Source organism: Tiliqua scincoides, chromosome 3 (genome assembly GCF_035046505.1).
Source record: "Tiliqua scincoides isolate rTilSci1 chromosome 3, rTilSci1.hap2, whole genome shotgun sequence".
In the NCBI taxonomy this organism is placed as follows: Eukaryota; Metazoa; Chordata; class Lepidosauria; order Squamata; family Scincidae; genus Tiliqua; species Tiliqua scincoides.
This window is the reverse complement of record NC_089823.1, coordinates 57146206-57218294: the sequence shown is the minus strand read 5'-3', so window position 1 is coordinate 57218294 and position 72089 is coordinate 57146206. Positions and strand designations below refer to the sequence as shown.

Here is a 72089-nt window from a genome sequence, read left to right as displayed (position 1 = left end):
ATCTCAGAGCCACTGTCTATTATCTTTGAGAACTCAAAGGGGATGGGTGAAATGCCTGAAGACCAGCAATGAGTCACTGCTGACCCTATCTTTACAAAAAGGGAAAAGGAAGATCTAGGAAATGACAGAGCGGACAGCATGACATCAATTCACGGAAAGATCCTGGAACAGTTTATTAAGCAAAATACTTTAAGAGCACTTAAAAATAAGAATAATGGAGTATCTAGAAACTAGCAAAGGTTTTTCCAAGAACAAATTGTGCCAGATGATTCTCATCTCCTTTGATAGTCTGGCAGATGATAGGAAAACTGTGGACAAAAGTATACCTGGATTCAGCAAAGAGCTTGGTATGTTCAGCAAGGAGAAAAGGACTTGGAAGACATGACAGCCATCTTAAAGTACCTGATGGGCTATTATGTAGAAGAAAGGGAGGACTTACTGAGGTTCCTAGGCCTACAGCACAAGAATCAATGGGCTGAAGCTACAGTGAAGTAGATTTAGGTTAGATGTTTCCTAATTGTAAGAGCTGTCTGGCACTGGAATAGCCTGCCTCAAGCAGCTGTGTGCCTTTTCTCATCATAAGTTTTCAAGCAGAGGCTAGATGGGTACCTATCAGGGATGCTGTAGTTGCCTGTGCTGATTAGAGAGTTGTACTAGATGACCTTCAAGATCCCTTCCAACTCTAGTAGCTTGTGATCACTGGAAGCTGCCTTCAGCAGAGTCCAACTATGGGTCCATCTCACTCAGTATTGTCAACACTGAAAGGCAGCAGCTCTTCAGGTTCATCTTACTTTCCAGTCCTACCTGGAGATGTCATAGATAAAACCTGGGATAGTTTGCATACAAGCATGTGCTCTTCCACTGAACTGTGTCCCCTCCCCCTCTCTGTTAAAGGGCTTATTTGAGAATTGAACAGATGGCTTCCCATACTGACATCAACAGGCTGGCTCCAAGAAGTCTCAACAAGACTGACTAGCACACTAAGTCCCATCCCATATGTACCAGTTCCATTCCAGAGGTCTGTATGGAAATCAAAAATGAGCATAGCTTGAACTGTTACCAGCCCAGCTCTACTGTGCCTGCATGAAACCATCACACAAAGGATGCACTACACCTGTGCAACAGCACCAATGCTGCAACCTGTAACTCTGATGCCTGTCAGTTGGGGAGCCAATGTACATAAAGTTAGGATTGTAGGGCAAAAATAGCAGTGGGACTTTCTTCCAAATAAATATGCTTACAGTATTGCTGCATGGGCTCAATTTCAAGCACACTTGCTTAGGAGTAAGCAGTAAGTAAGGAGTAAGCTGACTCACTTCTGAGGAAATATCCTGAAGGTCAGGACACACTACTGCAATCACAACACAAAGTTACATGGGTGTGTGAATCTTACAACCAGAGTGAGACATCTTTACTCAGAAACAAGTCCCACTGAATTCAGGGGTGCTTAGAGCTTCCCAGTGAGCATTGACAGCCCCCCCCCCCCCGCAGCAGAAACCCAAGCACACCTACAGGGAAGTCCCACTGATGGCAAGACAAGTGCACACTCTTAAGGGTGGGTTACAGCCATATCTGCCCTGGAAACAAACATCTCCAAAGCAGCCGATGCACCCACCACATTTAGAACACCCAACTGCCTTCACTCAGAACTCTGAGCGTTTAACTCCCAAGAAAGCATGGCCAGGACTGTACCACTGTGGCCCCTTCCTCTGCATCGGAAGCACTGCAAATTCAGGGTGTCCTAGGCTGCAACCCTATACACACTTTCCACTGGACGCAATGTCAGTCAAGCACACAAGAGCAATCACAACACCAAGTTACACAGGCTTGCGTGTGCGTCTTACAGCCAGAGCAAGACGTATTTACCCAGAAGCAAGTCCCACTGACACCATAGGACTTACTTCCGAGTAGACACGCCTAGGCTTGCGCTCCTAGCGCTTGAGACTGACTGCAGGCAGCGGGCACTGGAGTGCACAGCCTTTGCACGGGAAAAGTTCTGCGCCTGGCAGTCAGGGCTGCAGCTGGGTCCCCCCTGGGCAGCCTGCCCAGGCACAGCCAACTCGTGTGTCCCCGATGCCAGGGACGGCGCGCGCCTCTCCCGGGATCACCCGCTGGCTCGCTGCTGCGGCTGCCCCCGAGAAGCTAATCAGAGCCCGGCCAGCGGCGGCGGCGCGGTCTCTTTTCTGCAAGAACCACGGCCTCGGTGCAGAAACAGAGCCGCGTCGGAGCCAGGGGAGCTGTTCCCTTCCCGCCTTGGCGTGCGCTCTGCAAACAACAAGATGCTCCTCTCTCCTGCTGTCCCGGCTGGCACAGGGCAAGGAGAAGCGGGCAGCGCAGAGCTGCAGGGCTGGGCATCCCCCTCTCTTCTGGTGGCGGAGCAGAGCGCTCTTGCAGGGCAAGGGAGAGACCGAGAAGCAGCCAGACTTACACCAAAGGGACCCCAAGGAAGAGAGGAGAAGCCAGAGAAGGCTGCTGCTGCTCCCCCTCGCCATCTTCGCAGCAACAGCTGCTTCCCCAAGGCGGCGGCAGCAGGACTTGTTGGCGCTGATCCTCTTGCACGGGGGTCTTGCTTTTGCAGCTCCCCTCCTCCGCTTTGCTTTTGCACCTCGTGCAGAGGAGGGAAGGGGTTGCTGCTGCTTACCAGCAGTGGACGGCACGGTTTCCTCTGGGTCCTACGCAGGAGGAGGAGGTGGGGGAGTCGGATCGTCCAGCCTCCCCTTGCCTTGCATTGTCTTGCAATGAATGTTCCCTTTAACTCCGAGGCTCAGCCTTCCAACAAGAGGCACCCGAGGAGGAGGAGAGGGGAGGAGGAAGAGATTCTGCACTAGGCCCTCGCGATGAACTGTCTCGTGCACAGACCCTTACTGAGTTTCATCAGCCAGAAATATTGATCCTTGCCCCCCTTTTGCAATCTCACATCCTAATCCTATCCGCATTTTCCTGGGAGTAAACCCCACTGACTCTAATGGGATTTACTCCTGAGTAGATTTGCTTAGGCTTGGGCTGTCAATCAGCAGCAAGCGAGGCTGCTGGTGCTAGGAGTTCCATCGCAATGAATGGAATGCCCAATAGAATGGAGATGTGCAGGGGGAAAAATGCATCGTGCAAAAAAAGTGAAGCAGAATTTTTATTCATCCAGCATGGGAATTTCAAGGCCTAATATTAACTGTAAGTAAGCACAGCTATTTAATGACCCAATCTATGCATGTCTACTCAGAAGCCCCATTGGAGCCAAAGAGGCTTACTCCCAGGTAAGTGGATAGGATTGCAACCTCACAGCCCAATCCTATGCATGTCTACTCAGAAAAAAGTCCCATTAGAGTCAATGGGGCTTACTCCCAGGAAAGTGTGGATAGGATTGGGCTGTTAGAAAGCTAACTAGGGGCCCAATTCTATCCAATTTTCCAGCACTGGTGCAGCTGCAATGCGGCCCCAAAGTAAGGGAACAAATGTTCCTATACCTTGAGGAGGCCTCTGGGACCGCCTCCCCACCACAGGGTGCAGTGCATGCCCCATTGGTACAGCTGCACCTGCACTAGAAACTTGGATTGGGCCCTAGGTTGTATGCTTCCTGTACTAGAGTACACATCTACCCAGAATAATTTTTTTTTAAAAGAAATAAATAGCAAACTGCCACCACCATTTTAAGTACTTGACTGTCCTCCCATCTTTTCATGGGAGAAGACAGGATCCAGACAGGATGACCAGATGTCATAACCGCAAAAGAGGTCAAGGCACCCCAAAATGTAGGACAGCCAAGAAAAACACAGGGCATGACAAAATAAAAGCTAAAAACACTCATATATTGATTTAATGTGGTTGATTTAATTACTTATATTACTTATTATTAAATTTAAATATATATTACATATAATTTATTCATTACAAGAAGGCTATGCGCTGCCCACAGGGGAAAGGAGGACGTTTAAGTTCTTTTCTAGGACACGAGGCTAAAATAGAGGACATCCTGTCACCCTGGTTTCAGATTATGGAGTTTTAATAGAGAAACCTAGAGTGGGTTCCTATAATAAGCACAAGACCTAAGCAACAGTATGCTTCTCAGTAAGCAAAGGCCTTGGACCCAAACCAATAATAGATTTAGGGCCAGGAGAACAGCTGGGAAAACTAATTACTGACTGCAACATTTTAGGGGCACAGCTCATAAGGCAATCCTATACTCAGGTTAAGCCACTTGTCTGGTTACACCAGTTTACCTGTACAGTACATATCCTTTGTTATACTAGTACAAATGGGGTGGAACAACAAGTGGTTCAGAAGAATCAGAGAGGTGCTAAACTGCCAGGATTTACCAGTCAGGCATGCCAGTGACATCCAAGCGAGGGTGAGGCATGAAAGGACTGATCAATGCATGGCAAAAGACTCTTCGTATGCCAATAAAGGTTTTCGGAATTCGGACTCATACCCTATGACAGCGATTCCCAAACTTTTTAGCACTGGGATCCACTTTAAAAAAAAAAAGCTTTACCAACCGCTCAGGCCTCAGTGGCTATAAAGTTTATTTGGCCATGGTGCTCCCCCCAACTAGTAGATTGTTTAACCTTGATGAACATAATCTAATTGTCTAGTCATAGACTAATTGTCAGTTTCATGACCCACCAAAAATTGGGTCATGACCCACTGGTGGGCCACAGACCCACAGTTTGTGAGCCACTGCCCTATGATGTCACCACATTCTGCCTGACACAATGATGGCACAGCACCTGATGGCCGTGGCACAGACACTAAAGAACCAGAAATCTTACAGCTCACATTCCCCCCCCCCCATGTCACTCACACAAACTGCCAAATCAGAGAAAAAGAAAATGGCTCCGTGGGAAGGGGCAGGCATATAAAGCAAACACGCCAATGTTTTTGCCAGGGGAAGAACTAGAATAAGCAACAAGAAGTTTCCCAATGCCACTTAAGCAAGCAAGAAGCTACAGGGTGATCAGATACAATGGAGGACAGGGTGCCTATACTGCAGCTTTTTAAACCCTTCCATGTTGAGCTGTACCTGCCAAAATTCCCTTTTCTATACAATAGTTAAAGGTATAGGCACTCTGGGTGCAATCCTAACCCACTTTCTAGCACTGACATAAGGGCAATGCAGCTCCAAAGTAAGGGAGCAAGCATTCCATTACTTTGAGGAGGCCTCCATGAGTGACACCCAACTGTAGGATGCAGCACACGTCCCATTGGCACCGCTATGCCAGTGCTGGAAAGTTGGTTACGATTTGGGCCTAAGTCCTCCAATGGTCACCCTGGAACAAGGTAACCTAGAGAGCTGAATTATTGGCCTCATTCTGTTCCATAAGCCTTGATGATGTCACATATACATCTCAGAATTCTTAAAATTTGGCACAGATTTCTGGATGACTTTTCAATCCCAATAACCCCCCCCCCCCCAAGCTTGGAGAGTGCTTGGCACTGAGAGTATCTTAGTGACTTTTGTTTTCCATTGCAAATACTGTATCTTATTACTTCCAATGGGATTACCATCATAACATTATAATCTTCAGCAGGGCTGTGGTGACATGTAAATGTGTATTCAAAGACCAAGCCAGCAAACAATGTGTGTGTGTGTGTGTGTATAAAATTTCAAAAATGAATTCTCATCTTTAATAAAATATGACTGTCTCCTACCTTGTGACTTTAGTTTGACTTTGATTTTCATCTTTCACTGAACAATGTTTAAAAGTTTTATGATGGTGCTTTGCTTGTTTTGCTGCATGCAAATTGTGGAATAATTTCAAGGAAATGGCTTTGAACCATCCTGTGCCTATAAAACATGGACAGAACTTGCATTTATTATTTGGAAAACAAATTCATATAATTGGAAGGAGGAGAAAGCTAAACATCTATGGATATTTTTGTAGTGGGTACATCAATGATATAAATAGAAATTATTGAAGCCGGTATGAAGCCGGTATAAGAAAGAAATATAACTTCTAAACAAGTAAAATCTCATAAAGTCATGGTGCAGAAAACACATTAGAAAAGGGAGGAAAAAACATGTAAGGGCAGAACATTGAAATTGCTCTTTGGACCCAACCAGGATCCCTTTGGAGAGGAGAGTGCCTGCTTTGCATGTAGAAAGTCCCAAGTTCAGTCCTTGCCATCTCCAGCCTGAAAGACCCCTGTTTGAAACACAGGAGAGCTGCTGCCAGCCATATGAACAATATTGAACTAGATGCATCAATGGTCTGCCTCAAATGGCACCTTCCTATGTTTGTTTAGTCCAGCATACTATTTTCAAGAGTCACCTGCCAGATGCTTCTGGAAGCTCACAAGTCATAATGCAATGATGATCATTATATCCAATACTTAGGAGTATATGGTCTCAAAACATGGAAGTTCCATTTGGCTAACACAACTAATAGCCATCAGTGCATCTATAGAGACTTGAATTTGTAAAACCAGGAATTACCATATGTTATGATAGTGTTTATCTATTATGAAGACTTATGTCCCACCTTTCCATCTTAAAAATAATACAAAGGCAGCTCACAAAAACTATAAGATCAAAAATACAATTAATCGATAACCACCCCACCCAACTCAAAAAACAATTGTTAAATAACAATAAACAATAAAAGACAAAACACTTTAAGACAAGTGGGATAGAGGCTTAACTACCCTGTTAGTTAAAAGCCTGCTGGTTAAAAGTAAAAAGGGGCAAAATTATAGCCCTGTCCTATCCCTGGTGGCTCTGCTGGGTGCAGCGGTCCCAAAACAGCTACCACTGGACCCAGTAGTATCATCAAGGCCACTGGAGGTCTCCTTGGAGGAAGAGGACTTTCATTCCCTTCTCTCTGGAAAGCCCCGGGCCCCACAATGGGGTTTTTCAAGTCTGGGCTGGCTATTTTGCCAATGCAGACTTGAGACCCTCTGTGTCGGGCTCTGCAGCCCGACACAGAAGATAGGATATGTCTTCTCTGCCAGTCCTACCCCTCTCCCGGGCCAGTTCCTCCTGTCCTACAGTCTCTCCACCTCCCTACTCCCCAAAAATACTGCCAGCCAGCGCTGCAGGAGCACCGGAAAGCCCTCTACACAGCACAGAGGCTCAGCACTGGTGCTTGCCCAGGACCAGCAGTCCCTCCTCTCTGGGTGCCATGAATGTGCCTTACAAAATGTTTGCAACACCCAGCACTTATTTCACTTATTCGGAATGCCCTGAATCTTACTGGCTGCTTTCTACTCATAGGTACAAGATAAAACCAATGCATGCTCAAGTCTTTTCATTCTCTAAAAGTCTTTCTTTACCTCCAAAACCATTGAACCTTAGCCTTATTTCCCTGACTTTGCACCTGACTTGGATCTTGGGTTATATATATAAATCTGATTGCACAAAAAAGGACTGTGGGTGATACAAAATACCCAAGACATGTGCAAAGCATGAACTGTATCTCCTGTGTAAAAACATATGTGATTAAGGGCACAATCCTAACCAGGTGTACTCAGAAGTAAGTCCTGCTTGGTTCAATTGGGCTTCAGGACAGTGTGGTTAGGATTTCCTTATGAGGAAAGGCTATGGAGTTTGGGCCTCTTCAGCTTAGAAAAGAGATGCCTGAGGGGGGACATGAGTAAGACAAACAAAATTATGCATGGGAAGGATAAAGTGGATAGAGAGATGCTCTTTACACTCTCACATAACACCAGAACCAGGGGACATCCACTAAAATTGAGTGTTGGGAGTGTTAGGACAAAAGAAAATATTTCTTTACTCAGCATGTGGTTGGTCTGTGGAACTCTTTGCCACAGGATGTGGTAATGGCATCTGGCCTAGATGTCTTTAAAAGGAGATTGGACAAGTTTCTGAGGAAAAATCAATTACAGATTACAAGCCATGATGTGTATGTGCAACCTCCTGATTTTAGAAATGGGCTATGTCAGAATGCCAGATGCAAGGGAGGGCACCAAGATACAGGTCTCTTGTTATCTGGTGTGCTCCCTGGGGCATTTGGTGGCCGCTGTGAGATACAGGAAGCTGGACTAGATGGCCTATGGCCTGATCCAGTGGCGCTGTTCTTATGTTAGGATTGCAGCCTAAATAGACAAGCTTCCACAATTCCATTCAAATCAGCCCAAACCCAAGCTATAACAGAGGTAGCCCTGAAATCAAAATCAGCAAATCATGGAAATACATGTTTTCATTTTCTTTTCACTCCAGTCCTAAACATGGTTCCTTATGCTTAAGTTACATTTGGTTTTATTCACTCTGAATCCATATGTTTAGGTCTTCAGCCTTACTTTATATTAGTCTCAAATTTATTAAACATTTTTTCCCCTTCAGGCAAACACTATTATTAATTTCATATTGGTTTACATTCTTCCTTCATTGTTTCCAGCTTTTCCTATTCAAGCAGAGGGGTATCATGGTTTTCATATCTTCTTTATGCAGTTTGGAGAGAATCAGCAATCTAGCTGAAATATTTAATAGGGAATGTTTGTTTCATTTGCATGCCATCGTTGGTTGGCCTTGCTCAGTGGCGTAGCTAAGTCACTTGACACTTAGGGCCCATAAATTTTTGACACCCCCTCCTATAAAACAAAAATTAATCTAAGCTCCAAGTCCAGGCAATCTGGATGGCTGACAACTCTACCTGTTGGCTAGGTAGATCCATCAGTCAGGGGCCTGGCCTCACTCATCTCTCATGTGCTCCATGTACGCATGTGATTAGGGGTGGTGGTGGTGGTGTGTGGACTGACTGCCAGTTGCAACCCAAAATTTGAAGAAAGGATGCTAAAGTAGGGCTAGAACAATGGGAAGGCAGAATAGGCAGGGAAATAAGGAAGCTGACAGATAGGGAGAGAAGCAGATAGGTGAGGAGGTAATGGAGGAAATAACATGCAGAAGCAAGGCTGAGAAACCATGCAAACAAGACCAGGATCTAGTTGTTGCTGAAGCTTTACCTGGAAGTACTTATAGGCAGGCCAGCACCGGTGGAACCAGTGGGCAGCCTTGGGCACTGGAGTGGGGACATGCTAGCACCCAGGAGAACAATACTACCCCTTCTTTCTCTTCTTCACAAGTTGTAATTGAGTACCACAAACCCTTAATAATAAGAAGACTCAGCCCTCAGCTTTTGTCTAGTGGTCACGACTGGCAGTCATGGGCCAGCGCACACTCTAACAGTCTCTGACAGCCCAGAGGCTAATTGGAGACTGGGGGCTCCCTGCAGGTCCAATTAGGGGTCCCTGAGGGCTGCAATTGGCCCGCGGGCCAAGGTTTGCCCACTCCTGGGTTATATGTATTTGTCAGGGCAGCAGGGGAAGATAGCCCTTGCTTTCCCGATAGCAAAGTGGCACGGGAGCGTAGGAAGACAGCACAAGAAGCAGGCAATCCCAAACAGAGCCAAAGAAGCAGACACAGGCTTGTTTGTTGCAGAAGCATGTATTGGTAAAAGGAGCAGGCAGAAAAGTAGTCAGTCATATGGTCCAGAAGTCAGGGATAAAGCAGGTCACAGTCACAAGAAAGCAGTCCAAATCAATACACAAACCAGCAGCACAGCATGCAGAAACTCCAGCACAGCAACCCACACCTTGGTGTCTGTGCTTGCCCCATATGTACCGGGGCCAGCCAATCCAAGTAGGACGACTTCATAGTCACTCGGATTGGCTGTCCAGTGGTGTATTGCACCATTCCACCATAGCCTATGTGACTCAGCACACATTTCTCCCCAAGTCATGTGACTCCGACCTGTAACAGGTGCAGCTGATTGCTAATCAGCATACAGTACTGTTGTTGTACAGTGCTGTAGGGAGGAGGGGTTTAGATTCGTTAGGCACTGGGGAACGTTTTGGGACAAGCGGGGCCTGTACAAGAGGGACGGGCTCCATTTGAACCAGAATGGAACCAGACTGCTGGCGCATAACATTAAAAAGGTGGCAGAGCAGCTTTTAAACTGATCCCTGGGGGAAGGCCGACAGGAGCCGAGGGGCATCCGGTTCGGGACTCCTCATCCCTATGGGATGAGGATGGGGAGGTTAGAGAACAAGACAAAGGCAGGGTAGGAGAAGAAATTGGGAAAGGTAGGGAGATGGGATGTGATAGACGGTTTGGCACAATGAGAGGATGCGGGGACAAAGGAGCGAATAAGCAGCCCATCCTGGGGCATTCCGTGTATAAATGCTTTTATGCGAATGCCCGAAGTCTACGAGCAAAGGTGGGAGAACTGGAATGTCTGGTGACAAGGGAAAATATTGACATAGTGGGCATAACGGAAACCTGGTGGAATGCGGAGAATCAGTGGGATACCGCAATCCCGGGCTATAAACTCTACAGGAGGGACAGGCAGGGGCGTGTTGGAGGTGGGGTGGCCCTTTATGTTAAGGAAGGGATAGAATCCAGCAAAGTAGAGATTGAAGGTGGGTCCGACTCCACCGTAGAATCTCTGTGGGTTAAATTACCAGGCTTGTGCAGTAATGTAATACTGGGGGTGTGCTATCGTCCTCCAGACCAGAAATCTGATGGGGACCTTGAAATGAGGAAACAGATCAGGGAGGTGACAAGGAAGGACAGGGTTGTAATCATGGGGGACTTCAATTATCCTCATATTGACTGAGTTAATTTGTGTTCTGGTCACGATAAGGAAACCGGATTTCTTGACGTGCTAAATGACTGTGGCTTAGATCAGCTAGTCACGGAGCCCACCAGAGGACTGGTGACTCTGGATTTAATTTTGTGCGGTACGCAGGACCTGGTTAGAGATGTAAACGTTACTGAGCCATTGGGGAACAGTGATCATGCTGCGATCCGTTTTGACGTGCACGTTGGGGGAAGAATACCAGGCAAATCTCTAACAAAAACCCTTGACTTCCGACGGGCGGACTTCCCTCAAATGAGGAGGCTGGTTAGAAGGAGGTTGAAAGGGAGGGTAAAAAGAGTCCAGTCTCTCCAGAGTGCATGGAGGCTGCTTAAAACAACAGTAATAGAGGCCCAGCAGAGGTGTATACCGCAAAGAAAGAAGGGTTCCACTAAATCCAGGAGAGTGCCCGCATGGCTAACCAGCCAAGTTAGAGAGGCTGTGAAGGGCAAGGAAGCTTCCTTCCGTAAATGGAAGTCTTGCCCTAATGAAGAGAATAAAAAGGAACATAAACTGTGGCAAAAGAAATGTAAGAAGGTGATAGGGGAGGCCAAGTGAGACTATGAGGAACGCATGGCCAGCAACATTAAGGGGAATAATAAAAGCTTCTTCAAATATGTTAGAAGCAGGAAACCGGCCAGAGAAGCGGTTGGCCCTCTGGATGGTGAGGGAGGGAAAGGGGAGATAAAAGGAGACTTAGAGATGGCAGAGAAATTAAATGAGTTCTTTGCATCTGTCTTCACGGCAGAAGACCTCGGGCAGATACCGCTGCCCGAACGGCCCCTCCTAACCGAGGAGTTAAGTCAGATAGAGGTTAAAAGAGAAGATGTTTCAGACCTGATTGATAAATTAAAGATCAATAAGTCACCGGGCCCTGATGGCATACACCCAAGGGTTATTAAGGAATTGAAGAATGAAGTTGCAGATCTCTTGACTAAGGTATGCAACTTGTCCCTCAAAACGGCCACGGTACCAGAAGATTGGAGGATAGCAAATGTCACGCCTATTTTTAAAAAGGGAAAGAGGGGGGACCCGGGAAACTATAGGCCGGTCAGCCTAACATCCATACCGGGTAAGATGGTGGAATGCCTCATCAAAGATAGGATCTCAAAACACTTAGACGAACAGGCCTTGCTGAGGGAGAGTCAGCATGGCTTCTGTAAGGGTAAGTCTTGCCTCACGAACCTTATAGAATTCTTTGAAAAGGTCAACAGGCATGTGGATGCTGGAGAACCCGTGGACATTATATATCTGGACTTTCAGAAGGCGTTTGACACGGTCCCTCACCAAAGGCTACTGAAAAAACTCCACAGTCAGGGAATTAGAGGACAGGTCCTCTCGTGGATTGAGAACTGGTTGGAGGCCAGGAAGCAGAGAGTGGGTGTCAATGGGCAATTTTCACAGTGGAGAGAGGTGAAAAGCGGTGTGCCCCAAGGATCTGTCCTGGGACCGGTGCTTTTCAACCTCTTCATAAATGACCTGGAGACAGGGTTGAGCAGTGAAGTGGCTAAGTTTGCAGACGACACCAAACTTTTCCGAGTGGTAAAGACCAGAAGTGATTGTGAGGAGCTCCAGAAGGATCTCTCCAGACTGGCAGAATGGGCAGCAAAATGGCAGATGCGCTTCAATGTCAGTAAGTGTAAAGTCATGCACATTGGGGCAAAAAATCAAAACTTTAGATATAGGCTGATGGGTTCTGAGCTGTCTGTGACAGATCAGGAGAGAGATCTTGGGGTGGTGGTGGACAGGTCGATGAAAGTGTCGACCCAATGTGCGGCGGCAGTGAAGAAGGCCAATTCTATGCTTGGGATCATTAGGAAGGGTATTGAGAACAAAACGGTTAGTATTATAATGCCGTTGTACAAATCGATGGTAAGGCCACACCTGGAGTATTGTGTCCAGTTCTGGTCGCCGCATCTCAAAAAAGACATAGTGGAAATGGAAAAGGTGCAAAAGAGAGCGACTAAGATGATTACGGGGCTGGGGCACCTTCCTTATGAGGAAAGGCTACGGCGTTTGGGCCTCTTCAGCCTAGAAAAGAGACGCTTGAGGGGGGACATGATTGAGACATACAAAATTATGCAGGGGATGGACAGAGTGGATAGGGAGATGCTCTTTACACTCTCACATAATACCAGAACCAGGGGACATCCACTAAAATTGAGTGTTGGGCGGGTTAGGACAGACAAAAGAAAATATTTCTTTACTCAGCGCGTGGTCGGTCTGTGGAACTCCTTGCCACAGGATGTGGTGCTGGCGTCTAGCCTAGACGCCTTTAAAAGGGGATTGGACGAGTTTCTGGAGGAAAAATCCATTATGGGGTACAAGCCATGATGTGTATGCGCAACCTCCTGATTTTAGGAATGGGTTAAGTCAGAATGCCAGATGTAGGGGAGAGCACCAGGATGAGGTCTCTTGTTATCTGGTGTGCTCCCTGGGGCATTTGGTAGGCCGCTGTGAGATACAGGAAGCTGGACTAGATGGGCCTATGGCCTGATCCAGTGGGGCTGTTCTTATGTTCTTATGTTCCTTTAAGTACATTTTATACCAGGCCTGGACATCAAGGCCCCTCCTGCCACATCCTGGCTTATAACAATTCAGGGCCTGGGGTACCAAAGGCCTGAAAGTATTCCATTTCAAGCTTAGAGGTATGAGTAGAGAATGGGCATGGATCAGTACTGTTAAATCTGGTGCAGACATCTGTGCTCTTCTACAAATTTATCTCCATGAAGACATGTGTTTTCTGAATACAGTACATAGAGATCATGTGAATATGAATTCCAGAGGTCTAAAGTCTGTTCACTTGTTGCTTGGGGCTAAAGAACTCCCAAGGAAAATGGAAGGAGCTATTGTTGCCATCTGTTTTTCAGGAAGGCACTGGGAAAATCTGCACCTTTTTACTCAGCACTTTATTATTATTTCTTAAGCACCAATGAACTGAAAGGCTGTTCAAAGCAGAATAAAAGTCAATGAAAGTCCCCATAAGGTCCCTTGGGGAACTCATTTCTTCACTTGTGAAAACTGTCCATTTATTCCTACTCTTTGCTTCCTGTTCTTTGATCAGTTACCAATTCATAAAAGGACAGGAGGTGAAAGCAGTGAAGGCATGCGTGATGAAGTTCAGAGTTTAGCTGGAAAAAGAATAGGAAAATAAAATTTTGACACGTGTCTGAAAGACGTAGAGGTTGTACGTAATGAATATATGTTGGCAGCACATTCCATGAATACAGACAAATTCCAGATGGTAGCCATCTAAAAAAACCACAAGCCAAAGTGGGAAAATATTTTAATTGAGATTAACCAATGAAAAAATCACAGGCAATTATTATTATACTTTATTTTTACCCCACCTTTCTCCCCAAAGGGACTCAAGGCGGCTTACAGAACAAGGTTAAAACAACTTAAAAACATAATTTAAAAACAGATAAAAAACATAACATATAAAAACGGTAGTCAGATAAAAACTAGTCAGGTAAGAGCACAGAGCAGCAAATTAAAAAAGGATCAGGCCTGTGAACAGATGTTAAAAAATATTAAGAGATGTTCAAAAGATGTTAAAATGAACAATGAACAGGCAATGAACTTTGGAGCTTAAAGGATAGCTATGTAAGGCTACAATCCTATCCACACTTATCTGGAAGTAAGTATGATTGAATTCAGTGAGACTTCTGAATTGACATACCTAGGCTTGTGCTGTTAGTCTGTTGCAGGAAAAGCATAGCCTTGTGGCACCTCAAAAACAAACCAGTTTATTGGTATAGTATAACATAATATAAACTTCTGTAGACTGGAGGATATTTCTACATACTCAAAAAGTTATAAGATTATTTTCTGTCTTTCTTCCATCCACTGTTATGCAGGAGAAGAAAAGTAGCTAGTAGGGAATATGTCTTTCTTCAGCCCCGTGATCCTCTCCTCACTCATCCTGAAATATGTTTCCCTATGGGGAAAAAAAGATGAGCAAAGTGTCTCCACATGGGGATCAGTCATTGTCCCCACTGACTACCTTTTTTCTCATGTCATAACAATGGAACAAGAGAAAATGACTGCTTTTGCTTAGGGCTAAAATGCTCCCAAATAGAAAGAAAGGGGACATTATCACCACCTTTTTTCTGGCAATTGGGAATATGCAGGTTTTCCCCTGCATGGAAATGCAGTAAGGCAGTGGTTCTCAAACCTTTTAGCACCGGGACCCTCTTTTTAGAATGATAATCTGTCGGAACCCAACAGAAGTGATGTCATTAACCTGGAAGTGATGTCATGATCGGAAGCGACATCATCAAGTAGGAAAATTTTTAACATCCCCATACAACAAAATCAAATCTAATTAAGTAAGTAAATTAAAAGTTTATAAAAAGTAAAAGTTTAAAAATTTATTGAAAATGAAGAACCTTCTTAACCCTCCCAAGCAGTTGCTGATCTGTTTTTAAAAAAATTTCCCAGGCATCCAAAAGATTGTAGTTCTAGCCATACTTACTCAGGAGTAAGCCTCATTGACTCTCATTGTTAAAAACATATACAGAGTAGCCTGTGAAAAGTACAGATCTGCAATATGTCCATTTGGTGTATCTAGGCCAGTATTGGGACAGACTAATAGTGGCTGTCCAAGGTTGCAGGCAGGAGTTTTTCTCTGCCTTACCTGGAGACAGACAGCCCAATCCTATGCACAACTACTAAGAAGTACCATTGTGTTCAATGGGACTTACTTCTGAGTAAGTGTGCAGGAAAGTGAATGTGAGCAAGTGTGCAGGAAAGTAAGCATGGGACTTCTGAGCAGGTGTGCAGGAAAGTGAGTCTAAGTGTGCAGGGAAGTGTGGGACTTACTTCTGAGTAAGTTGCAGGTAAGTGAGTGTAAGTGTGGGACTTCTGAATAAATGTACAGGAGTGTAAGTGTGTAGTAAAGTGTGGGACTTAGTTCAGAGCAAGTGTGCAGGGACACGGCGTCAGCGTCCCAGCCAGGAAAGTGTGGCTGGGCTTGTGCTGCCCCCGGGCCCTGAGCCTCCGCCTTCCACAAGGAGGGCTCCTTCGTGCGGCCCACGGTCCCTCCAGAGGCTTGAAGCGGCGCTGCAGGAAGGCACGGAACCCGAGCGTGAGGCTGCTGTTTCCGGAGGAGGGGAAGGCGGCTGCTCAGCGCCGCGGACGGCTTGAAGGAGGAGGGGAGAGGGCGAGCTGGCCATGGCCTGCCGGCGGGCGGTGCGTGGAGTGTGGCGGGGCTGCGGCAGGAGTGAGTACGAGAAGCGCTGCCTGCCTCTGGTCGGCGGGGGAAGGCCCTGCCGCTGGGGGCTGCCTGGCCTTTGGTCCGGGGGTCAGGCAGCCTGCATGTGTTCAGAGGCACGTGCTTGGCTGAAGCTTGCCCTGGCAGGGCCCACCCAGGCTGTCCTTGTCCCAGGCTGAGCCCACCAGTGGGTGCTGGGCAGGGCCTCTGAGAGCCGCACAGATAGGCCCCTTATTAGCGAGGAAGGGGGTGGCACAGAGTGGGCGGTGGCACTGGGGGGCAAAACAAGCAGGGGAAGTCTTGGGAACAAGCAGGGGAACAAGCAAACAAAACAGGCAAAACAAGCAGGGGAACAAGCCAAAATAGTCTTGGGAGCCCAGGTCTACCAATCACCCCTATGCTGCACTCGGGTCTATCTGCCTGCGCAGCATTGGCAGCTGGATACAGTAACACTGAAAACCAAACACACTCTGAAGTCTCTCTAAAATCTTTCAAATATAGAAAAACATTGCAGGAGATTAGTAGCATTGTATTTAGGCTCACAGTAGAATGGAAAGTGTCAAGTGGCCATATGGATTCTGATTTTAATGGGAAATAAACCTTGTTTCCCCCACACCGTTGTCCCCCCAAACCGGCTTCTGCAGCAGCTGCAGTCCCACAACTGTGTCGCTGAGCTCCCATACGTTCCTTCATGGTAAGCAGATCCACAAGCCAAAGAGCTACTGTAGCAGGTCAGTTTCCTCCAGGATGTGACCCTGTTAAGGAATGCATGCATTCCTGGGCCTGGTATGTAGGGCTTATGGCAGTAACCGCCATCATGTGTCCATAGTCGTGCCCCCAGCATACTGTATGTGATCACATATGTGATCACATGTGATCACTTCCAGGTGAGTCTTGAAAAATGAATGATTCCAGGAAATTTCTGGACCCCCTCCTTTGTCTCCTAGGCCCCCTTTCTGACTTTAGACCTAGGTACAAATTACCCCCTTTACCCCCCTCTCTTAGGCCCTTCCTGGGTCTGTGAGCTTTGTCTACTGTAGCCACTGCTTGATCTGTTCCCCCTGTGGAGGTTTTCTGCTCTTCAGTCAGAGTCTTGATGCTGCTTGAGAGCCCAATTCTATCCCAACTTTCCAGCACCGGTGCAATCGCAATGCAGCCCTGAGGTAAGGGAACAAATGTTTCCATACTTTGAGGAGGCCTCTGTGACTGCCTCTCCACCACAGGGCTTGGTGCATGCCCCCCTTGGCACAGCTGCACCGGCACTGGAAAATTGGATAGGATTGGGCCCTAAGTTGTTGCACCACAAAGTGTTGTTTTGCTAAATAGCTAGTGTGGCTTGCGTACTGTTTGGGGCTATGTATGCTGCTGAGAGGATGACAACTTATGGAGTGTTTCCTCAAACTGTGGGTCAGGACCCTCTGGGTCAGCGTTTCTCAACATTTGGCCTCTGCTGTACCACTTTGCATGGTCCACCTATTGGCAGTACCAATGGAAGTAACTGGTGATGATATTATCACTAGTTACTTCTGGATTGGGAGGCAAGAAGTAACCAGTGACAAGCTTAGGGTAGAGAGGAGGGCTTTTTCAAGCATGGAAAAGCATGCTTTGGAGCTCTGCTTGCCAAGCCAAGCCTCCTACCACTGTTTGTTGCATCCTGTTGCTGGTCTTGCTGCTGGGTGGTAGGGGACCACACATCACCTCAAGTACCACTGATGGTACCCTTACCACTGGTTGAGGAACACTGCACTAGGTGGATTGCGAGCTAATTTCAGGTGGGTCCCCATTCATTTCAGTCATTCATTGGCATCCTTCCATTTCGGAAGACTATGGTATCGCGCTCTGAAAAGTGATTCTGGAACAGCGTCTAGTGTGGCTGAAAAGGCCAATTCGGGAGTGACAATCCCTTCCACACTGGGAGCAAATGTAGTCTGTCCCTGGTGTGTCTCTATGGCTACGGGCCTTCCTTCTTTGCCTCTTTGCCTCAGTCTGTTGGGCAAGTGTCTCTTCAAACTGGGAGAGGCCATGCTGCACAGCCTGCCTCCAAGCGGGCCGCTCAGAGGCCAGGGTTTCCCACCTATTGAGGTCCATTTCTAAGGCCTTCAGATCCTTCTTGCAGATATCCTTGTATCACAGCTGTGGTCTACCTATAGGGCACTTTCCCTGCATGAGTTCTCCATAGAGAAGATCCTTTGGGATCCAGCCATTGCCCATTCTCACGACATGACCAAGCCAAAGCAGGCGTTTCTGTTTCAGCAGTGCATACATGCTAGGGATTCCAGCACGTTCCAGGACTGTGTTGTTTGGAACTTTGTCCTGCCAGGTGATACAGAGGATGCGTCGGAGGAAATGTGCATGTGGAAAGGATGTGCATGTGGAAAGCGTTCAGCTTCTTCTCCTGTTGTGAGTGAAGAGTCCATGACTCGCTGCAGTACAGAAGTGTACTCAAGACACAAGCTCTGTAGACCTGGATCTTGGTATGTTCCGTCAGCTTCTTGTTGGACCAGACTCTCTTTGTGAGCCTGGAAAACGTGGTAGCTGCTTTACCGATGCATTTGTTTAGCTCGATATGGAGAGAAAGAGTGTCGAAGGTCGTTGAGCCAAGGTACACAAAGTTGTGGACAACCTCCAGTTCATGCGCAGAGATTGTAATGCAGGGAGGTGAGTCCACATCCTGGACCATGACCTGTGTTTTCTTCAGGCTGATTGTCAGTCCAAAGTCTTGGCAGGCTTTGCTAAAATGATTCATGAGCTGCTGGAGATCTTTGGCAGAGTGGGTGGTGACAGCTGCGTCGTCGGCAAAGAGGAAGTTACGCAGACATTTCAGCTGAACTTTGGACTTTGCTCTCAGTCTGGAGAGGTTGAAGAGCTTTCCGTCTGATCTGGTCCGGAGATAGATGCCTTCTTTTGCAGTTCCAAAGGCCTGCTTCAGAGGACAGTGAAGAAAATCCCAAACAAGGTCGGTGCAGGAACACAGCCCTGCTTCACTCCGCTTCAGATGTCAAAGGAGTCTGATGTGGAGCCATCAAAGACTACAGTGCCCTTCATGTCCTCATGGAAAGTCCTGATGATGCTGAGGAGCCTGGGTGGACATCCAATCTTGGGGAGAATCTTGAAGAGGCCATCCCTGCTGACCAGGTTGAAAGCCTTCGTGAGATCTATGAAGGCTATAAAGAGTGGCTGTTGTCGTTCCCTGCATTTCTCCTGCAGTCGTCTAAGGGAGAATACCATATCAGTGGTGGACCTGTTGGCTCGGAATCCGCACTGCGATTCTGGATAGACACTCTCTGCAAGTACCTGGAGCCTCTTTAGTGCAACTCGGGCAAACAGCTTTCCTACAAAGCTAAGGAGAGAGATGTCATGGTAGTTATTGCAGTCACCTCTGACACCTTTGTTCTTGTACAGCATGACGATGTTTGCATCCCTCGTGTCCTGAGGTACTCCACCTTCTCTCCAGCAGAGGCAGAGGATTTCATGCAGCTCAGTGGCAATGATCTCTTTGCAGCACTTTAGGACCTCAGCAGGGATGCTGTCTTTCCCAGGTGCCTTGCCAGAGGCAAGGGAGTCCAGGCCACGTTAAGTTCTTCTAGGGTTGGTTCACTGTCAGGCTCCTCCAACACAGGCACTCAATGTTGTTCAGCACTTCTTTGGTGACTACATTTTCTCTAGAATACAGCTCAGAGTAGTGCTGCGCCCAGCATTCCATTTGCTGCGCCTGGTCCTGGATGACCTCGCCTGTGGCAGACTTCAGAGGGGCAGTTTTTTACTGTGTTGGACCTAGGGCCTGCTTGATACCATCATACATCCCCTTGATGTTTCCTGTGTCAGCTGCTATCTGTATCTGGGAACAGAGTTGGAGCCAGTAGTCGTTAGCACATCTCCTGGCAGTCTGCTGGACTTTGCTGCAAGCAGCTTGGAGGACCTGCAGGTTGCGCTCACTGGGACTCTGGGGGAAGGCCGACAGGAGCCGAGGGGCATCCGGTTCGGGACTCCTCATCCCTATGGGATGAGGATGGGGAGGTTAGAGAACAACAAAACAAAGGCAGAGTAGGAGAAGAAATTGGGAAAGGTAGCGTGATGGGATGTGATAGACGGTTTTGCACAATGAGAGGATGCGGGGACAAAGGAGCGAATAAGCAGCTCATCCTGGGGCATTCCGTGTACAAATGCTTTTATGCGAATGCCCGAAGTCTATGAGCAAAGGTGGGAGAACTGGAAAGTCTGGTGACAAGGGAAAACATTGACATAGTGGGCATAACGGAAACCTGGTGGAATGCGGAGAATCAGTGGGATACCGCAATCCCGGCTATAAACTCTACAGGAGGGACAGGCAGGGACGTGTTGGCGGTGGGGTGGCCCTTTATGTTAAGGAAGGGATAGAATCCAGCAAAGTAGAGATTGAAGGTGGGTCCGACTCCACCGTAGAATCTCTGTGGGTTAAATTACCAGGCTTGTGCAGCGATGTAATACTGGGGGCGTGCTATCGTCCTCCAGACCAGAAATCGGATGGGGACCTTGAAATGAGGAAACAGATCAGGGAGGTGACAAGGAGGGACAGGGTTGTAATCATGGGGGACTTCAATTATCCTCATATTGACTGGGTCAATTTGTGTTCTGATCATGATAAGGAAACCGGATATCTTGATGTGCTAAATGACTGTGGATTAGAGCAGCTAGTCACGGAGCCCACCAGAGGACAGGTGACTCTGGATTTAATATTGTGCGGTATGCAGGACCTGGTTAGAGATGTAAACGTTGCTGAGCCATTGGGGAACAGTGATCATGCTGCGATCCGTTTTGACATGCATGTTGGGGGAAGAATACCGGGCAAATCTCTAACAAAAACCCTTGACTTCCGACGGGTGGACTTCCCCCAAATGAGGAGGCTGGTTAGAAGGAGGTTGAAAGGGAGGGTAAAAAGAGTCCAGTCTCTCCAGAGTGCATGGAGGCTGCTTAAAACAACAGTAATAGAGGCCCAGCAGAGGTGTATACCGGAAAGAAAGAAGGGTTCCACTAAATCCAGGAGGGTGCCTGCATGGCTAACCAGCCAAGTTAGAGAGGCTGTGAAGGGCAAGGAAGCTTCCTTCTGTAAATGGAAGTCTTGCCCTAATGAGGAGAATAAAAAGGAACATAAACTGTGGCAAAAGAAATGTAAGAAGGTGATACTGGAGGCCAAGCGAGACTATGAGGAACGCATGGCCAGCAACATTAAGGGGAATAATAAAAGCTTCTTCAAATATGTTAGAAGCAGGAAACCCACCAGAGAAGCGGTTGGCCCTCTGGATGGTGAGGAAGGGAAAGGGGAGATAAAAGGAGACTTAGAGATGGCAGAGAAATTAAATGAGTTCTTTGCATCTGTCTTCACGGCAGAAGACCTCGGGCAGATACCACTGCCCGAACGGCCCCTCCTGACCAAGTAGTTAAGTCAGATAGAGGTTAAAAGAGAAGATGTTTCAGACCTCATTGATAAATTAAAGATCAATAAGTCACCCGGCCCTGATGGCATCCACCCAAGAGTTATTAAGGAATTGAAGAATGAAGTTGCAGATCTCTTGACTAAGGTATGGAACTTGTCCCTCAAAATGGCCACGGTGCCAGAAGATTGGAGGATAGCAAATGTCACGCCTATTTTTAAAAAGGGAAAGAGGGGGGACCCGGGAAACTATAGGCCGGTCAGCCTAACATCCATACCGGGTAAGATGGTGGAATGCCTCATCAAAGATAGGATCTCAAAACACATAGATGAACAGGCCTTGCTGAGGGAGAGTCAGCATGGCTTCTGTAAGGGTAAGTCTTGCCTCACAAACCTTATAGAATTATTTGAAAAGGTCAACAGGCATGTGGATGCGGGAGAACCTGTGGACATTATATATCTGGCCTTAAGAAGGCGTTTGACACGGTCCCTCACCAAAGGTTACTGAAAAAAGTCCACAGTCAGGGAATTAGAGGACAGGTCCTCTCATGGATTGAGAACTGGTTGGAGGCCAGGAAGCAGAGAGTGGGTGTCAATGGGCAATTTTCACAATGGAGAGAGGTGAAAAGCGGTGTGCCCCAAGGATCTGTCCTGGGACCGGTGCTTTTCAACCTCTTCATAAATGACCTGGAGACAGGGTTGAGCAGTGAAGTGGCTAAGTTTGCAGACGACACCAAACTTTTCCGAGTGGTGAAGACCAGAAGTGATTGTGAGGAGCTCCAGAAGGATCTCTCCAGACTGGCAGAATGGGCAGCAAAATGGCAGATGCGCTTCAATGTCAGTAAGTGTAAAGTCATGCACATTGGGGCAAAAAATCAAAACTTTAGATATAGGCTGATGGGTTCTGAGCTGTCTGTGACAGATCAGGAGAGAGATCTTGGGGTGGTGGTGGACAGGTCGATGAAAGTGTCGACCCAATGTGCGGCGGCAGTGAAGAAGGCCAATTCTATGCTTGGGATCATTAGGAAGGGGATTGAGAACAAAACGGCTAATATTATAATATCGTTGTACAAATCGATGGTAAGGCCACACCTGGAGTATTGTGTCCAGTTCTGGTCGCCGCATCTCAAAAAAGACATAGTGGAAATGGAAAAGGTGCAAAAGAGAGCGACTAAGATGATTACGTGGCTGGGGCACCTTCCTTATGAGGAAAGGCTACGGCGTTTGGGCCTCTTCAGCCTAGAAAAGAGACGCCTGAGGGGGGACATGATTGAGACATACAAAATTATGCAGGGGATGGACAGAGTGGATAGGGAGATGCTCTTTACACTCTCACATAATACCAGAACCAGGGGACATCCACTAAAGTTGAGTGTTGGGCAGGTTAGGACAGACAAAAGAAAATATTTCTTTACTCAGCGTGTGGTCGGTCTGTGGAACTCCTTGCCGCAGGATGTGGTGCTGGCGTCTAGCCTGGACGCCTTTAAAAGGGGATTGGAAAAGTTTCTGGAGGAAAAATCCATTATGGGGTACAAGCCATGATGTGTATGCGCAACCTCCTGATTTTAGAAATGGGTTATGTCAGAATGCCAGATGCAAGGGAGGGCACCAGGATGAGGTCTCTTGTTATCTGGTGTGCTCCCTGGGGCATTTGGTGGGCCGCTGTGAAATACAGGAAGCTGGACTAGATGGGCCTATGGCCTGATCCAGTGGGGCTGTTCTTATGGACAGGCTTTGCATGCTGCTAGAGCTCTCCTCTTTTCCTCAATGACTGGTGTCAACTCCTCAGAGTGGGATTCAAACCAGTCTGCCTTCTTGTTGGTCTGAATACGGACAAGGCGGTGTTCTAAATAGCATTCTTGAAATGTTCCCATCTGTTGGATGCATTTGCATTTGTTGGGCCTGGAAGGATTTCCTCAAGCATTCATGCAAATTCCTCCACTTTTCCCTGATCCCGGGTCTTGCTGGTGTCAGTGAGAGGTCTTTTTTCCTTTTTCGTGTGATACAGTCGCTTTGTTTGCAGTTTCACTCTGCTGCACACCAGGGAGTGGTCAGTGTCACAGGTTGCACCCTGATAACTGCGTGTGATCTTGATGCTGGGAAGGCTCGACCTGGTGAGAATCTGTTTGAGCTGGTGCCAGTGCTTTGATCTTGGGTGTCTCCAAGAGACTCTATGTTGGGGCTTCATGTTGAAGAATGTGTTGTTGTCATTTCAAAGTGTATTTTTTTTAAAATAAGAGAATGCAAGAAAAGCCCAGCTGGATCAGGCCAAAAGCCCATCTAGTCCAGCCTCCTTTCTCTCACAGTGGCCCACCAGATGCCCCAGGGAGCACACAAGACAGCAAGAGACCTGCATCCTGATGCCTTCCTTCTCATTTGTAATATACTAGGCTTGATGCTACCATGATATGTTACCGCATTACAAATCTGTACAGTTAACAGACTACTGTGTATATACTTTTAACAATGATAGGCAATAGGTCTTACTCCCTGGTAAATGTGGATAGGATTGCAGCCTTTGGGATGTTTGGGGAATTTTTAAAAATAGATCATCAGTAACTGCTTAGGAGGGTTCTTCTTTATTTTAAACAAATTTTTAAACTTATACTTATTGTAAACTTTTAATTTACTTAATTAATTTGATTTGATTTTGTCGTATTGGGGGGGGTGTTAAAAATTTTCTTACTTGATGATGTCCCTTCCAGCCATGACGTCATTTCCTAGTTAATGACATCACTTCTGGTGGATCCCAACAGATTGTCATTCTAAAGTTTGAGAACCACTACCCTACAGTGAGTGTGTGTCAGCATATAAGTACTGGTACTGTGGGCAGTGTCTTCTTGGCAAGGCCTGGATTATTTGAATGGAATGTTTAGTGGACAATTTATATTGGCATCCCAAACTTCTGCAAAGGCAGATGTGCCTTAAGTGGATGGATGGCTCAATGTGGGGCTTTTTTTTACTAGCATTGGAGCGGTACTGTCATTACTCTGTTACACTGGTTTCTAGGTCTTCCCCTGTAGCTGCTGCAGGCACTCTCTTTTTAATCTCTTTTCTGATTAAGACCTTTTGCTATTAACCTGAATCATCTTAGTGTTGGTCCTGGAAGTATGGACTTGCAGAGTAACAACTAGTGGAAAGATCCTCAGATGTTGGCATGGCAGTCTTGAGGATTTTGCTGCTGTTAAGGTTTAGCAGGTTTCTGCATTTCTAAATACTGTATATAAAGTTAGATTTTGGTCCATGTGTAATAGCAAACTTTGATATGTTGCATCATGGGCTTATGGGCTTTCTCCCCTCCCCCTCATATATGAGGGAATGAGACTGGAAACCTCAGCAGTCATTTCATCTGGACATGGCAATTGTGGCTGCAGCAAAACATAGCTTGTTCTCAAACCAAGACCTGGTGAGTTGCCATATTCAAGCAAAATGACCAGCTGTGGCTTGTAGCATGCTGGAAGTGGAAGCTTCTAATCTACCCTCATGTAAGGAGGAGGGTGTATGTAAGGCTACGGCTTGCAGCTTGTGTCTCTAGCAAACTATGGTGAATTGAACCATAGAGTGTAAGAGCCAAACTACTTGTTATGTCAAGCATCCCACTGAACCTGAGTGGGAAAATTTAATGGTTTCAACAGATTTGTTTAAACATTTCTTGATAATGTTTAAAAAAGCATCCTATTGATCCTACTCTACCCATATTCCAGAATGGGGAGTTTGTTAAGATCTTACTTGTAAATGTGTGTGTGTGTTTTTGTTTTTTTTAAAAAGCTACATTCTGTTTAATGAGACTTCCTTCATTTCCAGGGTTTATTTCAGCTGCTCCTGCTCCTCAACTCTCAACAGCTGAGATTGCTCAGATGCGCAATGAGCTTTTTACAAAGGAGAAAGAGAGACAATTATCTCTTTATCCACGAATTGAGAAAATTGAAGTAAAATATGTTGGCAAATCTCACCCAGGCACTTTATTTATAATGAACAAAGGACTTTCCACTCCATACACTTGTGCTATGCGTAAGTACATGGAATACATGACTGTGGTTACATCACTCTTCTTCTGAATGGCAGATTAAAGTCACATTTTGTGTCAAAACAGACAGTGCATCAGTTAATTTTATATGAAAAGGGAATGTTTCAGAATTATAAACTTAATTAAGGGGAAGATATGGTTCAGTGCTTGAAAGGACTTGTAATACAATCAGTTTAATCACCCAGTCACTTCTTCAACCCAATAATACCAGTTTCTTCCTACTCATATTTCACCTTGTACTGAGGGAGCAGGCCTGTATCTCATACTTCTAACACCTCTTTTTCCAGCCACCCTGTCAGTACATCTGCCTGCCTTTCAGGGTGGATAACCAAAATTTCATATACATGAAACACTTCTTTCTGAGCTTGTTGGGCTACACGACTAATATTACATGAATCAGGGCTTTCTGCAACAATCTACAAACTGATCTAAAGCACGCACGCAGCTTGTTTATGTCATCTCTTCCCTTTTGCCAGCTCCGTGGGATTGGCTGCTTGTACGTGATTGTAAGGACTGAGCAGCAGCTGGTCGAAGGAAAGTAATAGATGCAGTCTTGCTGCTGCTGTTCTGCCCCCACTTTTCTCTGTTTCACACTCTCATTTTAACTGACTTCTAATTATTTGCTTGATTACTGAAACTGCAGATTGTATTATCTGAGTATTTTAAGCTGCCTGTTGTTTATAAACTTGATCTACACCATTTGTAATAAATGAACTTGATCTTTAATCCTTTACTATATTGTTAAATAGAGTTTACCATCTTTCCCCTTTTCTTTTTCCCATACCCTGTCTCTAGATTTAAGTGAATGGGTCTGTGCAAAATCGGTACTGGCCCTTGTAGATGGAAAGTTCTGGGATATGTATAGGCCTTTGACTCAGTCATGTGAAATCCAGTTTCTCACTTTCAAAGATGAAGATCCAGAGGAAGTGAACAAAGTACGTTTACATCAGTTTTCTTCAGAAAGTGGCTTTCTTTTTGTGTCTGACCTTGCTTCATAAAGCCTGCAGGCTTGACTAATTCAGACCTTAAGTGTTGTTGAATGCAGTCACTGAGAGTGGGCTAAAAATAATTGGAACGTAAAAGCACTCTGTTTCTCTGTGTATGTCCTGGTCTTTCTGGCTTTCCACATCTAAATGCATGATTGTTTAATCATGCATTTGTGTGCTCTAGTTGTATCTGTCCTGCCAAGCACTATATAAAATGCTTATCTAAGCCTGAGACCACACTGAACATTTTATAACAAGCTATTAGTAGAAAGCGCTCTTCATGAATGGCTTGTATTCTAGGGAACTGGCTAACCATGTTATTTATTAGTAATAATAGTTACCGCTTCTCAAATCAAGTTGTTCATAAAGCAGCCTTTATAGCAAAATTAAAAAGAAGTCATTCTGGGGTGAAGAACCAGGGGTGAAGCTCCTACCTACCTTGCAGTATATGGGAACACCACTTTAAAAGGTGTTTTTCTGTCTAGTTATGAATGGAAGTGCTTGTTCAAAATGGAAAATGAGCCCATTCTGTCTTCTCTACTAGTAGGGAGGCTGTTTATGAAGGTTCCAGTAGGAGAGCAGAGCTGTGATGAAAATAACTGTTTTTATATATGATATTTTGAATCTTAAACTCCGTCCAAAACTGTCTTGGCATAATCTGACTCCACAGTTATAGCAGTCTAGTCCTATACATGTCTACTCAGAAGTTCCATTGAGTTCATTGGTGCCTCCTCCCAGGTAAATGTTCATAGGTTTGTAGCCTAAATGTGTGTTTTGAAATATTTCGTTGCAGGCATATTGGAGATCCTGTGCTATGATCTTGGGCTGTGTTCTAGAACAGGCATTCAAAGATGAATACTCAGTTAGTCTGCTTAGAGCTCCAGAAGTACCAGGTATGTGCAAACCTTCTGCAGTCTTCCATTGGTCATCTAGTGGAGACCACTAACTATGGAAGCCTGCATAATATGTGTTCATTCACGATAGTATTTGATTCAAACTTTTGAATTGCATAATAGGTCTTTAAGCAGAGAAGCCTCTACATGTGTCACTTACCAAGGACAATGGAAGAACAAGTAATTCTCCTTATCTGGTCTGAATCTGCTGACAGTCTGTTTTACAAGAATGGCCCCAAGTACCTGTGTGTGAAGAATCTCCACATCTGGTTAAAAAAACCAGTGAACTGCTTAGTAGCAATGAAATAATCAATATTTTAATATTTTGTGATGTGGAAATATTGCATTCTGCTCAGGGTACTGTGCCTGGGGTTCCTAGATGGTGAACTGCATGGGAACTGTTCAAACTTTCTTTTCAGCCCATGTTCTGGAAAATACCATGTACTGCCACATTAAGTTTATGCAAGCTAACTGTGGGTAGTCTTCTTGCCCTCTGGAATTTTAGGGCAATATAGTTCTTGATAAGAAGGCAGATCACTTTTAGGAATTACTCACTTTTAGGAAGGTACCTTAAATATATTATCTCCATATTGTTTGTGGTGAAAAGCAGTTATGATAGAACCAGAAATGTGTTGAGAGAGGCTGGTTTTGCAATGTTGCACAGTTTAATAATTTTAGAAGTGTAGCAGCTGAATGCATCTTATGTATGCTTACGTAGCCAGTGGCAATCATCACATCTGTTGGCTCTCTAATCAATGGAACCATAGATAAAGCACCATGAAGTTTTTTGCTGTTGTGCACACTTATGCAAGTGGTATTTTTCACTATGGTATGTTTTCTTGCTTTTAATGTACAATGTATAAAAAAGAATTATAACTCTGATTTTTGTTTTTATTGAATGGCCAAGGAACATGCTGTGAATGTACAAAATACATGCTCTCTCTCTGTCTCTCTATTTTTAGTAAATCTATTAGTAGGAAGCAGACTTGTGTTAGAATTCTTATATACCTTTCACAATAATCTTCAGTCTTTGAAATATCATTTATGGCTAGCTAAAAAGACTCTATTTTTAATATTACCTCTGCACGTAGTGATTTCCGGAGCGTTCTGCTATGATGTGCTTTTGGACAGCAGACTTGACGAGTGGAAGCCAACAGAGGTGAGCATAATAACTCTCTGGGTAGTTTTTACTGTCTGAAGAACTGGTTCTACCCAGATGTATTAAGCATTACAAAATGCTTTTTCATTCATATTGATGAACAATAGATTCAGTTGTTTGTATTTGTATAATATGGGCCTAGGGGCAGGAATAGCTCTGTGGTGTTTTCAAGCAAAGTTTGTGTGGTTAGAGACTTGGGTGCTAGTGGTTTAATCTTATTAAAGATTCAGATTTCTTATTCTGAAGCAAGGCCCCTTAAACTACCTGATGTTGCCCTGGTTGGCTCACCCGAGAGGCAGTGGGTCGGTGTGGTGAACTTGCAAAGAATGCCACTGTGCTGCGCCCAGACACTTCATTCTACATTATAGTTCTATTCTTGCTTGCTGCAAGTGAGCAAGAGGAGGGTTGGGGCAGCAGTGACTCATTTCTTCCTCCCGTGTGCTGCCAGAAACACATACAGTGGTGGAGCTGGAGAACACGGCAGCAGGAGAGAGATCCACCCCCCCCCCTTTCAGGAGAGTGATCAAAACAGAATTGCTTTGCCTCACTGCCTGCTGCTTCAGCCAGATAAGGTGGAGCATCCTGGAAACTGCAGAGGGCTTCCTCTTGCACTCCCAGCTTGCTTCAGCCTCCTTTGAAGAAGCAGCCAGCTAGACAATAAGGAGATGGAGGTAGGGGTTGGAGCACACATGCAGTGATGCACATGCAAACAGAAGCTAAAAAGGGAAGGTGGAAAATGTTGGTGCTACTTCAGAAGCCAATTTGTCTGGGATCAGACCTGGATGTTACTAGAAAAATCCAAGCCTGGATGTCCTACCCATGACATTTCTTGAAAACAGTACTCCACTACTTCTGCACCTGGGCCCCATGTACACTATGTACACATGCAAATGTTTGAAGAAAATCAGAGCCCTCATTCTGTTCAGCTAAGTACAAATATACTTGTCAATGACCAGACCAAAGCTAGGCCAGAAGACGTTCCAAGAATCTGCACAATTAACATTTTGTAAATTATGCCTATAGGTACTCGATCAGAGCCTACTAAAATCTAAATCCATATCTTGGCTTTATGTGTAGAGTTACGATGGCTAGATTTCAAGCAGTTGCTGTCCTATGTGTGGATGCTGCAGGATTTGTTCTAATGGCTGAATTCTAATTGCCGACAGTGGTTATTCAGTCTACTGCAGTGGTGCTCAAAGTGGTGAGTTTTGACCCACCATAGCAACAAAAAAACAGGTCATTTCCCTTTACGGGGGGTGACCCAGTAATGGGTGCCTCGGTGGTGCTGCAGCACCACGGGCGCTCAGAGGCTTGCCAGCCTACCTGAGGGAGTGTGCAAGCCTTGGAGAGGGTCCGGGAGGCCTGCAGCCCCCTCTGATCTGAGGTTTGGAGCGACTAGTGGAAAACACAGTCGCTCGGTCCCTCAAATTGGCATGAAACAAAGCTTGGGGGAGACGTGCAGAGGGGGCTGTGGGCCTCCCAGACCTTCTCCAAGGCTTGCACACCCCGTCAGGTAGGCTGGCAAGCCTCTGAGTGCCCACGGTGCCACAATTGCTGTGACGCTGCTGGGGCACATCCTCCCCTCCAAGTCCTCGCCCCCACTACCACTTACAAGCGGTTCTAAGACTCCCAGCAAGTTTGAGAACCACTGGTCTAGTGTGTTAGTAACAGAATAATTTTTTAAGGCAAAGCTGAAGAAAGAAGACTAAAATTTTATAGCTCTTTACATGTTGAATACAATAATTTTAAAAACAACATTCTCTTACTTCAAAATAAATTAATACCTAAAATGAGAAAATAGAGATAAGCAGTGACAAATTGGTTTTTATAAACTGAGATTGACATTGCTCCTGTTACACAAGGAGTGGGCTTATTTGCATAACTGCAAAATACTTAGGCCACAGTCCTAACCAACTTTCTAGCACTGACATAAGGGGAACGCAACTCCGAGGTAAGTGAGCAAGGTAATCCTCACTTCTGTGTCTTGTGCACAGTAGGACAGGTAGTTAAGGAGGTCCCTAGCCAACACCAGTATAAATGTAGTTTTGGTTTGACTCATCTTACTTAGAAATCAAGCAGTAAGTACAGTGGTACCTTGCATAACGAATGCCCCGCGCAGCGAAAAACCCGCAGAACGAAAGCGGTGTGCGAAGTTTGGTAACTCGCATAACGAATTTTTATGACTTATGCTTCGCATAACGAATTTTTTTTTAATTGTCCTGGTTTGTCTTAAGGGGGGGGATCTTCATGTCCCTTTATGATCCCGTTCACCCTAGTAAGGGGCGGATCTTCATGTCCCTTTATGATCCCGTCCACCCTAGTAAGGGGCGGATCTTCATGTCCCTTTATGATCCCGTCCACCCTAGTAAGGGGCGGATCTTCATGTCCCTTTATGATCCAGTCCACCCTAGTAAGGGGCGGATCTTCATGTCCCTTTATGATCCCGTCCACCCTAGTAAGGGGCGGATCTTCATGTCCCTTTATGATCCCGTCCACCCTAGTAAGGGGCGGATCGTCATGTCCCTTTATGATCCAGTCCACCCTAGTAAGGGGCGGATCTTCATGTCACTTTATGATCCCGTTCACCCTAGTAAGGGGCAGATCTTCATGTCACTTTATGATCCCGTCCACCCTAGTAAGGGGAGGATCTTCATGTCAGCTTGCTCCCAGGAAAGTGTGCACAGGATTACAGCCTTCAAACTCCCCACTCAGCATCCCCCCATCGCTCATTCACCCTCTCACTGCCCCATTTCCTTCACGTTTCCCCCCATGATCACGGCAAAAGCAAGCAATTGAGTGCAGCTGCTCTGTCCTCCCCAGCTTAGAGCACAATCCTGTGCGTGTCTCCTCAGAAGTAAGTCCCATTGTGCTTACTCCCAGGAAAGTGTGCCCAGGATTACAGCCTTCAAGCTCCCCACTCAGCATCCCCCCCCTGTTTTTGAAATCCTCTGTACAGTATGTATGCCTTTAAAGAGCACTTAATAAACACTTTGTAAACCAACTTTGACTTTGTTCTGACTTTTCTTGCCCATAGGAACGCATTAATTAAATTTCAATGCATTCCTATGGGAAAACGCGCTTCGCAAAATGGAAAACTCGCATAACGAAAGGACTCGCGGAACGGATTAATTTCGTTATGCGAGGCACCACTGTACATGTTTGTAAATTGAATACACTAAATTTTCCATCATATTAGAAAACTATCAAGCTTTTTAAGCTTAAACTTCTGCCTGGTCCCGTTGCTTATATCTTGTATTTTGGTTTTAAGCTGACATCAAGCTGAAGAAAATCTTATCCTAATTTAGCATGTCCTAAGACCACTGTAATATTATTCTCCTCTAAAATATGTGGCCTACAAGGATTATTGGAGTCCCTAGAATCCTCTGTTCATTGTTTTGTTGATGTGTGTATGTGCCTGTGTGTGTATCTGTTGGTTCTTTGTTTTAAGGAAAGTCTCAGATCTCTGACAAAAGACGTTCACAGACTAATTCACAAAGACTTGCCGTTTGAAATGCTGGAAGTTGATGCAAAAGTGGCACTTGAAATATTTCAACATAACAAGTAAGTACGGACATATATGTCAAATACAAAATGCAGGGCTTTTTTTCTAATGGAACGCGGGGGGACGGAGTTCCGGCACCTTTTTGCAGGGGCCCCTCCCCTTTGGAGGCATTCCAGGAGGGGGGGGAGAAAAATAGAGGCATTCATGGGTGGGTGCTGGGGGGTGCAGGGCGGGCGGGCACCTGGCCCCTGCCTGACTGCACAATGACCCCTCCTGCCCCCATCTCCAAGCTCTCGCCTGAGCCCAGCCTGCCTCCCCTCCCCCCGCGCTCTGCTTCCCAGCGCAGCTTCCAAGCCAGTGGAGGGCGCGGGGGACACACGCCGACACCGAGGAGGAGGATGAACAGCCAGCCAGCCAGGGAGATGGGCTGCGGCACCCACGGAATGCCCAGGTACTGGCTTGGCGGAGAAGGAGGGGAAGGAAGCTGGCTGGTGCAGCCCCGTGCCAATCTGCAGCACGCGCCTAGGCTTGTCTACTCAGAAGTATGTCTCATTGTGCTCAGTGGGGCTTGCTCCTGGGAAAGGGTGCATAGCCTTGCAGCCTGAGAGCCCAAACATGTCTACTCAGAAGTAAGTTCCATTGTGTTCAATGGGGCTTACTCCTAGGAAAGTGTCATAGCCTTGCAGCCTGAGTAGAAAGGCAGAGGAAGGGCTCTGAGGCTGCAGTCCTCTCCACACTTTCCTGGGAGGAAGCCCCACTGCCTCTAATGGGACTGACTTCTGTGTAGACAGGCACAGGATTGGGCCCTTAGGCTGCCATCCTATCCACAGTAAGCCCCATTCACTAAAGTGGACTTCTGAGTAGACATGCATAGGATTGGGCTCTTAGGCTGCAATTCTAGGCACTTTCCTGGGAGTAAGCTCCATTGACTAGAATGAGACTTACTTCAGAGTAGACATACCTAGGATTGGGCTCTTAATCCTGGCAGAGATATATATCTGCACCCGTTTTCTAAGGTGAAACATGCTAAGGGCAGGTGAAAAGGGATTCTACGTGTGTACAACGTGCTGTCCAGCCTTGCCAGAGATCTTCCTCATCCTTCCCCCACAAGCATGCCCTCCGCCAGCCAGCGTTTGCAGCTCCTCTCCAGCAATGCTCAGCAGCTGCTCAGGGCAGCAGAGAACATACAACTGCATGCCAAGCGGCTTCCCAAAGACACAGAGTATTCTGATACCTGAATTAAACCATATTTAATCACTTGTTTGCAAACGTAGCTGTTTCTATGTGCACCTAAGGACCCCTCTCGTGTAAGAATTCCTTTTTTGTTCTTACTCCCACAGTTGCTTAGAGTAATTTTATTACATGGAACTCATGTAAGCCATTTTTTGGAATCCATTCACTGCTTCCTCTCCTCAAAGTAGTGCCACACTACATACTGCACGCTACAAGTGCACCTGTACAGTATTTTCCCCCAGGTGTACAAGTGCACCTGTACAGTATTTTTCTACACATTTTATGTGTAGAAAAAACAGCTAGGGGGAAGGGGATGTGGAGATTGACAGCCCAATCCTATGCATGTCTACTCAGAAGTAAGTTCATCTTTAGGGGGGAAGCACATAAAAATAGTTTATTTCTCCAGTAAAAAATGGTTTAAAAATAAATAAATAAATAAATAAAAGATTAACAAGTTGTGAGTTCCTGCACCTTTTTATTTACAAAAAAAGCACTGACAAAATGTATTAATTTGATGAAATCAGTATTGTATTTCAGAGAACTAATTTTATAATTACAAATAGATCTCAAACAATTATGTTGGTTTTCACTTATTATACAGCTGACCTGAAAGTTCTCAGCACTCATGCCATTAGATGGCAGTAGAGTGTATTGCTGATAAAGAAACATGAGGCAGCCATGAGTAAGCAGTTCCTGTTAAAGTGAGAGCAGCTACACGTCATGTACAGTAACATTACATGTTTGGAAATTTTGAATTGGAAATTTTAGTGGAAATTTTCTGATGCCAATTTAACATGTTTATTAGTCTTATGTTTAGTGCACAAATGAAACATATATGCCATATTAACTTCACATTCTGCATGTTATTATTTATATAGCACTATCAGTGTGCTTAATGCTTTACATAGAGTGAAAAGAGAAGTAGGTCTCTGCTACGAAGGCTTATAATCTAGATACTGAGACAATGGAGGGAAGAAGCAGGGGAAGCATATGATCATTTCAGTATCATGTTCCTAAGCTTACAGTAGGGAATGGAGTGGTTCCAAAGGCATAGCAGAAAAAGTGGGTTTTATGGAAGCTCTAAATGTGTTTGTGGAAATACTTATAAATATTTTTATGAAGTGACTGCCCAGCATACACTGAGCCCTCTGAATCCATGGGGATCTTTGGTATCCCTGTGGATACTGAAATCTGCGGATCTTGAGTCCATGGGGAGCAGGGATGCAGCACCACAATTATGCATGTTCGGGCCATGTTGGCTGCTCCTGAGGCCACTCCCAGCCTGTGGTCCACTCCACAGGCCTCCCAGCCTCCATAGAAGGCCTCTTGGACATGACTGGAAGCCACTTCCAGTTTGTGTTCTTGACTTCAGTCGTGTTCCGAAGATGTTCTGAGATGCAGGGAGGCCCATGGAGTGGGCTGTGGGCTTCCCCGTGCCCCAGAGCACCTCCTGGAAGTTGCTTCTAGTCACTTCCTGGAGGTCGTTTGAGGTATGGAATCAGCATCTGCAGATATCAAGTCTGCAGATACCAAGGGCCCACTGTAATGCATTTCTTTACTTATTAATATATTAATATATTATCACATTCAAAGAGTTGTGCATTAAATGTATAGGTATTTACTAGGTTCAAACCCTATTATCATATGCCTTCCATGCCTCCAATTAATGTGTGTACGGTTGGGGGTCTGGGTTACACCCATTAACTCTGGTCTCTAAGCTGCTCGCTGTCAGTGGAAGGTGAGAACAGGTTTTGAGCATATCAAATGCATTCTTATTTTCTGCTGTGTGTGTGAAAGGGAGGGCAGGGCCATCAGATGTGTTCCCACTCTATCCAAATGTTGACAGAATGCGTGAAGAAGGCTGTCATCCTTTGAAAAATTAATTGCAAGGGTTGACATTACTGCATCAGGCTGGTGTCATATCAGTTATGTCTCAAATTTGTGTTATGAAATGGTACACTTCAAGAAAGGGAAGAATTTCTGGAAAGTTTTGCACCCCACATCTTGCAAGAGAGCTGACACATGTAGTGTGTTCTTTGTAGAATTTTGGTCCAAGTCAATGTTTCATAGTCTGGGAGTTTGAATGTATTCAACAGACACATGTCCTTCTCAGATATCATGAAGTTTATAATAGGCAGTTGTATCTGTGTTAAATCTGTTTTTTATTGCTCAATATTTTGGTTCTTAGGGATTTGGTAGTAAAAACGAGGAAGCCTTCTACCACCATTAACCAAGGGTAGGCTCAAACATTCCTTGAAAAAATAGAGAAAGGATGAGAATGAATTCTCATCCCAGTTGTAGTAGAATACGTGAATGTAAAGGGTAGTCATGAATATGTATATACAAAGGGAAGTAGGATAGCATGTATATTCTAGCTAAATTGCTGTCTTGAACTGCATATGTTATGAATTGCCATTATGACTCTTGTCTTGTTTAGGTACAAACTGAACCTAATTGAACAGAAAGCTTCACAGAATGTTGAAAGAATTGTAACATTGCACAGGTGAGCAAAACATGACTGCCTTTTTTTATAGTGAAGATTGTATCTGTTTGCAAGTAAACAACAGATTAACAATAATGATGATACAAGCAGACAACTTGTTTAGCTGTGTTTACTCTCTAGTTCTGCCGCAAGAAGTGAAGGATCTCGTGAGAGTGTTAAAGTTCCAGAACAGGAACAAAATGCTTTCCTCCTTCCCCCCCTTCTTTGAAGCTATTATTTTCTCACTGACAGAACGCACTAGAAATATGGAGTGAAGGGGCATCTGGATGTCATAGTGTTGAGCACAATGTTTGAGTGTGGTGTGCTTGCTCCTGACTTCTGCTGTCATTTGGACCTAGTGCTGAAATGAAATGGGGTGGGGTATGTTTGTGAACTTCTTGGCCTACCAAAAAATTAGTCAACTGTGGCAATTTTTGTCGTCCTGCTGCAGTAATGTTCACAAGTAATGGAAATTAGAGGGGGAGAAGTACCTGGGCCCACATTCCCCTGCAATGGCATTTGAATCTCCATGTATGTTCTATTGAATACAGTGCAGCACATGTCCTAATATGCTATGCTACTTTCCTTGGGTTGCATATCACAGTGTTGATCCATTGATCTGATAGTGTAGATAAGCTCACTCCCTTTTTTCCATCATCAAACAGCAATAGTTCAGGTGAACAGTGGCTGTGAACAGGTGTGAAAATCTGCATGAAAGAAGGATGTGGAGGGCAGGGTTCTTAACATTTCCATATGCCCTGAAATGGAAACTTCTAAAGGAAATATCCAACCTCACAAAAATTTCACACATCATTATATGAAACAGCTGTAGGCAGACATGTGTTAGTAGAAGAAAGTGCTCTTTTTTTTTTTGCCTCCTTTCCATAGGTATCTAGGACCCTTCAGCAGTTCTGTGAGAATTGTAGATACCACTGACAGCCTGCAGATAACCTTGATGGGGCTGGATAACTTTGCTTTGTTTGCTAAGCATAGCATTTTACTTTGACTACAGTGGCACCATTTTTGCTGTTCTAGCTAAAGCACTTCTGTAGAATTGGAATTGCTTCTTAAAGAGAACTGCCTCTAGTTTATTGATAAGCATTTTAATAAGTTGGCTTTTTTCTTTGCCAAGAAAGAAAAAAAATATGTAATACTGTGTAAAGTATATGCAACCTTTAAAATAGACTTAGTTCACCTTGGGAAGATGTACTGCACCTCTGGGCTGTACTGATAGTATATAGTATGTATTCAATATTTCTGTTTTAAACAGAAATTTACACAGCAAATTTTTATTTTTAAAAATCAAACTACTATATAACATTGTTTAGGTGTTTATATGTTTATATTGGAGTCATAACTGGTCCAGTTGTGACCTGATGTGACTCACATGAACAGCAGACAGCAGGAGAGTGAGGCGGTGGCAGATTGGAGGTACCTTCCACCCGGATTCTGCCATCATCTTTCTCCAGCCCACTGTGGATGTGAGCCACATTGATCTGCTCCCTAAAAGCGAGTAAGAATCTGATCACACCATGCTAGAAAGCAGCACTTTACTACCCTCCTCTCCTCATCCCACACTCACCCGCCATTTAAAGGAATGCATTCTCTTTACAATCTGTGCAAGGTTGGAGCATAGCAAGTAGGTAAAGGAGCTCTTTTTTTCTCCTGTGGCTATACATGCATGTGCCCCCTTCCCTGGTGAAAGCAGCGGCCACAAGCATGGGGCAGCATCTGGCAGTGGACCCAGTTGGCCAGCCTAGATTGGAGATACCACAATAATCTAGGGACCCTTTGTGAGGTGTTGGAAGATGCTTCTGATATTGCTACACTAATGATGCAGATAATAGTAGACAGAATTCTTAGTCTCCTTGCAAACAGCCACACACAATATCAGTTGTTCTTTAACAATTCTTGTAAGTGACCACTGATGCAACAGATTGGTGAGACTTTAATTTGCAATTGTAAAAGAGATATGCAGGGAGACAGACCAGGGACAGACTGCACTTGCTCCCGGTGCGGAAGGGATTGTCACTCCCGGATTGGCCTTTTCAGCCACACTAGACGCTGTGCCAGAACCACCTTTCAGAGCGCGATACCATAGTCTTTCGAGACTGAAGGTTGCCAATACATACTAAATGTCATAATTACTCACTTTCTGTGTTTGCCTTCAACCAGATTCGGAGACTTTGTCGACGTTAGCGAAGGCCCTCACATTCCCAGAACTAGCTTTTGTTGCCAGTATGAGGTGACAGCAGCTCATAATCTCCAAAGCAGCCAGTCTGAACTGATAAGAAGATTTCAGGGTCTCTCTCTTCCAGTTCACTTAAAGGTAAGTAAACCATTTACTTACCAATATTTGTGATTAAGAAGGAATAGAAAGAGTGTTGTTTCACATAGACTTGTACCTATGTTGGTGATTGTTCATGATCAAAGAGAAGTTCACTTCACATGTTCACTTCAAAAAGAAGTGATGGACAGCCTCATATGAGCAGTTTGTTGCAGGTTAAACATGGGAAGCCATGATGACGTGTTACCTGTTACTTTATAATTAACTGGACATTTTTTATATTTCAGGTGCATCACACCATATGGAACAGGTTGCAGGGAAGGTCTAGGAAATTGGTAAGTTCAAAACGGAAACCCTAAATTTAATGGCACTCTTGTTTTTTTTTGTCACACAATAAGAGTGCACAAGCAGGTCATGAACAGGAAGGTCTCCCTTGTTTTCCCCTATCATTTGGCAGCCTGAGGTAGACTGACTCTGTACATTGTGTTTCCATTCTTAACTGTTATGGCTAATAAGAGCCCTCCTGGATCTGAACAAAGACCCTTCCGGTCTGTCTATCCTGCTTCACACAGTGTTTGGAAGTGGGGCATGAAGACAAATATCAAAGTGGAAAACAGAGCTGATCGTGCACACACCTTGCATAGAAACTTGTTCGATCATGTAATGCTGTCACACTTCAAACTCTTGGTTACTTAAGGACATCACAAATGAAGAGTAATGGCATATGTGGGCAAGAATGTCTTTCAGAACCTGCATTATAATACTAGCCGTTTTGTTCTCAATGCCTTTTCTAATGATCCCAAGCATAGAATTGGCCTTCTTCACTGCCACCGCACATTGGGTCGACACTATCATTGAGCTGTCCACCACCACCCCAAGATCGCTGTCCTGATCTGTCACAGACAGCTCAGAACCCCATTAACCTATATGTGGTTTTGATTTTTTGCCCCAATGTGTATGACTTTACACTTACTTACATTGAAACATTTCTGCCATTTTACTGCCCATTCTCCTAGTTAGAGAGATCCTTCTGAAGCTTCTCACAATCTCTTCTGGTCTTCACCACTCGGAAAAGTTTGGTGTCACCTGCAAACTTAGCCACCTCACTGCTCAACCCTGTCTCCAGGTCATTTATGAAGAGGTTGAAAAGCACCAGTCCCAGGACAGATCCTTGGGGCACACCGGTCTGGTCTTGATCCTTGGGGCAGGAGGTCTGGTCTAGAGGGTAGAGCCTCCGTCTGCCTGAAGATAACATCCACAAGGTCGCCAGCTCGAGGCCACCGGCACTGTGCGACCTTGAAGCAGCTGACAAGCTGAAGCCGAGCTATTCCATCTGCTCTGAGCGTGGGAGGATTCAGGTGTTTCATTCCAATCTGGCTTCACATTCTGGCCAGAATGTGAAGCCAGATTGGAATGAAACACCTGAATGTAGTGGTTCTTGAAAGAAAGAACCTTCTTTCAAATTGTAAAAATCCCTATTTAATAAGGGATTTAAATAAAGCCTGCCTATGTAAACCGCCTTGAATAAAGTCTTGAATAAAGACCAAGAAAGACGGTATATAAATACCTGTTATTTTTATTATTATTACACCGCCTTTCGACTCTCTCCATTGTGAAAATTGCCCATTGACACCCACTCTCTGTTTCCTGGTCTTCAACCAGGTCTCAGTCCAGGAGAGGACCTGCCCTCTAATTCCCTGACTGTGGAGTTTTCTCAGTAGCCTTTGGTGATGTTAGGCTGACTGGCCTATAGTTTCCTGGGTCCCCCCTCTTTCCATTTTTAAAAATCGGTGTGACATTTGCTATCCTCCATGTCGAACGCCTTCTGAAAGTCCAGATATATAATGTCCACGGGTTCTCCTGCATCCACATGCCTGTTGAACTTTTCAAAGAATTCTAAAAGGTTTGTGAGGCAAGACTTACCCTTACAGAAGCTATGCTGATTCTCCCTCAGCAAGGCTTGTTCATCTATGTGTTTTGAGATTCTATCTTTGATGAGGCATTCCACCATCTTATCTGGTATAGATGTTAGGCTGACTGGCCTATAGTTTCCCGGGTCCCCCCTCTTTCCATTTTTAAAAATCGGTGTGACATTTGCTATCCTCCAATCTTCTGGCACTGTGGCTGTTTTGAGGGACAAAACGCATATTTTAGTCAAGAGATCAGCAACTTCATTCTTCAATTCCTTAATAACTCTTGGGTGGATACCATCAGGGCCAGGTGACATTGATCTTTAATTAGGTCTGAAACATCTTCTCTTTTAACCTCTATCTGACTTAATTCCTTGGTCAGGAGTGGCCATTTGGGCAGCGGTATCTGCCTGAGGTCTTCTGCCGTGAAGACAGATGCAAAGAACTCATTTAATTTCTCTGCCATCTTTAAGTCTCCTTTCGTCTCCCCTTTCCCTCCCTCACCATCCAGAGGGCCAACTGCTTCTCTGGTGGGTTTCCTGCTTCTAACATATTTGAAGAAGCTTTTATTATTCCCCTTAATTATTATTATTATTATTTTATTAATTTGTACCCCGCCTTTTTGCCCAATGGGCACATAAGGCGGCTAACAAACAATTTAAAAATACAACATGAAAAACAGTTAAAAACAATTTACAATGATTAAAAAACTAAAAACAAAACAAACCCCGTGGATTTTCATATAAAAAGCAAGAACGCCAACCAGCCTGTCAACAATTAAAAGCTTTTTGAAATAAAAAGGTCTTCAGTCCACGCCGAAATGTTAGCAACGAGGGAGCAGTTCTCAGTTCTAAGGGGAGGGTATTCCACAGTTCGGGGGCCACCACTGAGAAGGCCCTCTTCCTGGCCGCCACCCCTCTCACATCTCTTAGTGGCGGCACAGTCAAAAGGGCCCCCCCAGAATATCTAAGAGCACGGGCCGGATTGTAGGGAAGGAGGCGGTCCCTCAAATACCCCGGACCCGAGGCATAAAGGCCATGTGCTTAATGTTGCTGGCCATGTGTTCCTCAGTCTCTCTTGGCCTCCCGTATCACCTTCTTACATTTCTTTTGCCAAAGTTTATGTTCCTTTTTATTCTCCTCATTAGGGCAAGACTTCCATTTACAGAAGGAAGCTTCCTTGCCTTTTACGGCCTCTCTAACTTGGCTGGTTAGCCATGTGGGCACCCTCCTGGACTTAGTCGAGCCCTTCCTCCTTTGCGGTATACAGTTCTGCTGGGCGTCTGTTACTGTTATTTTAAGCAGCCTCCATGCACTCTGGAGAGATTGGACTCTTCTTACCTTCCTTTCAACCTCCTTCTAACCAGCCTCCTCATTTGAAGGAAGTCGCTCGTTGGAAGTCAAGGGTTTTTGTGACAGATTTACCTGGTATTCTTCCCCCAACATGCATGTCGAAACGGATTGCAGCATGATCACTGTTCCCCAATGGCTCAGTAACATTGACATCTCTAACCAAGTCCTGAGTACCTCACATTAAATCCAGTCAACTCTCCTCTGGTGGGCTCCATGACTAGCTGCTGTAAAGCACAATCATTTAGCATGTCAAGAAATCTGGTCTCCTTTTCGTGACCAGAACACAAATTGACCCAATCAATATGAGGATAATTGAAGTCCCCCATGATTACAACCCTGTCCCTCCTTGTCACCTCCCTGATCTGTTTCCTCATTTTAAGGTCCACTTCCGGTTTCTGGAGGACGATAGTACACCCCCAGTATTACATTGCTGCTCAGGCATGGTAATTTAACCCACAGAGATTCTATGGTGGAGTCGGACCTGCCTTCAATCTCTACTTTGCTGGATTCTATCCCTTCCTCAACATAAACGGCCACCCCACCTCCAACATGCCCCTCCCTGTCCCTCCTGCAGAGTTTATAGCCTGGGATTGTGGTATCCCACTGATTTTCCACATTCCACCAGGTTTCCATTATGCCCACTATGTCAATGTTTTCCCTTGTCACCAGACATTCCAGTTCTCCCATCTTTACTCAGAAACTTTGGGCATTTGCATAAAAGCATTTATACATGGAATGCCCCAGGATGGGCTGCTTATTTGCTCCTTTATCCCTGCATCCTCTCATTGTGCCAAACCATCTATCGCATCCCATCATGCTACCATTCCCAATTTCTTCTCCTACTCTGTCTTTACCTTGTTGTTCTCTAACCTCCTCATCCTTATCCCATAGGGATGAGGAGTCCCGAACCAGATGCCCCTCGGCTCCTGACGGCTTTCCCCCAGGGATCAGTTTAAAAGCTGCTCTGCCACCTTTTTAATGTTATGCGCCAGCAGTCTGGTTCCATTTTGGTTCAAGTGAAGCCTGTCCCTCTTGTACAGGCTCCGCTAGTCCCAAAACGTTCCCCAGTGCCTAACGAATCTAAACCCCTCCTCCCTGGGATCAGCACATTCCTTCTCATTTGCAGGGGCCATTCATGTTGAGTCAAATCCTGTATAAAAAATCAGTGTATAAAAAGGCTGGACCTGTATGAAGGTTTTAAGCGTTGATCATTAAACTGCATATGAACACGTCTGTTGGAGCTCTTTAAAAAGCTAGCTTCTAAAGCTACTTCCTTTGCAATTCCAATCCTTGTATTATAGAACACATTTTGAAAAGGAATTGTTAATACCCCAGGATGGAGCCAATTAGTATGGTGTTTACCATACTAACTTGTGAAGAACACAGTTGTATCACTGAGGAATCTCCATCAGTTGAGACAATAGTGGCTGTTAATATCCACATTGTTTAATGTAAACTAGTGTTTCAGGAGCAAGAGTAATTGGAATCAATTTAGAACCAATGCTGCTGAAAGTAGTTTAGGAGAGAAATTCAAATAAAGAATTTCCTATGTTTTTTCAGATCAGTGAAGACAGAATGAAAGAAGCAAAAGATGAAAATGAAGAATCAAAGACTGAATTGACCTGAACTGTTCCAATTTGTATATGGAAAACCTATCCAAATTTAAAAGAATTTTTAAAGTACTAGTTTCATTATTAAAGTCAGTTCTCTAAAGAAGAATTTTGGTCAAAGGTTTTCAGGGTCTTAAGCAGCAAAACAAAAGTTTCCCACATTGGTGGTACTTTCCCTCTCCATCAAATTGAAGTTTAGGCATAAATTAAAGATACCAACACACATTTCATTGATGGTGAAGCTCACTCAGTGAATTAGAACAAATTATATTGTTAAAGCTTGGGGGTGAACAGAATTGCCATGGTAAGAATTGGGACTGTGTACTGGTTTGGCAGACTGAACTATGAGGTTCATTCTCTAGCCTTCTTGGTAATGGGGCTCATAACAGTGGAGCGGAGGTAGACTCTTGACCAAGATATTAGACTGGCATTTGCTCTGTGTCTCAGTGGTAACCTAGTGCAAAGCATCTGTTTCGTTTAAGACCCAGACCAATTAACATTTGCACCACAAGCTTTGGGCATCTTTTTGAAATTCTCTCTCTCTTGGTTTGTTTCCACTCCATCCTGGCCCCACCTTCTTGTATCAGTCCTCCTGTTATCCAATTCAGTTGTATGTAGAGAAACAATGAGTAGACAACCTGATAGAGACCACTCCTATTCCCTTTCGAGTCTCTGTTCAATTGTGTGTTATGCATGGGGGGAGGGGGGGAGAAGGAGATATTAGAGAGATATTATTAACAGTATTAATACTGTTATGCATATGTGTGCATCTACAAGCTTTCTCTAACTATAGAAGTGTATCACTTAAGACCGATTTGAACTTTGGTGAACAGAAGGAATTTGCTTTGTGTTTGGAAATGTTGGGGAAAACATGAAATACACCATACAAACTTCCATATTACTGAAGTTTACTTTACTATGAAATGTATTCTTATAATTTAACAGATTAAAATTTCCTGTTTGATGTATTTGACACTTTTGTGCAACCATTTTCAACCACTGTTCTGTGGCCCACTGATGTGCCACGAATGGTCCACAGGTGTCCCACAGGAATTTGGGGAAGGGTCATTTATTAGTTGGGTCAATGGGGGATGTGAACCCCCCCCCCCATTGGCAGCATGGTGTGCCTTGTCAATTGGCCAAAACCTGATGGTGTGCCTTGACAATTTTAGTGCCTTATCAGTGTGCCGTGAGATGAAAAAGGTTGAAAATCACTTCTTTAGTTTGACTGCCTTAAAGTTGTTCAAACAATAAGTACAGCGTAGATACGGTCAAAGATGGAACTGTACACCAGTGTTCCTCAACATTTGTCAACTTCCATACCACTTCACATGGTCCACTTACTCAAAGTACCAGTGGAAGTAACTGGCAATGATACTGCCAGTTACTTCTGGGTTGGGAGGCCAGATGCAGCACAATAAACACCAGTAAGAGCCTCAGGGTGGACAGGAGTGTTGAAAAGTGTTTTCAAGTGTGGAAAAGGATGCTTTGGAGCCTACCACCTGTCTGTTGTCACGTTCCTGGTCTTGCTGCCAGGCGGCAGGTGTCCTGAGGTCCAGCAAGTACCATGAGAAACCTCAGGTACCACTGGTACCTGTACCATTGGTTGAGAAACACTGCTGTACACTATATACTTTGGTTTTAGGGAGGAACATTCGAATCAAATAGAACTTAAAAGTAGAAACCATCATTGTAGTAAGCAAAAGAGGGGCTTTTATTATTGAGGCTTTTTCCATTTCAGACCTTTAAAGGAATGATCCCCTCTCCTTTCCCCTGGGCCTTCACAAAGGCAAAGGAACATACTTAGATTGGAAAATGTGTGTTAGTTCTTTTCCTTGAATGATGAGTAGACAAAAATGACTTCATCAAGTGCTGAAAAAGATGTCTTGCCTCTGCCAGTTATCTTGAAATGCATCAGGTGTTGGTTCTTACTGAATTGTTAAATCAATAAAACACCCCTTTTTCTCAGCACTTTGGGGTTCCCCCTTTTTCTCCCTTGTGTGTAGAAGTGTTGTATCTGCACTCCTCCACCCTTTTTGTTCTTTTTTCTGGCTGAGTTGATATCCCCTGCCAGATAGCAGATGGTACCTGCCTAATGTGCCAACCTATACAGTATAAAATAGTTTGGGATCTGCAATGCTTACAGTTTTGTGCTGGCATAGTAAGTCTTGCATCCCCAATAACAGCCAGTGGAGTATGTTCAACCCTGTTTCAGTTATTGTTAACAGTATTTATATATCACTTTTCAACAAAAGTTCACAAAGTGGTTTATAGAGAAAAATCAAATAACTTATTGCATTTTGAAAGTACTTAAAGCATTGACTCTCAGGCCACTTTGCTGCACTTTGTGGGTTGCATATCTTAAGTTCAACAGCTCCTTGATACGTGGTGAAACAGTTGAGGGTGCTATACTATAGGCTTGGAAAGAACTGAATTGGACTATCAAATACAGGCCTAAAGTAATCCTCATTTATATTAAACTACTCATGGTTCTTAATGTGGATGTTCTCTTGGCTTTCAGCAGTCCACTTAGGCTGCAATCCTAACCACACTTTCCTGAGAGTAAGCCCCATTGAACAAAATAGAACTTACTTCTGAGTAGACCTGGTTAGGATTGTTCCCTTTGTCCCGTATTTTTTTCAATCAGAGGCCTAGCAGAGGAAAGAAGACCTGGGTGGGTATTGGTTGGGTACTGACTCCCTGTTTTGCGATCTACCAAGCCAACTTATTATTTAAAATACTTACTTAGGCCACATTTTGGTCCTGGTAAAAGGGATTGGCAAGGGAGCATTACAATTGTTTTGGGAAAGCATTTGAAGTGATAAGGCACCCAGATTATCAAAATAGAGAGGAGACAGCAACCAGAAGCAATTCGAACAAAAAACAATAAAACCCAGGTGGACTGAAACAAGGAAGTCTTGCCTCCTGGAGAGGGAATTGCAAAGTTTGTTGAGCTGTCACCAAGTAGACCGTGTCTCCCAATTCCACCAACTGTACTTTGCATGGAAATAGAATGTGAAGCAGGGCACCTTCTGAGTGCAGTGTGGGCCAATGGTAGGAGATAACTGTTCCTCACAGCTATGGTCCTAAGCTAGGTAAGGCTTTATAGGTGTCATCCACAACCCTGAGTTGTGCCTAGAAATAACTGAAAGGCAATGCAATTCATGGCAGAGGCTGTAGCATGCTCTGACCAATGGGACCCCAAAGCATCCTGGTTACAGCATTTTGTGTCACCTGCATTTTCAAGGCAGCCTTGAGGAGGTAATAGTCCAAACAAGCTGGAACTAAGGCATGGATCATTGTAGCCAGATCTTTCTGCATTACTTTATTAAACATATGGACCACCTTTATACCAAAGTAGTGTATAATTTATGAATTTAAAATATTTATATCCTGCCTTTCCCATCTCAAAGAAGTGACCAAAGTGACTAAACAAGATTAAAATATTGAAAATCAAAGCACCACCAAAAGCATGAAAACCAACTTCCCATGCTGTGGAAATATAGGTAATGTGTATGGCCTTGCTAGTGCTTTCAGTCTGTTTTAGATCAGTGATTCCCAAACTTTTTAGCACCAGGACCCCTTTTTAAAATGACAGTCTATTGGGACGCACCTAACTTTACAAGACTTTAAAAAAAGACATCTAGAAAGAATTTTATAAGTAATAGTTCCCAAAAAGATGCTCAAACATTATCTCCCCATATTTACACATGCTTGCAAATTTCAGGAGCTGAGCTATTTGCAGGGCAATTAGCAGCTATATGATTTTTGAATAGTCCCAGGGCTTGAGGAAATGAGCTATCTGGGGTTTCCATCACCTGTATTTTCATTGGAGGCTCTGCTCAGCTGCTATGGGACCCACCAAAAATTGGGTCGTGATCCTTCAGTGGGTCCCAATCCACAGGTTGAGAACCACTGCTTTAGATCACTAAACATGAAACGTACTTGATAACAGTACTTGCAAACAACAGCCACACTAGAGTAGAAGAATAGAAAAAGAAATAGTGCTTTATTTGTGCTTGTTAGTTCTCAAATATTTATTGATAAAATGGGATAATTCTGCTGGTGCAAAGCTAACATGTTGGACACAAACCTTTTATATGAAATAGATCTTCTTTTGACAGCTATTTTCCAGCATCTTAGTGACATGCTTGTCCTTTCTGCTTTCCTCCCACAAGTGTGCGTATTTTCCATGTCATTTCTAGAAATAGGCACCACACACTTTTAATGCTAACATGTAGGAGTCAGTCAGAGATAAAAACCCCTATCACGATTAGCATTAACAACATATGGCCTGGAAATGAAATGCTGAGGTTCGTGTAGGATGCACAAAAGTGGAAATACTGGGTTGTTCGTTTTTCAACCTATGATATTTTAAAAAAAACAAAACACCAACAAGGTTTAAGGCATCAGAAAAAAACAGTCTATAAAGGTTAACCATAGAAAAGAGTAGATTTTTCTGAGCAATGATTCCAGTGGTTGCAGATACATATTCCATTTTTATCTGAAATGGGTATAAACTTTGGCTTTTGTGGTGGTTTTGCGTATTTGAATGTATGAAATGAGATCATTTCTGTAATGTTAAAGGTCTAGAATAGGGTGTCAAACTCGTTTCGTACAGAGGGTCAAAGTTAGCATTTGTGGTGAGGAAGTGACATCATTAAGGAGACGATGGCCAGAATTGAGCACTTTGTTCTTAAACAGAAACTCATTAGCTGCAATTGACAGAAGAAAAAATGTGCAAATCTTGTTCATAAATTTCAAGATATGAGAGAGCCCAGTTCTCATGCTGGGAGAATTCAATTATAATGGTGGCTGGATAAATTGCTTCTAGAGGCTGCATTTGGCCCACGGACCTCATGTTTGATACCCCTGGAATAGTAAAAGAGAGAGAGGGGGAGAGAAGTGTATGTGTGGGGAAGGGACCTGGTTTTGCACTAGCCTTTACTATGTCTTCAAGTAAACTTGGATGAACTACTGTATTATTTCCTCAAACTATATTTCAGAAGGGGGGCAATTTTCAACTTCTAAATGGTGCACAGAGGAAAAGTGAATGTCCCCTCTCCCCATGCATCCCAATCCTGACTGGGTTTGTGCCCTCCTCCCTTGGGAGCATAATAAATAAGAGGTGCTTCCTGTAAGAAGGACTCCTCTGTAGCATGCATTTTTGTCAATGTTTAGTTTGGCTCTTAATAAGGCTCCAGTCCTTTGCTAGCTAACTTGGGAGTAAGTGCCATTACAAATAGTGGGGTTTACTGCTGAGTGAGCATGCACATTGGACTGTACTGTGAGAATGGGCATTTTTAATATTCAGTAGTATTCTTAGTCATGCTTGTAACTTTCTTCCAGGAAGCTCAGAGCAGCAAGACTTCAACTGTCCAGTGAAGTAGGCTAGACTAAAAGTGCTTACTTAAAAGTCGTACAATTAAGGCTGTGTGATAACTTGAAATCAATTTCCCATATCCAAACTGAAGGCACTATCCTTGACATCATCATGTGTTCTCTCAAATCCCGTAAGAAAGGTGACTTCCCCCCTTCCCCATAAAGCTGCAACTTCTCTTGCAGAAAAAAAATGAGGCATTCATTTTAGAAACTGTTTCTCCAGGCTAAGGTTATTGTTTAAAAGGATCTGATGGGGGGGGGGGCAGTAATTCTCTCCTCCTCCAATTCCCCTAACACCAACTTTTTGAACTAGAGAAATCCTTTCTGCTGTTCCCCCATGTTTCCAGGGCAGCATCAACAGGTGCCTGGGAGCTGTTCTCAGAAACACCAATAAAAGGCTCCTTTCCATTTAGTTTTTTGAATTCTGTCCTACACTTGTACTTTGCCAAATTGCAGCGCATGTGCTTCAGAAATTTATTTCAGCAAAACAAAATATTCATATTCAGAAGTTTCTCTTTTTAAGGAACTGAACATATTTCAGAGCAGTCTTAATTCATAACTGAAAGGGCAATGAGGAAGTGAATGTCATGTTAAGATGTAGTGGGTTAATTTAAATGATATATGGAAATGGCCTCTTCCTTTATTCTAAATTAAACCAGCTAAATGTAGCGCCGAAACAACATGCGTAAAGGCTGAGAAGAGAGAGAGAGAGGCACTGAAGTGTGTTAAACTGGTGTTGTGTAGTCAGTAAATGAGACGTGAGGCTTTTATAAAACAAATACTTTCAGTGTGACGCAGCATCTGAAGGAAGTGTAAATTAAAGTTACCAAGCCAACAACAGGATTCAAAGTCACTGATAAGCAGAGTAAAACGGTAATGGTACAGTAATTGGTGAGGCCCTCCAACTGCTGTACAGTCAGGGCACTGTAAAGAACAAAAGCAATCGAGCCTCTCCAAATTTAACTAAGAGCTAGAGAAGGATACAATTGGGTTAATCAAGGCCCACAGTGCTGCCTTCCAGATCTCTGAGAAACAAGAGTCCCGTAACAGAGTGGGTTGGTCCATTAATACAAAATCAGTCAACTATGGTACGTAGGAGGGGAAAATAATTGGGCAGATGGTGTGGGTTAGTAGTCTGTTTCCTAGTCCTACTGGGGAATTTACAGAAATGAAGCTCTTTTTCCAATTACCCCCACCAGTAAATATCAGTTCTGAAGCTCTACTGCAGAAGCCCAGAATACATACTAGTTTGGTTTTAAATTTAAAAATATTGGTTTTGAAACAAGGATGGTGAGCAGCTCATTGAACATTATGCTCCCAGTCTAGAGAAAGTCATGCTGTAATCCCATTAAAATTAATGGGACAAGTTAGTCATAAGTAACTCAGAAGTCCAACACACTTCCATCCAATTTAAATGCAACTAACTTTTAGATCCTGGCACTTGGATTCCAGACTGTAAAATTCAGCAAGCCTAAGCAAACTTGTCAAACTGTCTTGCAAAATGAATACAGTACATCTCTCTCTCTCTCTCTCTCTCTCTCTCTCTCTCTCTCTCTCTCTCTCTCTGTGTGTGTGTGTGTGAGAGAGAGAGAGAGAGAGAGAGCAGCTACATGGCCCAACATTAAATCACTAGTGAGACTGCAAGGCTGTCAGGTAGTTTGTACTTTAACATAATTCTTATGTTTTAAGGTATTGCCCTTATTGCTGTAATAGCACATCAGCCTCCATAATTCATGCCATTATGGTGCTGTGCATCAGACACCACTGTCCCTTGTGTTTCCAAATGCTACACCAAAGGCTCTATTTATATTCATCACAGTCTTAAAAGTGTCAGGCTGGGTGAGTGAGAATGTCTCCTTAGGTTTATCTGCTGATGGAGCACAGATTTTAAAGCTCCTGCCTCTCCTAAGCCCCCTTCCTGGGTCTGCTCTCTCTCCTTGCACATCATATTTTCGTTTTTTAAAGACACACACCTACCTGCTGTCGGATTGCTGTTTCCACACAGACACAAGCAGCTCAGTGAAGAGGCCACAGACTTCCTTTTGTTCCACCTCAAGTTAACCGAAGTACTAAATGTGTAGGCTTTTTGTTTTCTCTCTCTCTCGCATGCTCTTTGAAGACAGAGAAATAGAATGAATGGACACAAATGCACAGAAAATGCATGTTAACCATGTCCTAGAAGTCGCTGGAGTTTACTCCTGTGTCTAGCTCTCTGTCCAGACTTTCTGGCAAGCCCAAGTCAGGCAAAGAAAAGGTCTGCTCCAAGCAAGCCTGGGACCCTTTATAAGTCATGAAGGTGACTCATACTTACTTTCAGTAAATCCCCTGCTTTTTTTTCTTCTTCTCAGAATATAATACTACAAAAAAAATTAAGGAAAACAAAAAATTCCCATATAATGTTAGATGCACACAAAATACCGACTGAGTACTTTCCTTAGACAATGTGGTTTAAGTATCTGTCTTGAATAGTAATAATACATGCAAATGCATGTTTTGTAATTGTAGTCATGTGTTAAGCCAGTTAAGAAATTTCCTCAGACAGAGACAGATATCAGTATTAAGTTCATTTGCTAAGGCTTTTAAAGATTTCTTTAAAAAAATATCTGATTTAGTTTGGGAAAGATGGGTATTTAAATTAAAATCAAGCTTTGCAAATTCCCTTCAAATGAAGAGGTATCTCCCCTGAATAGCTTGGAAGCATCTGTAGTACTGGGAAACATGGCAAGGAAACTGTGGCGTCATCTTCCTTGCAAGTGTTCAAAGAAAGGTTGAAAATGCATCTCCAGGTATGGGATCTTTTATTTTCATCTGGAGGAGTGGATCAGATGTTGTATTGGGCTCCCTGAAGCAATTCAGATCTGACACTTGAATAGTTATCAGTAAACACAAACTCTTTAAATCCTAGAAACGTGAATGTTGCAATCCTAATGTTATTAAGCTGTCCTATAGTTAGTCACATCACTGATCCATCTGGATCAGTATTGTCTATGCTGAGTGGCAGGAGCTCTCTGAAGTTTCAGAGATGGTCTTTCCTAGCCCCATCTGGAGGGGTAGGGTGGGGAGGGGTGGTGGAGATGGCAGGGATTGAACCTGGGACCTTCCACATGCAAAACAGGTGCGCTACCACAGAGTACAGTCCCATCCACATCCTCTAGCTCAGTTATGTAAACCACTTTGTGAACTACTTGAGAAACTGTATACTGTATAAATATTCTTAATAATAAATAACAACCTGAGGCACATTCCATTATCAACAAGAGGAAACTGTTTTCTGTCCTAGAAATTTGACACACACTAACCACGCTTACTAGGGACTAATCCTCATTGAACGCAGTGGGACTTACATCTGCATAAACATGCGTAAAGACACAAGAATGATATAAAAGCCCTGCTGGTTCAGTTCAAAAGTCCATCCCTTTCACACAGTAGCCAAGCAGATGCTTCTGGAAAGCCCGCAGCCACAGTATAGGATTTGATTATATGGTTTTACGATGACAAGTTTCATATATTTTTGTTAGCCACCTTGGATGCCCACATTGTGGGAGAAAGGCAGGATATAATGTATTAAATTAATTTAAAATGTGCATTAAATACACATTGCCTATCACACACAGTAATTCTGTGATGTTTAAACTGGCCACACTGTTGAAGTTATTCTAAATGCTAATACAACTGCAACTAATGCACTCGGTGCCCGGGTCAAAGAAGATTTGGGAGCCCCCCCACAACAGCCCCCCACATTGCTGGAGACTTTAAACAGGGACTTCCGGTTTTTGTGAAAACCAGAAGTCCCTGTTTAAAGGCTCCAGAACCTCTTCTGAGCTTGTTTGTGGGGAGGCCAATTTTATTAGGAATGAAAAGACACATCCATTTCATTTGCTTTTGTCCTCCCCTGCTTTTTTGGTGCTCTGTTATGTGTGTCCCAGCTCAGGGCTTAGACAGAAGTTTTATGCGGAGTACTTAAAATTTTTAAAACTTGATATTGATATTTAAAAATATGATATTGCTTACATCTCTATTCCATCAACCTGGCTCCTAGAAAATCTTGCTACATCTTATTCCCTTCACTATAGATGGTACAAAATAAATGCCAGGGGGCACTCTGTCACACCCATTTCCAGCTTATTTATATTTCTGTCCTGTCCTTCAGATAGAAAACCTCACCAGCTTACCAACAATTAAAACATCAATATAACAAACAGTTTCAACAGCACAACAGCCAGTTAAAATAAAAGGGAATTTAAGAGACTTGAGCAAACAAGTTTATCTCCTGACACCAAAAAAATAACAGATTCTGCACACATGGGGGGCGCTCCAGTAGACGTTTTCTAGTTTTTGTGAAAAACAGAAGTCCCTGTTTAAAGGCTCCAGGAGTGCCCTTCGGCAGTGTGGATCCCAGGGCAATTGCCCAGCACCCCCCTCAGCAATGCCACTGCTGCAAGTTCCTTTGATCTGAGAACAATGAGTGTGAAATTGCAACTTACCTGAATGAGAGTAAGGGCACAATCCTAACTCACTTTTCAGTACTGACATAAGGGCAATGCAACTCCAAGGTAAGGGAACAAACATTCCCTTATTTTGAGGAGGACTCCATGTGTGCCACCCAACTGCAGGATGCAGCATATGCCCCATTGGAACCGCTATGCCAGTGCTAGAAAGTTGGTTAGGATTTGGGCCTAAGTATTACATTAAATAATCCTATTCCAGTTGTGATACTGGCTGCTGTTTTGTGGGCTTTTGTTTGTTTTTTGAGAATCATTCTCTTGCCACTCAAATCTATTTTGGTTTACATTTCCCAGGACTGCTTTTTAAGTCCTAAAACTTCTAGCAATTGCCTGTTAATTTTGTAATCTTATACAAATTGTTTGGAACAGGGCCCACTGAACACAATGAGACATACCTGAAGAAAACATGCATAAAATTGGTCTCCAGGTTAGGTGACAAATGACATCTTGAATTGTATTGTGTTCATCCCTGGCATGGATACATGCTCCATGGTTCCATCTTTTTTATTAGATGTTAATAATGGTTCAATAACAGCTCAATAATGATCAATTGTCCCATGTTTAGTGTGCCATTGTTGGCTGACTTATTTGCTATAGAAATAATTTTAGTACTATTAAAACATGAGTTAAGGATAAGCATTTTCCGTATAAGCAATTGATGTAGGAATGTGATGTATGAATCAGACGTAATTGTTAACTGCAGTCATCTTTCTAAAAACCAGAACTTTGAAACTCTTACACTTCCCTTCTCAATAACAATCTATTGACACACGGGTTCCAATGGTGTGGTATCTATCTACTACTCGAAGAACATTGTTATGAAACTGGTAACTCTGATCTTGAGTCAATGATGTACACCTTATGGGAGATGTAGTTTCTGACAACCTGAACTCTTTCAGTTGGTCCCAATCTATTTTAGCTAATGCAGTAACATGACAAATAACCAGAGTTCAAGCTGTGCCACGGTGAACTGGAAATAAATCCCACTGCAATGTCTACTGAAGTGGCTGACGAGCCCCCCATGTTCTTATTCTGATTGGTTGGTTTTCCTGTGTGGACCACACTTTCTGGACCACCAGAGAAAAGCCAGAGTTTATGTTGTTCAGCTATAGAAAAGTTGCTTTATAGTACTGTACTTGCATTTGTTTTAACACATTGCCCTCCTGAATACTACAATAGAATTCAAACAGATACAAAAGAACTAACAATACTATTTGACAGACCACCCAGTAGCTTACTGCAGATAACCCAGGAGGGCCAGACCAGCCATCAGACAGATAGGACATCAGCCCTAAGGACCTTTGCATGGTTTTAGACAGAAAGTTTTACTGTTCCTTAATTAATTAACAGTATTTATATATATATACCGCTTTTCAACTGAACGTTCACAAAGCGGTTTACAGAGAAAAATCAAATAACTAAATGGCTCCCTGTCCCAAAAGGGCTCACAATCTAAAAAGATGCCAAGGAATACCAGCAGACAGCCACTAGAACAGACAGTGCTGGGGTGAGGTGGGCCAGTTACTCTCCCCCTGCTAAAAAAAGGAGCACCCACTTGAAAAAGTGCCTCTTACCCAATTAGCAGGGGTTAAGGGCAGGCAGGTAGCACAAGAGAGCAGAGGTACATATGAGAAGGGATAATGTATGGTCTTAGAGAGAAAGGCAACAAGTATGGAAATGTTGGTGTGGCCTATGAAGCAACAGGGAAGGAACAAATGGAATGGGATTCTCTGAAGGAGATGCCAAAAAGTTAAGAAAATCACACAAATTTATTTGTGTTAAATATGCATGCTAGAAAATGCTCATAGGAACTTTGTTCCGTATGGTTATTCCAGCTCACTAGTCCTGTGAAATTAATAGGCCACGGACAACAATCAGACATACTGGATTTAGAAAGAATTGGCCATTTGGTATTGGAAAGATAATATTAACATAACATTAATATTAATATTAACATTAACATTATAATATTAACATCATATTAACATCATAATATTATTACACACTGTGTAATATTACACTGTGTAATATTACACAAATAATATTAACATTAACATAACACCAGAACCAGGGGACATCCGCTAAATGGGATCCACTAAACACCAGAACCAGGGGACATCCACTAAAATTGAGTGTTAGGAGAATTAGGACAGACAAAAGAAAATATTTCTTTACTCATGAGAACATAAGAACAGCCCCACTGGATCAGGCCATAGGCCCATCTAGTCCATCTAGTCCATTCCTGTATCTCACAGTGGCCCACCAAATGCCCCAGGGAGCACACCAGATAACAAGAGACCTCATCCTGGTGCCCTCCCTTGCATCTGGCATTCTGACATAACCCATTTCTAAAATCAGGAGGTTGCGCATGTACATCATGGCTTGTAACCCATAATGGATTTATCTTCCAGAAACTTGTCCAATCCCCTTTTAAAGGCGTCCAGGCCAGACGCCATCACCACATCCTGTGGCAAAGAGTTCCACAGACCAACCACATGCTGAGTAAAGAAATATTTTCTTTTGTCTGTCCTAACTCTCCCAATACTCAATTTTAGTGGATGTCCCCTGGTTCTGGTGTTATATGAGAGTGTAAAGAGCATCTCTCTATCCACTCTGTTCATCCCCTGCATAATTTTGTATGTCTCAATCATGTCCCAACTCAGGCATCTCTTTTCTAGGCTGAAGAGGCCCAAATGCAGTAGCCTTTCCTCATAAGGAAGGTGCCCCAGCCCCGTAATCATCTTAGTCGCTCTCTTTTGCACCTTTTCCATTTCCACTATGTCTTTTTTGAGATGTGGCAACCTGAACTGGACACAATACTCCAGGTGTGGCCTTACTATCGATTTGTACAACGGCATTATAATATTAGCCATTTTGTTCTCAATACCTTTTCTAATGATCCCAAGCATAGAATTGGCCTTCTTTACTGCCATCGCACATTCAGTCGACACTTTCATCGACCTGCCCACCCCCCCCAAGATCTCTCTCCTGATCTGTCACAGACAGCTCAGAACCCATCAGCCTATATCTAAAGTTTTGATTTTTTGCCCCAACGTGCATGACCTTACACTTACTGACATTGAAGCGCATCTGCCATTTTGCTGCCCATTCTGCCAGTCTGGAGAGATCCTTCTGGAGCTCCTCACAATCACTTCTGGTCTTCGCCACTTGGAAAAGTTTGGTGTCGTCTGCAAACTTTGCCACCTCACTGCTCACCCCTGTCTCCAGGTCATTTATGAAGAGGTTGAAAAGCACCGGTCCCAGGACAGATCCTTGGGGCACACCGCTTTTCACTTCTCTCCATTGTGAAAATTGCGCATTGATACCCACTCTCTGTTTCCTGGTCTTCAACCAGTTCTCAGTCCTTGAGAGGACCTACTCAGCGTGTGGTTGGTCTGTGGAACTCCTTGCCGCAGGATGAGGTGACGGCATCTGGCCTAGACACCTTTAAAAGGGGATTGGGCAAGTTTCTGGAGGAAAAATCCATTACGGGTTACAAGCCATGATGTTTATGTGCAGCCTCCTGATTTTAGAAATGGGCTATGTCAGAATGCCAGATGCAAGGGAGGGCACCAGGATGAGGTCTCTTGTTATCTGGTATGCTTCCTGGGGCATTTGGTGGGCGGCTATGAGATACAGGAAGCTGGACTAGATGGGCCTATGGCCTGATCCAGTGGGGCTGTTCTTATGATCTTAATATTCATGACAGTAAGAGGACCATTCACACATTTTGCTGTACCTGAGTTTGCACTTGTATGTGAATAACTGCATCAAGGTTTATTCTTACAGATCAACAATCCAGGTACACTGGACATAAATTGAACCCATATTGAATGGAACAGGTGAATAACTGAACCCAGAAACAGACTAACAATGACTATAAACAGGAACACAGATGCACTGAGATACAGTTTAATGTGCAAATAGTTCTAAGATTCAATCCTTCTCCTTTGACTCAATATTGAGCTTCCCTTCAAATTTTATTGGTTATTTTTTTTTTTTTTTTGGCCAATATGTTCACTCAAGGTAACCTACCTTGGCAGGTAGTTGGTAGCATAATGGGGGAAAATATGCAGGAAGACAGTGAGATCGGGGAAATGGCTTGGTGGGAAAGCCACCCAACTAACCACCCAACTGCTGCAGTCTTTTATCTGATTTGAACCACCCTCCTCTTTTGGTGGTTGCTGATAAGCTTTAGAAAAAAGCCACAAGTGATCCAGGGCCCAATCCTATCCAGTTTTCCAGTGCCAGTGCTGCTGTGCCAATGGGGCGTGCACTGCATCCTGTGGTGAAGAGGTAGTCACAGAGGCCTCCTCAAAGTATGGGAACATTTGTTCCCTTACCTTGGGGCTGCATTGTAGCTGCGCTGGTGCTGGAAAGTTGGATAGGATTGGGCCCCCAATCACAGATTGCCTACCCTCTTAGCAGATCTGGCCAAAGTTTTTGGTGATGACTATAAACCAGAAGCACATTAACTAACTACCCTGTCAATGTTTACCAGGTTATAACAACTAGAGATGTTAAAAATATTCAAACCAGCCACTGGAAGCAAGTTCATTTCCACATTGGTGAAAGCTAACAAAATACTGAACAGCCATTTCTTAGTATCATTGCCCCCTTTTTCCTACAGGGATCCTTTACAATTTCAAGACAGGCACAAATTCAACAGGGAAAGATTTTCACTGCCCAGTGCTACAATGAAGGGAACACTTTCAGTTGTTACACGTCTGTTACACAACTTTAAAAGACTACAAGGGCTCCATCAGAAAAGCAAGTGACAACTCATAATTCCTCATTATGAGGAATGAAATTTTAAGTCTGAAGCAAGTATAATGTGTGTTATATAGTGGGTCCATGCAAATAAAGGAAGGCATAGCAGTAACAGCTCAATATGTTGATTCCATCTTCAGAACAGAACCTGGCAAGGAATCTGGCACAAGGCAAACACCTCTGGCTTTTATACCCTTTAGCTCGGCTCAGACTCCCTATGATTGGTACAATTGAAACATTAACTAGAGGGCCAATCGGATGGAAGGATTTTGATCCATCACCTGATTGGCCAACCATAAGTCTGGGCCAATCAGTTATGCAGGATTTTGATCCTGCATAACTTGCATACATAACAATGTGGAAGATCTGTGATTAGGATCTCCTGTGGTTTTGTTTTGCTAATTAGCAGCACCTCAAAGCTGTTTTGGAGATTTGGATGTGGTCCCTGGCAGACAGTGTATCTTCTCATGTACTACCCCCCTCCCAGACGTAAATCCTACCACTCCTGCAGCTGCCACTGATTCCACTGGAGCCAAAAAAGACAATATGAACATAACAATGGTACATGTGTATGTGATGGCTTAAAATGCGGGGGGGGGGGGGGGGAGAACAGGATGACCAGATACAATGGAGGACTCTGTTCTCCATTGTATCTGTCACCCTGGGAGGAACGGAAACCTAACTAGCTCCAGAGGACACACACAAAGAGCCAAACTAAATATGATATGGAGTTCTGTGACTCTGTCTTCCAAAAAGCATCCCAGTGGTTTGGATTGGGACCATGGTGCAGGGAGAGTAAGTGCCTGAAAGTAAGGTCCATTGTGATTCTGTAGTTCATAAGTTTGCTGGAGACAGTCTCTGTATCTTTGAAGCATTTAGTAAAGTTGTACCTCCTGCTTCTGCAGGTGAGGGGAAGAGGATGATGAAGCCCCAACAGATGCAGCCTCACTAGGTACGTTTGAGAGTTCAGACACAATTTTCAAGCAGGAACTTGGTTTATCTCAAAATTAAAACTTTTGACCCATTATTCAGACTCTTTAGAAGTGTTGACCTTTTGGAGTATAGCACCATTCTCTTAAACAACTGCTTTGTGGGCAGGAATTCAGCTGTTGAAAGGAATCAGAATAGGCTGATGTCTTAAGTTTCACCTGTTGAATTTCTCTTTGTTAGGTCAAATTAAGGACACAGTCATCCTCTCATCCCCTAGTTGACAAGCTACATCTTGGTTTTTCAAAAAAGAAACCATGCATCTCGCGGGCTCTGTGTGTGTGTGTGTAGGGGGGGCAGCTCTGATGATTTTACTTCAACAGATAGGAAATCAGAACACACAAACCATTTGAATATTGTTAAGCATAGCTGAGATCTGTGTGAGTGTTTCTATTAAGAACATAAGAACATAAGAACAGCCCCACTGGATCAGGCCATAGGCCCATCTAGTCCAGCTTCCTGTATCTCACAGTGGCCCACCAAATGCCCCAGGGAGCACACCAGATAACAAGAGACCTCATCCTGGTGCCCTCCCCTACATTTGGCATTCTGACTTAACCCATTCCTAAAATCAGGAGGTTGCACATATACATCATGGCTTGTACCCCATAATGGATTTTTCCTCCAGAAACTTGTCCAATCCCCTTTTAAAGGCGTCTAGGCTAGACGCCAGCACCTCATCCTGTGGCAAGGAGTTCCACAGACCGACCACACGCTGAGTAAAGAAATATTTTCTTTTGTCTGTCCTAACCCGCCCAACACTCAATTTTAGTGGATGTCCCCTGGTTCTGGTATTATGTGAGAGTGTAAAGAGCATCTCCCTATCCACTCTGTCCATTCCCTGCATAATTTTGTATGTCTCAATCATGTCCCCCCTCAGGCGTCTCTTTTCTAGGCTGAAGAGGCCCAAACGCCGTAGCCTTTCCTCATAAGGAAGGTGCCCCAGCCCCGTAATCATCTTAGTCGCTCTCTTTTACACCTTTTCCATTTCCACTATGTCTTTTAGATGCAGCGACCAGAACTGGACACAATACTCCAGGTGTGGCCTTACCATAGATTTGTACAACGGCATTATAATACTAGCCGTTTTGTTCTCAATACCCTTCCTAATGATCCCAAGCATAGAATTGGCCTTCTTCACTGCCGCCACACATTGGGTCGACACTTTCATCGACCTGTCCACCACCACCCCAAGATCTCTCTCCTGATCTGTCACAGACAACTCAGAACCCATCAGCCTATATCTAAAGTTTTGCTTTTTGGCCCCAATGTGCATGACTTTACACTTACTGACATTGAAGCGCATCTGCCATTTTGCTGCCCATTCTGCCAGTCTGGAGAGATCCTTCTGGAGCTCCTCACAATCACTTCTGGTCTTTACCACTCGGAAAAGTTTGGTGTCGTCTGCAAACTTAGCCACTTCACTGCTCAACCCTGTCTCCAGGTCATTTATGAAGAGGTTGAAAAGCACCAGTCCCAGGACAGATCCTTGGGGCACACCGCTTTTCACCTCTCTCCATTGTGAAAATTGCCCATTGACACCCACTCTCTGCTTCCTGGCCTCCAACCAGTTCTCAATCCACGAGAGGACCTGTGCTCTAATGCCCTGATTGTGGAGTTTTTTCAGTAGCCTTTGGTGAGGGACCGTGTCAAACGCCTTCTGAAAGTCCAGATATATAATATCCACGGGTTCTCCCGCATCCACATGCCTGTTGACCTTTTCAAAGAATTCTATAAGGTTCGTGAGGCAAGACTTACCCTTACAGAAGCCATGCTGACTCTCCCTCAGCAAGGCCTGTTCGTCTATGTGTTTTGAGATCCTATCTTTGATGAGGCATTCCACCATCTTACCCGGTATGGATGTTAGGCTGACTGGTCTATAGTTTCCCGGGTCCCCCCACTTTCCCTTTTTAAAAATAGGCGTGACATTTGCTATCCTCCAATCTTCTGGCACCGTGGCCGTTTTGAGGAACAAGTTGCATACCTTAGTCAAGAGATCTGCAACTTCATTCTTCAATTCCTTAATAACCCTTGGGTGGATGCCATCAGGGCCCGGTGACTTATTGATCTTTAATTTATCAATGAGGTCTGAAACATCTTCTCTTTTAACCTCTATCTGACTTAACTCCTCGGTTAGGAGGGGCCGTTCGGGCAGCGGTATCTGCCCAAGGTCTTCTGCCGTGAAGACAGATTGAAATATCTTTACATGAGGAGGTCTGACTACATCAATAATGCTAAACGTCTGACATTTTTTCATGTCTGAAATGATCTGTACAGGCAACAAGTCTAAGTAGATAGGAAAATGTCAGATCCTAGGAAATTTCTGGGCCCCCTCCTTTGGCTCCTAGGCCCCCCTTTTGACCTTGGGCCCAGGTACAAATTACCCCCTTTACCCCCCTCTCCTAGGCCATGGCAACAGGGATCAAGTGTGTATACTGGTGGGCTGGGCAGAAATGGGTTAAATGAACTGTTGTCTATTGCTTACTATGTATGTGTTATACCTACCTTAAATGCACTCTTGATTGAAAAGAGTAAATGAATCTTCAGTAAGAAAGCATGTGCCATGGATATCCAGCACTGCAGAAACCATGAAAAACATTCACAGCAAGCTAGTATGGCAGGGCTGCCAGTTTTCCCAATATGACACTGCTTCTCCAGCATTTTTCCTTTTTTCAATGGCAGACAGGCAATAAAGATTGCTCACAGCTCAGTGTCAGATCCCCCACCCTGTTTTTCAAGATCTGATCATCTTGTGACATTATCAGGCCTTGCCTCTGAAATGTCAGTAGTTTTTGGGTGCATCTGATGGGGCAGTCCTTTTGTTTGTCAACTAATGAGTTGTCTCTGACCACAGAACTTTGCATTTCCAGATGCCATTGTTAATGAGTAGCTATCAATGTATCTGTCAAACGGGGGGTGGGGGGTGGGGAACATAAGTCTGATCTTGATGCAAATATAAGGTTTATCCTTCTCTTTGTCCAGACTTCAAATAATATGAGTTCAGTTCTTGCTGTGGCCTTCAGTTGTTTTTCTTCAGTTAAGTTGTCTTGATATGTCTTGATCAAGGCCAGCCTTAGGAGCTGCAGGGCTCAGTGCAAAACCTTTTTGCAGGGCCCCCACTCCCCGCAGGACCCTCTACTCCCAGGATGAGTGGCAGTGATGAGAGGCGCAGTAGCAGTGTCATAACCAACAGCTTCTGGGGATGGGATTTCAAGCTGATTTGGAACAAGAGGCGGGAGGGAGGGCGGGAGGGAGGGCCACTCAGTAGCAGTGCCCCGCCCACCACACTCTCCTTGCGATGATTTGGCCTGACTGCAGGCGCTCTGCTCGCCACCCCAGTGCGGGGCCCCTCCAGGTACAGGGCTGAATATGCCAAATTGGTCATAGTGCCCTAAGATCAGCCCTGGTCTTGATATAACAGGGACTGAGGATGAGACAACACCATGAGAAGCAGACACAGTCTAAAGCACTGATTTTCAACCTTTCTCATCCTACCGCGCACTTACAAGGAGCTAAAATAGTCAAGGCACATCATCGGTTTTTTTGACAATTGACAAGGCAAACCATGCTGCCAGTGAGGTGCTCCCATCCCCCAATGGCCCTAGTAATAAATGACCCTCACCCAAATTCACATGGCACACCTGAGGATCCTTTGCAGCACACCAATGTGCCGTGGCACACTGGTTGAAAATGGCTGGTCTGAAGATTTAGAGTGCTGCCCAGGCTAATGGTTGGGATCCATAGAGCTGCTTTTGCAAAGTTCAAGAGCTTAGACATGCCTATAGGATGTCTGACCTTTTTAAATAGATGTATTTATTTATTTTTAAGTATTTATATCCTGCCCCTCCCAATCAGAAGGTACCCAGGGTGGCTCACAGCAAAATTCAAAAACAATAGTTCTAAAAATAAACAGTTAAAACAATCAAGCATGACGGCAGCAAAACAAAGCATGACAACAGTTTAAAAAAATCAGAGCAGTTAGAAGCAAAGAACAAACAGAAAAATCAAATGACTAACCCCCAAACAGTAATGAACACACCACAAACACACCAGAAATTGGTGGAACCCAAATTTGATCCTTGACTTTAGGCTCCCAAAAGACAGCACTAGGAACCCACACAAACACACCTACTCTGAGATAGGGTAGAGCTAGAGTTAACCAATAGTGCTATTAGAGTGCTGCTGCTAAACATGAAGTCAGTGAACAGGATTACGAAGTTTATCTAGATTATAAGCTTTTTAGGACAAGTAACTTTTTCATATAGAAAGATAACCTCTAAGTAGGGAAAAATTCCAATTGGTTCGGGTTTTGGATTATTATTCCAAAATACAGGTGAAACCTTGGTATCCACTGATTTGGCATCCACTGATTTGACTCACCACTAATACCAGCATTCACCTATAAATACCTGGTAACAAGGAAAAAAGCATCAAGATTCATTTTCCTACCTTTGCGCTATTGAAAAATTATAATTTCACTTGATTAAATTTCATTACTCACCCCATTTAGTGGCTGTATGTGGTATAGCATCTATACCAATGCATTCTGGGGAGATAATGGAGGAGTAAGAAACCTGGAAGTAGGTCTTCAAAACTATTTTTGCACTTCGGTATCTGCTGATTTTATTTTATCCACTGGGGATTCCAGAATGGAATATCCAGTGGATAGCAAAGCACGATCTGTAATTACAAAACTATGAGAAATAACCTATTATTAAATTTTATTTTTATTTTTTAGTGAGCGAGGAAAAAAATACATTGAAACAAAGTGACACGAGCATAAACAAAACAACAACAAAAGTGAAAGGACGTAAAGAATATATACAGTGGGCTGCAGTATCTGCAGATTTGGGACCCACAGATATCAGATCCCTTAGTGTAAATAAAAAGTCTTCACTGAAAAACATTCTGTGTGCCTCTTGAATCTCATGCACCAAGTTTTAGCAAAATTGATGTATATAATCCTTGTCTATACTGTGGCAGTTTCAAAAAAAAAATTAATTTTCAGGGTGAGCTGCGAAGCTTTTATGTGAATCGGATACTCCTTTTCCTTTGACAAGTGTGAATATTAGGGCCAATCAGACCATGACAGGGGAGCTGAGCAAACACATCTCCTGACATCTTTTCTTGTTGCTAAAAGCAGCCCTGCTTGGCACTATTTTGGACCAGGCCCTCAGCACTGGGGAATGTCTAACTCTGGGGGAAAAAAAGAGGTAACCCAAAGATGCAGAAAAGGTTTTTATTATAGAACAGTCCAATATAAATGGTCACACCTGTTTCATTACTGACTAATGGATTTCATCAGGGACCAAAACACATTAAGCCAAACATTACAATATACCAGCACCTCTAGCTGGTCACTTGAAATGTGTCAGGCATGAACATTTTTACCTTTGTTTCCTTTTCTTTCTGGTTTATATTGGCTCAGGCTTTCGGGGGCATGGGACTAATCCTTTCCCCAGTTCTGAAGCACTGAGCCAAATCCCTCTCCCTTGCAGAGCTGTTATTAGTCCAAGAGGGGGAAGCACATAGGCACCTGAAGCAAATTTTAGCAAAAGAAAAAAGACCAAGAGATGCGTTCATATATCTCCTGCATTGGGTTTCATTTGATGGTCAGGATTTGATGATGAAGAACTTTTTTAAGGTTACTAAAAATGTCATGCGTGGACACCAGTGGTATCACTAGGGTTTACATCACTTGGTATGGGAGGGCAGTGGACCTCTTCAAGAGCAGTGGGCAGGGCAACACCTAAGTGGTGGATGTGGTGATGCACCATTGCCCTGCCCCCCACTTGGGTTTATTTTTTGCTATAACTTTTGATAGAATAGAAATATTTCAACATGGTTTGTTTCATTGCATTCTGCATGGAAGCACACATCAAATGATATATAACATGATGGTATTACTAGAAAATACCAAGACTTTAAAAATTTTGGCCAGTAGAGGTGTCACTCCCCCCCTGTGAATGTCACAGGTGTGGCCTGCACCTTCCTAGCACACCACTGAGCAACAACAGATGTCACCCACAGTGTCCCATCCTGTGGAATAAAGACTCTTTACTCTGGAAACTGTGGGTGTCCCCCCACCCCAACTGCTCTGAATGTGCAAATAGGTACACTTAGGATGTAGCTTAGATTGCTGCTGCACATATTATCAAAAGTATCCATGGAGGCAAATGAGGGTTTACTGCAATAACATGCAGAAAGAAAGAAGAGTTTAAAAAAAATTAGCTCTTATTTCTTCACATGAAATAATAGAGTGGAATGCTTAGCGATTAAGCACCCAAACATCATGTGGCTGAGAAATCTTTATGTATATATTCCAGTTCTTATTATGCCTCTTTCCCACAAAACATAGTTCGCAAAGCAGTATACATAGCAAAATAAATCAATACATGGTTCCCTGTTCCCACCGGGCTCACCCTCGAAAAAGAGATGAAGAAGAGACAACAGCAACAGCTACTGGAAAAAAATGCCATGCTGGGCTGAAGAGGGACAGTTGCCAAATGTAAGCAGACACTGTTTTAAAAGGTGCATCTTTGCCCAGTTAGCAGGGGTTGTCCAATTCGCAGTTCTCCAAGAGAAAGAAAAATGATGTCAGGAATAAGTCTTGCATGCCTAGGACTAACTGAATCCACATATGGTTAACTTTCATTATATTAATCATAGTTGACATATAATTTTAACGGCAGCTTCCAGGAAAAAGAGGAAGAGTCAAAAATTCTAAGAAATTGATTAGCAATGCTTTCTAATGTTCTGTGGCCTAACGTTCTTTGCTAAGGAAGTAAACGGTCTGCATACGCAAGAATGGGCACATGCACATACAGGGATGGGCAACAGAGCACATAGGAGTTTGCCTGTGGCAATGGGACAGAAAAGCAGGGTCTCCAAGTGGAATTTTATCAGGGGGTACCAAGTTTCTTTTGGGCCCCTTCCCAACAAGGGAGGGGGCAAACCAAGGTGGAGGGAAGATGATGACAGGACTAGGTGGAATGGGAGCAAAATAGGGCAGGAGAAGGGTAGTGACAATAGGGCAGGAGAAGTCTCCAGAGCCCAGGACTACCAGGCATTGCACTGCTGAGACCAATTCTGCCTACACAGTAGACCTGACCTCCCAATTGGCCCGGTCTCTGTCTTTTGCTCTCCATGAGACCAGCTGAGATCCCAGGAAATTTCTGCCTCCTCTCTTTTGACACCTGGACCCCCTTTTTGACCCTAGACCCAAGTACAGTGTACCTCCTGCACACCCCTCTCAGAAACGTTATGATGAAATGGGATACTGTGAGAAATGGGGAAGTGGACAGGGCTGCTGAGAGGTTTTAGAGAACCCAGCACAGTCAGAAACCCCTTCCCCCCAAACAATGACATATCGTTCTGGCATGGGCTGTCATTTATAGCCCTGCTCACATGCCTTTTCCTTTAGCAGAAATAAAAAATAAAAAACAGGCAGCACTTTTTCCTGGCATGGATATAAAGTCCTAAAAAAAAGGTTCATCATTACTTTCTGCATGTTGAGTGCTGTTAAAGGCACAGGAGCTGGGCCAGCAAAAAATTGGCAACATAATCCATTGAACCACGTTAAACAAACCAACTCCATGATGGTTTTGCCATTGTTTCGTCTCCCCAGGAGACTTGTTGCTGCACCTGTAAATCAACAGCTTACTGATATAAACTTCTATTTCCTTTAATCCAGTCCTGGTATCTAATGCTCACCTTTACGACCCTGAGAGTTCTTTACCAGCTCTTTACCAGATTATAATCTGAATCAGAGAACCTCTCCCTCCTGCATAGTGCTGGTGCCAGGTTGCTAAGTGTCCTCGAGTAACACCCTGTACTGGAAACCCCATGGCACCCTGGCAGCCCCACCCAATGATGGCACATTGGGCACGCCCACCAGTACTGCTTGTCTTCATGTACAGTACAGGGGATGACTTAAACAGGTGGGCCCTCTGATGAGCTTGACCTTTAGCCAGTGCCTGACCTGGCTAACCCCTAACATTAAGCCTGCTGCCAATGCCATTCATTCACCACTCACCCACTGACTCCTCCCTCCCCTTTCACTTTACTGTGATGACTGTAGCTGGTCACTCCCCCCCCCCCCCCAGTACTGGGAATACTGCTGCCGCAGTGACTGAGATTCCAGGGAGCTTTCAAAATATCATTTTCTGAGGCCATTAGTTGTCATTTTCCCAGGGCACACCTGCAAACAAGTTCCTTGGAACAATGAACCACTGATTGCCATAGCACCTAGGCACCAAGGAAGGAGAATCAGCTGCAGACACAGCAGCCTCATTTATTGGTTTGGAGGAGTTGGGGGAAGGATGGTGGCATCGAAGATTCAGACCCCATCATTCACCTGTTGAATGTAATATAATATATATACATAAATCTTCAGAATGAATGTCACTTAGATACCAACTTATGAATCGTTCATTTATTTAAAGAAAAATTTAAATCGTTTGCATTTGCAAGCTATGCCATCATGTAGAGATTTCTGGGAAGAAAACCCACACTGTATTGAATGACTTAAAATCCCCTGTACATTACTAATCCAGTGATCAGCAAACAGATTGGTTTGTTCAGAAGTTTCTGAAGTTCTGAGTCGCATTGAAAATGTCCCCACCTACACAATCTCTTTCAAATGTATACATGGAGGTCTGCTTCAACTTGTTTTTGCCATAAGACTAATACCTGTTTAATGCTTTGTATTGTGTCAAATATAGACCGCTAAACTTTTTAATTGTTACCGGAAACTTGAGCTTAGAAGTTTCCTTCCCATACAGATATATCAGATCAACTTCACAGAGAAATTTAACCACTACCCAAATCTACTCTACACTATTATTGCACTACATTGCGATGTAGAGACAATGTGATGTGTCAGGTCTGTATAGATTTTTTAAAATTACAACTGCCATGTGGTTTGATTTGTGCCCTAGGTGAGAAGGAAACCTTTCAGGACTGTGTGTGTGTGTGTGTGTGTGTGTGTGTCTGTCTGTCTGTCTGTCTGTCTGTGTTTTCTCCCTTTATGCCACACTGAGAAATTAAATGATTTTTAAAAGCTGTTTGGCATACACCATTGAGGCCAACAATTCTGCTGAGCCATTGGCCAACTTCTGGTATGGGAAAGGACTCACAGTATCGATTCCTCCTGAGCATCTTCCACCTTGTTGTTGAGCCATACTGGCCTCTTGGATTTCTGGGGGGCTGCTGGCATTGACGTCATGTCGTTGTCAAACTGAGTGACACTGAAGGAAAACATGCAGTGAATCCAACCATGCTAGAGCCCCTTTTAAAGAACTGCACAGAGGAAGGGGCCAGTAAGCAAGCTGGTTCTGTCCACAGTGATGGAGTGTAAGGAAGTGGCAGTGGTGTCACTACGGTTTGAATCACCGGTACGGGACGCCAGTGCATCACTCCATGATGGACTTCCTGTCATCCATGGGTGGAGCAACGCCCTGGGCAGTGGGTGTGGTGATGCACCATCGCCCCGCCCCTGCTGGTTTTTTGGCTATAACTTTTGATAGAATAGAGATATTTAAATGCAGTTTGTTTGGTTGTATTCTGCATGAAATTATACATCAAATGATATATAACGTGATGGTATTATTCAAAAATACCAAGATTTTAAACATTTTGGCCAGTAGTGGTGTCACCCCCCCCCCGTGCGTTTCACCTGGTGTGGCTCACCCCTCCCCCAGCAACAGCACTGGGTGGTGGTGGGCATCTGTTGCCTGCCCCTCTGCTTGGACCTCAATCTATCACTCGATGTGAATGTGCTTATTTGCAGCATGTTTGGGCAGTACCTACATCCAAGAAGAACAGGTGCAACCTATTTATTCCACAGATTTTTTATCTGCAGATTTATCTCAACTCGAATTGGGTGGGGGGACTTGAAAGCACACACCTTTGCCTCCTTTGCCCTTCTCTGTTGTCTCCTTCATTTCAAGGCAGCCCAAAACACTTCAAAAAGGCTCCGCCTGGCACAGGCATGGAATAACCCTGGAGCCATGGAAGAGGTTCCCCTTGCAAAGGAACAGTAAGACTCCTGGAGCCCCTGAGCCAGCAAAGAGGCTGAAGAGGGGAAGAGGCTGGGCTGAAAACCTCTGTAGCCAGAACACTTGCAGCAAGGTGGCGCGCTCTCCCTCTTTCTCTCGCTCTCTTTCACACACACAGGGGCAGGTGCGGTAGTAACAGAGGGGATTGCTTTAAAAAACCCAGGGAGTCTTTGCCCAATCTCCCCACTTCAGACTGAGATGGTGCAGGCTCTCTGTGCTCCAGCCTACGGAAACAAAACAGCCCAGCAAGCAAGTCTTCCCAGTGAGCCAAAGCATGAGATTTAGGCTACAATCTGATCCACACTTTCCTGGGAGTAAGCCCCATTGACTAGAATGGGACTAACTTCTGAGTAGGCAGGCATAGGACTGGGTTCTCAGGCTACAATCTGATCCACACTTTCTTGGGGATAAGCCCCATTGACTAGAATGGGGCTTAGTTCTGAGTAGAAATGCATAGGATTGGACTCTTAAAAACTCAGTATCCCACCTGTGAAAGAAGTGGGATCAGCTGGCAATGGGGAGGGCTGTGGATGGAGCGGAGGAGGGGGAGGCGAAGGAGTGGAGGGGAGGTGATTAGAACCACTACCTTAGTTTCCTTCCATCCCCAAGTGTCAGGCTGTAGCGTATTTGTGTAACTCTATGCAGTTTGTATAGAACATGTCTTTTCTGAGTCTGATTTAGCACAACATGTTTTCTCCTAATTGTGGCAGGTCAGGGAACGAAACTCATGCACATGAAAAGGCTCCACCTGTATGTTACTTTGAGGGGGCCATATTCAAATCTTCACAGCATAGGATATGTCCACATCTCTCATCCCCCTTCACTGAACTACTAGACAAATTGCAGGCTCCTTGCAATGAATTGTCTATTGTAGCATGCTTTTTCCTTAACCATGTGTCTCTCTTCCCTCTCCCTTGCAAAAATCATTCTCCTTGTCACACAAATATAAGTACAGATATGTTGTGTGCAGTGCTTCTAACACAGTGTATGCATGAATCCAGATTCCAACTCCCAAGGATTCAATAAGATTCTATGTGCTGGCTTCCTTCCAACCATTAGAGTCAATGGCAATGTATGACTTGAGATTGGAATGGTAATCCTTTCTTAGTGTGGCTCTGGCAAAAGAGTGGTTATTTGCAGACTGCATTTGGGCTACCAGGGAATTCAAACCCCTGCCTCTAATATGGAAGGTATCATGGTCTGGTTATGTGTTGTGTGTGTGAGAGAGAGAGGGTGGATACGATAGTGACATCAGCTTGGCATCCAAGTCTGACCCAGCACATTTTGCTGCTTGAGACAAAGGATAATTTGGCATTTCCAGGCTATGTGGTCAGGCCATGCCACTAAGGGGAAAAAAAGAGGTGTTGCTAGCTCCTAAAAAGATGCAGGGCTTCAGTCTTTCTTCAAAGACCTCAAGGCTTCTCCACACTTTTTCCTTGGTGGGTGAGGGTTGTACCCCTTCAAGACAGCCTTGGCTCTCATTGGTTCTCACATGCCTCATACTGAATAAATCTGGTGACTGAGGTAAGGCAACTGGCAGGACAGGAATGGAGGCAGGGCCCAACATCAGTCTCCCATATCCACCTCCATCACCTGAGTCAACTGACTTAACTAGCCTCATTGGCGGGTCGACCCTGATGGCATTGTCATGATTGGTACTTGCCCTGTATATCTAGTTTGGGAGTAAGACTGATGTGCATTATAATGATTGGTGGGGAATGGCAGAGTTCCATGGATACTGTGAAAGTAGTTGTGGTACTATGTTGTCATAAGCAGCAACTGTTAGCCTGCACATCCCTGATCTTGTCTGATCTTGGAAGCTAAGCAGGGTCAGGCCTGGTTAGTACTTGGATGGGAGACCGCCTGGGAATACCAGGTGCTGTAGGCCTATACCATAGTCTTTCGAGACTGAAGGTTGCCAACCAAGCAAGCATTTCTTTGTTAGCATTTATTTTTGCAGCTGTTGTTATATTGTTGACTGCATTGTTGCTATGACTATATAGGCTCATGACTACATTACTCAAATATCAGTCTTAGCATAAAGGCCACGTGAAGTTGTGTGACCATAAAATTCTGAGTACCAGAAGCTGTTGGTTATACCATGAATCGCATCTTTCACGTCTGTTGAACTTGAACAGAGCCATAGGAGCACAGGCAAAATGAAAGTGAAACTACTTGGTTTGGCATGCAGCTCATTTAAACAGTTTAGAGGTTAGCAAGAAGCCGCTTGGAGTCTAATTTAGCACTTGATACATTAACACATCTGGCTCTCTGGAGCGAATGGAAAACTCCAAATGATACCAAATGATACCAAATGTGGTTATTGCATGAAACCTGGCAGATTGCCTTCCAGAGTAGAGCTTTTCACATATAAAGTATCAGACTCTAACTCTCAAGGATATTCTTTTTTTTTAAAGAAAAACCCCCCAGTGTTGACTAATAATCTAATACAGTTTTAAAACATGGTTACAGTTTTCAGTGTTGGTCATTTAGCCCAGACAAGGCAAAGGTTGACCATTTATCAGCCTGCTTCTTTAGAAGTAAACTTTCTCTACTCTCCATGTAGAAGAAAACATGAAAAACCATTCCAGATGCTAGCAGTGCAAAGCCTTATTTGACCATATTCATTTCTTTTATGTGATTCTTTTACTCTGGGCAGGTGACAACATATTGGAAAACCAAATTCTAGCACGGTAATACAAAATGTCTGGATATGTTTCTCCCAGATTACATTTCTCTCTAAGCAGGGTCAGGCCTGGTTAGTACTTGGATGGGAGACCGCCTGGGAATACCGGATGCTGAAGGCTTATATACCATAGTCTTTCAAGACTGAAGGTTGCCAACCACCTAAGATCCGCATCAGTCTGAAAACCTCTTGAAAGAGCCATGAAAGCTCTTGTGAAAAGCTCTCTTTGTGAAAAGCTCTGGTAGTGAGAGTCATGGAGCCAGTCTGTAAATATGACTTTACATCACATAAACATAAGAAGGGCCCCGCTGGATCAGGCCAAAAGCTCAACTAGTCCCGCTTCCTTTATCTCACAGTGACCCACCAGATGCCTCCAGGAGCACACAAGACAAGAGACCTGCATCTTTGTGTCCTCCTTGCATCTGGCCTTCAGGTCCATTTGTTTATATCTTATATTATATTCCTTAATGTTGGCCCAAATTTTAAGGTCGATATGTGTTTTATTCTATTTTTTTTTGTTCTGTCTTGCTGACAAATTTTACTATTCTTTGCTATATTTTATTTTACTCAGAGCAGTTTACCACTTCACATGATCTACCTACTGGAAGTACCGCAAGAAGAAACTGGTGATGACATCATCAACAATTACTTCTGGGTTGAGATGTCAGAAGTGGACAAGATGGCTTTTTTTAGAGTGCGTGATAAGCACGCTTTGGAGCTCTGCCCACCAAGCCAAGCCTTCTACTTATATTTGTCATGTCATGTCACTTGTCTCGCTGCCATGCAACAGATGTCTGGGGGTCCCACAAGTACCATAAAGACCCCAACTTAGGTACCACTGGTGGAACCCATAGCACTGATTGAGAAACACTGGTCTATAATATGTTCCTACTGAATCAGACCAATGGCCACTCTAGTCCAGTGTCTTGTCCCCTACAGTGCCCAACCAGATACTTCTGGGATGCCCATGAACAGGCATGGAGGCAGTAGTATTCTCTCACTTGAAGTTGCCTCCCCCTTCCTCCAGCAATTGATATTCCTTGGCATGC

At 44.1% G+C, this 72089-nt stretch overlaps 1 protein-coding gene across 2 annotated transcripts; it reads left to right on the top strand.

Annotated features, from left to right (window-relative positions):
- The first annotated feature begins 15639 nt into the window (after positions 1 to 15639).
- Positions 15640 to 44620, top strand: MRPL39 (mitochondrial ribosomal protein L39). Of its 2 annotated transcripts, none has more exons than XM_066621022.1 (10): positions 15640 to 15810; positions 25016 to 25222; positions 26034 to 26173; positions 27018 to 27117; positions 28209 to 28276; positions 31725 to 31837; positions 35449 to 35514; positions 37669 to 37822; positions 38068 to 38115; positions 42603 to 44620. In XM_066621022.1, exons 1-10 carry the CDS (start codon positions 15762 to 15764, stop codon positions 42666 to 42668), a joined length of 1011 nt encoding a protein of 336 aa, XP_066477119.1. In that variant the 5' UTR covers positions 15640 to 15761; the 3' UTR covers positions 42669 to 44620. The 2 variants fall into 2 exon arrangements, with proteins under 2 accessions (XP_066477119.1, XP_066477120.1); XM_066621023.1 differs by having other exon boundaries at positions 15641 to 15779.
- The last annotated feature ends 27469 nt before the right edge of the window (positions 44621 to 72089 follow it).

Bases quoted from the DNA above. Each gene is read 5' to 3' on its own strand.
- MRPL39 (XM_066621022.1), top strand. From the start codon at position 15,762: ATGGCCTGCCGGCGGGCGGTGCGTGGAGTGTGGCGGGGCTGCGGCAGG. The intron at 15,811-25,015 runs GTGAGTACGAGA...CTTCATTTCCAG, and splicing joins GTGGCGGGGCTGCGGCAGGA to GGTTTATTTCAGCTGCTCCT. The intron at 38,116-42,602 runs GTAAGTTCAAAA...ATGTTTTTTCAG, and splicing joins AGGGAAGGTCTAGGAAATTG to ATCAGTGAAGACAGAATGAA.